Consider the following 72,089-nt stretch of genomic DNA (forward strand, 5'->3'; position numbering starts at 1 on the left):
ATCGAGGGGTTGCCATGAACATAGCACATGCACACGATGGGGACGTTGTCTACGTCGGGGTAGAGGGCAACACTAGGAAGGATGCCAGGGGTGGAAGAGGGTGACAACGAAGGGCTGGCGGCTGGGTTCTGGCAGGCTCGTGAGAAGGGAACAAGAACAACATCTCGGGATAGCACTTTGACGGGGTTTGTGAGAACGGGAATTCACACGAAAGCGTCATTTGACTTGGCAGTGGCATTCCCCTGATTCCGGATTCGGGAAGCTAAGCCTTGGCAGCTTCACCAAATTGCACCATTGTAAGCCCCATTTTTGCATAGTTGGTTAAGCACGAAGTTGAGCGAGATCTGAACAGTTCCTAAATTAAAACTCTGCTCTCGGACATGCATATATCAAACTAAAACAATACTAATGGATGTGCCTACCCTATCTATGCTTGAATATAATTTTCTTCATCTTAGTTTCACCTCATGCTACTAACCATGCATTTCATCTTGAAAGTCTTCTCAACCTCAAATATCGGTTTTACAAGAGTGATTACAAAAGGATGACCAAGAAATTAGAAACCACTATTTTACTTTATGTTATTCATGCATGTTAATCATCTATTCATTCCGCTGATTTACCTGCATTGTCATCCGTAGCAACGCACGGGCATTTTACCAGTTCATCTATCTACTACCATAAAAAAGGAAGAGAGGGAAAATCCAACTACAAATCTGGACCCTCTAATTACGTTATCAATGGACTAATTATGGTGTTAACGAAATCGCTAATGAAAACTCCCTCGCTAAGGAGAACTCCATCATTAACATCGCTAAACAAACCGCCCCGAGCCCCCAACCCACGTCCGCCCGTTCCTCTCCACACATTGCCCGCCCCGAGTCCCGCCCTACGACCCCTCACCCCGTCGCCAGCCACCGCACACCGGCCACCTTGCCCCACCACCGCCCCTCGTGTCGGCCCGCATCCTCCGCCGTGCAGTCCTTCCTGCACTACGGCCAACCTCGTTTCTATCGTGCCCTCCTCCCCGCATCCTCCAAGTCCTCCATGCGCGGTTCATCGATGCCGAGGCCGAAGCTGCCGCGCTCGGTGCGCGCACCGACCAGCTCGAGTGTGTGTTGCAGATCTGTGGGGACCCCGACTTACGAGTCGAGATCACCGAATGAACGTGCTCAGTGACCCCAGAGATCAATGCTCACCGAACACACAAATACTGAATATTTAGAGTCTTACATCCATACATACCGATTGATACAATAAATGACCTTATAGGTCAAGTCTTACATATATAGGGCCTTGAGGGCCAACACACCAAACCGGACCAATAGCGGAATTATTGGTCGAAAGGGTGAACCCATGCTATCTGCCTTAACCTACAGGCATTCTGACTGGGAAGCGTCCTAGCTCGCAAGAACGTCACCGAGTTACTCTTCACCAATCCTGTTCTTTCATACCGGGTCAATGAAATAACCAGTGGCAAGCCAATGAGTACTTTTGATTGTACTCGCAAACAACCCATGATATTAACAATGCAAGTGATGGATAACAATAACATGCTTCTTTGGTGGATATCTCTTGGTGGTAAATAAACATGATCACAGGTATGCATCATAAACTGAGAACTACTTTTTGAAGAACCGGTTACAGATATCAATATATCTGCCGAGGGCTGAACCATCCGGGTTCACCCTATATGCCAAGTCACCGAACTTGGTCATATCATTACTTTCATAATAACTCCTTTTCATCACAAGTTACACACACTTGGTTTATGCGGAAACGACTGGACGTAGTTTAAGCAGGATTACCCAACTGTCCTTGACCGTGGACATGGATATTCGAATAGTTTTACACTCTACAGAGGTAGTACGCTGGACCCACGAGATCCCGGAAACTTCCGTGCCAGCCACAACTCGCGGTATATAACATACCCGAGGTAAGTACCCGATCAATGCCTTTCCCCTGACGATACTAGACAAAGAGGTCCACTCGATTGGTACCCAGCCCACATGTTGTACATCTTATGAGCACCAACTTTGGACAGTATCAACCATGCGGGGACCAACGGTATGCCTGGAACTCATGAAAATGGCATAGTCGTCCTACCTGGCACGACCCGATCACGAGAGTGACCACACATCACTCCCGCCACTAGTAATGTGGCTCTTTGCTACCACCGACTAGAGTAATCAACATAGCCCCGTCCTATAAGGGGTAACGTGGTCGTACTCATAAGGTTGGGATGGTCGACACATCATAATTCTAATCCCATTTCCGAAACCATACTCACTCAAAATACCCGATGCACCACTTCACCAAAAGTGGCCACCTAACTCATCATCACCCTCGGGCATTAGTGGCACCCGACGGGGTTTTCATAAACTCTTGGATTTATACCAACAACATGCTCGTGCTATTTACTCTAGCATTACTTGTCAACATGATAATAGCGTGACCCTCAAAAAGGGTAGGATCAAGCTCAATGCATGTGCTCCGGGGGAGCCATCGGTAACATCACATCATATGATTTACGGGCACTTATGATCGTATGCAACGGAAATACTTGCTATTTTTAACATGCAATATAACATATACTTAGTCATGGTCAAAGGGCTGTTTTCCTTTGCTCACATAAGCCCACCGGGTCTTCGAGGTTTTCCGCTCCAACTCCGAGTACTGCGTCTAACCGTCAACTGAGGCTTGCCATATGAGGTTTCGATCATCAGAGATTTCTGATTGGAGGAAGGCGGAGTAGGGGATTCTTTATGAAACCCATAGAAAATATTATGATAAAAATGAGTGGAGGCACTCATTTAACAGAGGACAAATTTAGAAATATTTAGGAAGTTGTTTCACTGGATTTGGAGTTGAAATGAATATTCTAGGAATTTTCTAGTATGGAATAAATAGCAATATGAAGCTATTTATTTAATACAACAAAATAAATCATGATAAAAATGTTGACCAAGGTTTCAAAAATAGGGCATGATATTAGAAGGCTCTGGAATTTGGAATCACTCCATTTGGAGTTGATTAGAAACCTATAAGAATTTACAAAGGTGGTGCTTGGAATATCCAGATTTGGATTTAAATAGAAACACCACATAAGGGTTGCTTGGAACAATGTGCAAGGCACATATTTGGATAGGATTTGAATTTAGGAACCTGTAGAAATTTGAATCAAATAATTTGGAGAAAAAATGAATTCTATATGGATTTTTAGAGTTAAACAAAATAGGAAAAGAGAGAAGGAGCTCAGCCTCAGGGGTTATCTTGCGCCCAAGGCGCTAGATAGGCCTTCGGGCCGGCCCAGCAGCTCGGGCCGCCTGCGAAGGAACACGCCGAAGGCGCACATCCGAAAATGCGCTTTCGGAAGGGGGAGGTGCACCGCGCCGAATGCGCCTCCACTTATCCTAGCCGACGAGCCCGGCCAACGCCCAAGGGGCTGACCAGTGGGGTCGCGGGCCCCACTAGCAGGTTCTTCTTCTTCCTCGCGCGCCCCTACATGCCCGATAGATGAGGGAAGGCCGACGCATTGGTGGTGCTTCCCGGCGGCTCAGACCAACCCTGGCGGCGCTCCAGCCGGCAATGCGCGTGGGAGGCTTCCCGCGCCCGACCAAGGGTCAGCCGCCCCTGCACAGGAGCGCCAGGGAGAGAGCTTCGGCCGTGACGGCGGCTGGCGAATGCGAGCGTGGGGAGGTCGCATGGGGAGGGAAAAGAGGGAAATAGGATGAGGGGGAGCTTCTTGGGAAGCAAGGGGAATGCCTTAGGGCTGCCGAACCGAGGGAAAGAGGTCGGGAGAGCTAGAATTTTTGGCGAGACCGAGGCAGCATTCAACGGCTATTGAGATGAAGGAGAGCTCGAGATGGGAAATGGGGAGATCCACGGGATTTTCAGTGAGAGAGGGGAGTGGATCCGAGGCTCTGGGTTCTCGGGGAAGCCATATGGAGAGGGGGAGAGAAAATAGAGCTCGGGAGCTCGTGGAGCTCCCTGGTGCACGGATGCCACGCACCCCTGGAAGGGCTTGGAAGCTAGCTGACGATGGGAATGGCTTGGACCAGTTAAGGGGAGCGTCATGGTGCGCTGGGACATGCTGCCATGGAGGGACCCGAGCTGCAGAAAGAGAAGAGGATGCAAAGCACCACCATTACATGCTGCCAGCATGGTCACCATGTCCACTCGTGTCCATAGTATTGCAATGACCAGTCAAACATATCCAACACGCAAGGCACACATGCAGGAGAGTAACTATGGGGTTTGGTAGCTAGTGGAGGTGGTTTGAATAGGTTTGGACTCTGGTTAAGTTTGCAGCAGCAAACTTGGGGCTGGCATAAGTGGTTTTCACAGGAAGGGATGGGAGGTGAAACCATGTCCTGGAGCATCAGGTATGGAAGGATTACACCACTGCTAAAATTCAGCTCAAGCAAAGAAGTGTAACTAGCACTTGTTGTACAAAGCTACTTTTCATCCATAAATCAACTTGAGGATGTGCTGCTCATTTTCTCCACATGAGCATGCCATCTCTTGGCTTGAAACAATGCCTTGGTATGCTAGGTACCCTCTGGAAAGAGATGGGGGCTTTGGCCTAAACAGAAGTGGGGAAAGAGAGGTAGAAATGGTGATTCCAAGGGTAAAATGAGGAATAGTTACATGAAGACTCTCTCCATTAATTGACCAGTGGTCATGGGAATGCTACTGCAGGTATGTAAATATGTGAAGCTGTGGTAGAAAGTTGAGCTCAATGGTTAAAGTGGAAGGGGCCAAAGTAGCCAATAAAGTGAATGCACACAAGGTGTTTGATGAATGGTAGAGCAATAAGATGGACTTAAATGGATATGAAACTTAACAGGATCAAATAATAGATAAAAATAAGCTAGGACACCAAATTTGGGATTTGGTGGGGAAGGTTTCCAATGTAGACTTGGAAAACCCATGAAATGGACATGAATGGCTTTCTGCTTACAAAACTATTCAAATCAATTCCCGCAAATCAAATATTTGGTGTGGGGCATTATTTGAGCATTAAAGCATGCCCAAAAAGTTTGGGGTCAATTGGAGAAACTTTATAATGAAAAGTTTCCCAAAGTCAGAAATCAACAAAGTGGGTTTTGAGGAGCTTGGGACAATATCTTATATCCTCCTTGATGCACCACTTGGTGTGGGTGCATTATTGGAGTATAAGAACACGTCTACCAAATTTGAGCACAATTGAATGCACTTGACAATGTAGAGTTGCTCAAATTTGGATCTGGACACATACGGTTTTGGAATAATTAGGGGAGTCAAATCAACTTGGATTGGGATGAAACTTGGCAAGACCATCAAACATATCATAGGTGACATGCTGGAATTTTACAGGAATTTATGGAGAATATTTCTTATAGAAATATTTCAAAGATTGAAATAGGCAGGAATGGTTTCGTAGAGGTTTGCCAAATATTTTTGAACATGACCATGTGTTGAAACCCATGTATATGGAATATATATGTCCACTGAGTTTCCCTAAATTTTCTCAAATATTTTGAAAGAATTAAAGTAACTTTCCTTCATAAGAGACCATTTCTGGTCCCACGGGAAGGCATTTAAATAAAATAGTAAAATAACTTTTAAAATAATAATATTGTGGTTTTGGGAAGTCATTTTGATAATGGGTTTTAAATAAAATAATTGGTGCAAAATAAATTCCCTAATTTGGGGACTTGTAATACAAATCTCATCTCAGGGGTTTGAAAGCATAATTCAAAGAAATGCTCTTTGGTAAAAATAATATCTGGTAAAAATAGTTGCTAGTCCTAAACACATGGCATGATCATCAGGCAGGAGTTTGGCTAAGGAGGTGAGTTTGGAGAGTAACAGGAAGTAATGAGAATCAAACACAAGCATATAAGCAAGCAAGCAAACAATAGTCACTTCAAGCATCACAAGCATTCACAAAAATTTTAATTGGTCCTAATTTTTGAAATAAGTTCATTTTTCAGGATAGCTAAACACAGGGTGTTACAGACCTTACCCCCTTAAGAAAATCTCGTCCCCGAAATTTCTAGGCTAGGGGTTGGAGAGATACAAAATCTTGAGTCGGAGGTAGTCTTCATGCCCCTATGTTGCTGTTGTGGGTCTTGAGGTGCTTGATGATACAACTTCGAATGCTTTACGCGGCCTTGCCTGATCGTGAGCGGGGTCTGGTAATAGGTTATGCTTGATCGAGGTCAAGGGCTTGGTGAGCTAAGTTCGTGCAAGATTCTGGCTTGCAAGTGCATCTCAAAATAGGAATACGTGGCAAGATAGTGTGTCCGGGTCCTGGTCCTGGGGCTTCACATGCCGGTTAGTGACATCTAGATGTCTCGCGTTAGAACATAAGAGTTAAGGCCTTCACGTAGCTCCCTGCTGATGGGGAAGTCCTAGACTCCCTTAAGATAGGCAAGCTATGGTCTGAGTGGTCTTCATCTTCGAGGCCATTGTAGTGTTCTTCGAAGGCTTCTCATGAAGGGTCTGGGATGGATATCGCCCATGAGTCTTAAGCTCGGAGGCTCGGTATTCAGTACGGGTACTATCGCCTCGGAATGTTCGCGAGGGGTTTTGGATGAGCTAGCTACCCAAGAGTATAGACTAGTCGTCCACTCCCAAGGTCTGCGGCTCGGCAAGTGGGTGAATCACCTTTAGTAGGCTTCCAACATAATCCAGTTGAGAATTCCATCCTTTATTTGGAGCGAGAAGAAGCCACCTAATCCTCTCGCTTGTCCAAAGGCTTCATTGTCTTGAATCGTCGAGGCTTGTTGACGTCGTTGATGTAGTCGGTGCACGATCGGTGGTTGACTTCTATTGCTTCATCATCATTGCCGTGGCTTTCTCACCATGGCGGTTCTTCGTCTTCACTTGAGTAGGATGGACTTTGGCTGTCTTGGGGTTGCTTCTAGAAGCCCACCTTCTTGAGATAACACTGCACCCTTGAGAGGCATAGTGATCGGTGTTCCTGGGGCTCGTCCAAACAGAACTAAGGTGTTCTCCCTCTTATTAGGTGAATACGCATGTCATCCGCGAAGGTGACAACATATTTCCCCAAGCATGACATAAGCACAGGGCTCATGAGTCAGGTGAGGAGAACGGGGACTTGCTATGGGTGGTTGCTGGCCGAGGGTTTGTGGTTCAACATGACCTAGTCCTTCATGCCCATGTTCATCATAGACACGATGGGTGGTGGTCGGGCGGAGTACTTGCCATATTCCAACGACTTAGAGTCGTTTTCTATGATCGTAATCCGACCACCTTGTGGCTGGGTGAAGCTTTAGGGTCTCAAGGAACTTAGGATGTGGGTGAACAGTTCTCATCTTATCCTTAAGCGCATTCCTTAGATGCCAACGGTCCGTCCTCTAACTCTGGACAAAATCACCCTACTTCATCTAAGATATCATCTCATTTCAGTCAACTCCACACTGCTCATGCTAGTCCACTCCAGGGTTGAGGGAAGAAATAACCCAACATTACAAGTATGGTGTAGCTACGATGAACATGCATTCCTAAGCAAGAACCTCGGGGAGGCATACAAGCTCCTAAGATTGAATTTAAGACACTACAAATCCAAATATCCAGCTAGATCATTCAATGGACAGGGTACTGCATTACTAGTTTAAGGAAACACATAGTATACCAATCCAATATCTTGTTTCCTTTCTACGAATCCGATCAAGTGATCCATCAATATGATAAATCATGACTGGACCCATCACTCCTACAAATCCAAAATTTATGGGTTCTACATAATCTCTTAGAGTCCTCATAATTCGCATATTATTGCAAGGATTACGTCATAGTATATCCACCAACTTCAATAGTCATGGCCATCTAATCTCCAAGGCCAATCCACATAGGTTGTAAATCAATTTGAAAACTCCAAGTATACACACTCACTATCCACCGAGAATCATGGTATCATGATCGAGATTATCGGACTAAACCCAATTTACTCCGTACCATGTGGTCTATGTCATCATCGATACTCTATTAAGATTACCTATCTAAATCCAAGACTCAAGTCCAATGAGAACTCTTGCTTCATACTCCAAGTCATTATGGCAAAAGCATCCGATCATGCCAACTACTTGCTAAAGTCATGTATACTACCAAGAATATTGTTGTTCGCGATTATAATCATCCTACTAAATCCAACCTTACTCCAAGAATATGTAGGTTATGCTACCATGTCAACTTGTTCCACCAAACTCACCTACTTTTATAAGGGTCTTATGATCCACCAAGTTAATCTAGCTGTATCCTCAAAACATCCATCATCATCACATCAATCTTTGTCTAATACTCTCATATCTAAGAACGGTCCTTCTTATGGCATCAGGGTTATGGTGCTATCTTGAGAATAATGAATACTCGATCACCTTGATCACTTGTTCCTTAAAGAACCTGGTGCTAAGCGGGGTTTATCGGGAATCTACAGGTGTCCTAGCAAGTCCGTGTGCTAGACACGTGACCAGAAAATTTGAGCCAGAAAGGCTTGTGGAGGCTAGTCTGGTCTAGAGTGGTTTCCCAATCTTGAAGGAAATGCATAACTCCTACCGGTTGCCTGGTTAATCATGGCATAGTCAGTGTCTTCAGCGTCAACCGTCCTTCGAAGTGGATCCTTGGTGCATCTTGTCTTGCTGTCTTCAGTTGCCGAGAGGGGTGAAGGAGAGAGAGTAGCATAGAGGGAAGTGTCCAAGGGTTTTAGTGCAATCAAACAAGCGTTGGAAAGTCAACTCAAACAAGTGCCAAAATCGTTTCGAAGATCAAAATAAGACAGGTGATATAACCGCATGCTTGTTGCTCAATCAAAAGTGCGACTTATATCAAGGCACAAACTACAAAAACAAACAACACACATCATGGTCCATCCGAACCATTTCACGGACTCGACTTTGCATAGGGGATTTATGACTCATCCTAACCTAGGGTTCTTGGACTCGATATTCGTGCTTGCTTCGTGCTCAGCGAGGAGTCCGCTAAGTCTTCTGGACCTTCTCGTGGCGTTGTCACGCCTCTTGTTGTTGCTCATCGAAGCAACTCGGTTGAGTTGGAAAGAGCTTTTGAGGTCTTCTTGCCTGAGAGTCACTAACGAAGGTGGTTCTTCATGGCTGTCATTGACAGGGTCTTCTATTGTCTTCGTGATCTTGTCATTGTCTTCTTATCTTCTGAGGCTTCGAGAGTCTCAAGTGGACATCTTCATGCATCGATATTTGCAAGACATGATAGAGTTCTGATCTGTCAATCATACTAATTACGACACCGACACCTAGAGCGGGGGATGAAGAGAACCGTTTTCCTGCTCACTAAGGTGAGGCAGACCAAATGGCGAGGTTCTCATCAACCTCTGGTGGTCGACACAACCCTTATTATTGACAGGGTCGCTCCATTAGCGATGCAAATCATTACCTTGCACATATTATGTCCTGATCATCGTAGGTTAAAGTGTCATCACTTTGGAACAATGCCGAGGGTGTTGTCACCTTCTAAGCCTCGATGTCCGTATTCCTCTTGGAGGTACTTCTGTTAGTGTCGTCTGGTCGTAGAGTTGTCTTCTTTGTCCTTCAGCACAGGGGTGATTGTTTGGAAAGGTTGTTTCCTTCCAAATTGCCCACGAGGATTTCAGGTAATCCCGTGGTCAAAGCCATAAGGGTGCTGGCGACCATTTGCAAGTTTTGAAAAGTAGGCGAGGAGTGTCCGAGAATAGGGGTGGAAGGCTAAAGTATAACCTTCATTTCCTTTGAAGACTTAGGAGAGGCGAGAATATATATATAGGTTTTGCAAGTACTTTTGAAGATCTGGAAAGCAGTTTTATCCTGATTAACGTTCGTGCTAACTAAGGGCTTCCTACAGTCAGGATGGCTCTAATACCAACTCTGTGGGGACCCCGACTTATGAGTCGAGATCACCGAATGAACGTGCTTAGTGACCCCAGAGATCAATGCTCACCAAACACACATATACTGAATATTTAGAGTCTTACATCCATACATACCGATTGATACAATAAATGACCTTATAGGTCAAGTCTTACATATATAGGGCCTTGAGGGCCAACACACCAAACTGGACCAATAGCAGAATTATTGGTCGAAAGCGTGAACCCATGTCATCAGCCTTAACCTACAGGCATTCTGACTGGGAAGCATCCTAGCTTGCAAGAACGTCATCGAGTTACTCTTCACCAATCATGTTCTTTCATACCTGGTCAATGAAATAACCAGTGACAAGCCAATGAGTACTTTTGATTGTACTCGCAAACAGCCCATGATATGAACAATGCAAGTGATGGATAACAATAACATGCTTCTTTGGTGGATATCTCTTGGTGGTAAATAAACATGATCACAGGTATGAATCTTAAATTGGGAACTACTTTTTGGAGAACCGGTTACAGATATCAATATATCTGCCGAGGGCTGAACCATCCGGGTTCACCCTATATGCCAAGTCACCAAACTTGGTCATATCATTACTTTCATAATAACTCCTTTTCATCACAACTCACACACACTTGGTTTATGAGGAAACGACTGGACGTAGTTTAAGCAGGATTCCCCAACTGTCCTTAACCGTGGACACGGCTATTCAAATAGTTTTACACTCTGCAGAGGTAGTACGCTGGATCCACGAGATCCGGGAAACTTCCGTGTCATCCACGACTCGCGGTATATAACATACCCGAGGTAAGTACCCGATCAATGTCTTTCCCCTGACGATACTAGACAAAGAGGTCCACTTGATTGGTACCCAGCCCACATGTTGTATGTCTTACCAGCACCAACTCTGGACAGTGTCAACCATGCGGGGACCAACGGTGTGCCTGGAACTCATAAGAATGGCATAGTCATCCTACCTATCACGACCCCATCACGAGAGTGACCACACATCACTCCCGCCACTAGTAATGTGGCTCTTTGCTAGCACCGACCAGAGTAATCAACATAGCCCCGTCCCATAAGGGGTAACGTGGTCGTACTGGTAAGGTTGGGACGGTCGACACATCATAAATCTAATCCCATTTTCGAAACCATGCTCACTCAAAATACCCGACGCACCACTTCACCAAAAGTGGCCACCTAACTCATCATCACCCTCGGGCATTAGTGGCACCCGACGGGGTTTTCATAAACTCTTGGATTTATACCAACAACATGCTCGTGCTATTTACTCTAGCATTACTTGTCAACATGATAATAGCGTGACCCTCAAAAAGGGTAGGATCAAGCTCAATGCATGTGCTCCGGGGGAGCCATCGGTAACATCACATCAGATGATTTACGGGCACTTATGATCGTATGCAACGGAAATACTTGCTTTTTTTGAACATGCAATGTAACATATGCTTAGTCATGGTCAAAGGGCTGCTTGCCTTTGCTCACATAAGCCCACGGGGTCTTCGAGGTCTTCCTCTCCAACTCCGAGTACTCCGTCTACCCGTCAACTGAATCTTGCCGTAGGAGGTTTTGATCATCAGAGATTTCTGAATGGAGGAAAGGAGGAGTAGGGGATTCTTTATGAAACCCATAGAAAATATTATGATAAAATTGAGTGGAGGCACTCATTTAACAGAGGACAACTTTAGAAATATTTAGGAAGTTGTTTCACTGGATTTGGAGTTGAAATGAATATTGTAGGAATTTTCTATATGGAATAAATAGCAATGTGAAGCTATTTATTTAAAATAACGGAATAAATCGTGATAAAAATGTTGACCAAGGCTTCAAAAATAGGGCATGATATTAGAAGGCTCTGGAATTTGGTATCACTCCATTTGGAGTTGATTGGAAACCTATAAGAATTTACAAAGGTGGCGCTTGGAACATCCAGATTTGGATTTAAATAGAAACACCACATAAGGGTTGCTTGGAAAAATGTGCAAGGCACATATTTGGATATATTTTGAATTTAGGAAACTGTAGAAATTTGAATCACATAATTTGGATAAAAAATGAATTTTATATGGATTTTTGGAGTTAAACAAAATAGGAAAAGAGAGAAGGACCTCAACCTCGGGGGTTATCTTGTGCCCAGGGCGCTAGATAGGCCTTCGGGCCGGCCCAATAGCTTGGGCCGCCAGCGAAGGAACACGCTGAAGGCGCACATTCGAAAATGCGCTTTCGGAATGGGGAGGTGCATCGCGCCGAATGCGCCTCCACTTATCCTAGCCGACGTGCCCGACCAACGCCCAAGGGGCTGACCAGTGGGGTCGCCGACCCCACTGGATGGTGCTTCTTCTTCCTTGCGCGCCCCCACATGACCAACAAAGGAGGGAAGCCTACGTGCGGGCGGTGCTTCCCGGCAGCTCAGGCCAACCCTGGCGGCGCTCCAGCCGTCGGTGGGCACGGGTGGCTTCCCGCGTCCGACCAAGGGCCACCCGCCTCCGCAGAGGAGCGCCAGGGAGAGAGCTTTGGCCGCAACGGCTGCTGGCTTCGGCGAGCATGGGCAGGCCGTGCGGGGAGGGAAAAGAGGGAGATAGGATGAGAGGGAGCTTCGGGGAAGCAAGGGGAACACCTCAAGGCTGCCGAACCGAGGGAAAGAGCTCGGGAGAGCTAGAATTTTTGGTGAGACCGAGGCGGCATTCAATGGCCATTGATATGTAGGAGAGCTCGAGAGGGGAAATGGGGAGATCCAGGGGATTTCCAGCGAGAGAGGGGAGTGGATCCGAGGCTCTGGGTGCTCGTGGAGGCCATATGGAGAGGGGGAGAGAAGAGAGAGCTCGGGAGCTCCTGGAGCTCCCTGGTGCATGGACGCCACGCACCCCTGGAAGGGATTGGAAGCTAGCTGATGATGGGAATGGCTTGGACCAGTCAAGGGGAGCATCCTGGCGCACTTGGACATGCTCCCATGGAGGGACTCAAGCTGCAAAAAGAGAAGAGGATGCATAGCACCACCATTGCATGCTGCTAGCGTGGTCACCATGTCCACTCGTGTCCATAGTATTGCAATGACCAGTCAAACATGTCCAGCACGCAAGGCACATATGCACGAGAGTAACTCTAGAGTTTGGTATCTAGTGTAGGTGGTTTGAATAGGTTTGGACTCTAGTTAAGTTTGCAGCAGCAAACTTGGGGCTGGCATAAGTGGTTTTCACAGGAAGGGATGGGAGGTGAAACCATGTCCTGGAGCATCTGGTATGGAAGGAGTACACCACTGTAAAATTCAGCCCAAGCAAATAAGTGTAACTAGCACTTGTTGTACAAAGCTACTTTTTAGCCATAAATTAACTTGAGGATGTGCTGCTCATTTTCTCCACATGAGCATGCCATCTCTTGGCTTGAAACAATGCCTTGGGTTGCTAGGTACCCTCTGGAAAGAGATGGGGGCTTTGGCTTAAACAGAAGTGGGGCAAGAGAGGTAGAAATGGTGATTCCAAGGGTAAAATGAGGAATAGTTGCATGTAGACTCTCTCCAATAATTGACCAGTGGTCATGGGAATGCTACTGGAGGTAAAATGTAACTATGTGAAGCTGTGGTAGAAAGTTGAGCTCAAGGGTTAAAGTGGAAGGGGCGAAAGTAGCCAATAAAGTGAATGCACACAAGGTGTTTGATGAATGGTAGAACAATCAGATGGACTTAAATGGATATGAATCTTAACAGGATCTAATAATAGATGAAAATAAGCTTGGACACCAAATTTGGGATTTGGTGGAGAAGGTTTCCAATGTAGACTTGGAAAACCCATGAAATGGACAGGAATGCCTTTCTACTTACAAAACTATTCAAATCAATTCCCGCAAATCCAATATTTGGTGTGGGGGCATTATTTGAGCATTAAAGCATGCCCAAAAAGTTTGGGGTCAATTGGAGAAACTTTATAATGTAAAGTTTCCCAAAGTCAGAAATAAACAGAGTGGGTTTTGAGGAGCTTGGGACAATTTCTTCTATCCTCCTTGATGCACCACTTGGTGTGGATGCATTATTGGAGTATAAGAACATGTCTACAAAATTTGAGCACAACTGAAGACACTTGACAATGTAGAGTTGCTCAAATTTGGATCTGGACAGATAGGGTTTTGGAATAATTAGGGGAGTCAAATCAACTTGGATTGGGATGAAACTTGGCAAGATCATCAAACATATCATAGGTGACATGCTGGAATTTTACAGGAATTTATGGAGAATATTTCTTATAGAAATATTTCAAAGATTGAAATAGGCAGGAATGGTTTCGTAGAGGTTTGCCAAATATTTTTGAACATGACCATGTGTTGAAACCCATGTATATGGGATATATATGTCCACTGAGTTTCCCTAAATTTTCTCAAATATTTCGAAAGCAATAAAAATAACTTTCCTTCATAAGATACCATTTCTGGTCCCACATGAAAGCATTTAAATAAAATGGTAAAATAACTTTTAAAATAATAATATTGTGGGTTTGGGAAGCCATTTTGATAATGGGTTTTAAATAGAATAATCCGTGCAAAATAAATTCCCTAATTTGAGGACTTGTAATACAAATCTCATCTCAGGGGTTTGAAAGCATAATTCAAAGAAATGCTTTTTGGTAAAAATAATATCTGGTAAAAATAGTTGCTGGTCCTAAACACATGGCATGCTCATCACGCAAGAGTTTGGCTAAGGAGGTGAGTCTGGAGAGTAACAAGACGTAATGAGAATCAAACACAAGCATATAAGCAAGCAAGGAAACAATAGTCACTTCAAGTATCACAAGCATTCACAAAAAATTTAATTGGTCCTAATTTTTGAAATAAGTTAATTTTTTAGGATAGCTAAACACAGGGTGTTACACGATCATGACATGACTGCTCAACATGCTTCTCGTCGCCACGGGCAACAAACGGTAGGACAAGGAGATGGAGGTGGAGGCGGCGAAGGAGACGGTAGGAGGAGAGGAAGGTGGAGGCGATGGAGGAGCCGGTAGGAGTAGGAGATGGAGGTGGAGGCAGCGGACGAGGGGACGGGATGGCGAGGATAGATCAGACTACATGTCAGGGACGAGGGCATCTCACCACCTACCGATTCCTTCCTCCTCGCATCTCAGTTACAAGGTCGTCGTTACCGTAGCCTAGCACTGACCGCCTTGCCCCGATTGGCTCTTGGATACGCGGACGACCGGATGCGCTCTAGCGCCGCCGCCTATGGGAGACTCCCAGACGACGGTTCGTCCCTTCCTCATAGTCACGGAGCTATCTCTTATTAAATTTGATTGTATCTCTTTTTGTGGTGATTGGTTTGGTGCAGATGAGTAGGCAACAAAGCTCGGGGACGTGATATGGCACTCAGTGTATGTGCCCATGCTGGATGATACGTGTCCAACGTATCTACTTTTCCAAACTCTTTTGCCCTTGTTTTGGACTCTAATTTGCATGATTTGAATGTAACTAACCCGGACTGACATTGTTTTCACCAGAATTTCCTTGGTGTTATTTTTATGCAGAAATCAAAGTTCTCGGATTGACCTAAAAATTTAGGGAGAACGTTTTTGGAATTAATAAAAAATATTGGCGAAAGAATCAATCAGAGAGGGGGTACCACCTAGCCACAAGCTTGCAGGGCGCCCCCTAGGGCGCGCCCCCTAGCTTCTGGGGCCCCTGTGGCTCCATTGTCCTCGTTCCCACTCCTATATATTTCTATCCGGGAGAAAAAAATCAGAGAGAAGAGTTCATCGCGTTTTACGATATGGAGACACCGCCACCTCATGTTCTTCCTCGGGAGGGCAGATCTCGAGTCTGATTTGGGCTCCGGAGAGGGAAAATCAACACCGTCGTCATCACCAACCATACTTCATGACCAATTTCATGATACTCCCCGCCGTTCATGAGTAATTCCATCATAGGCTTGCTGGACGGTGATGGGTTGGATGAGATCTATCATGTAATCGAGTTAGTTTTGTTAGGGTTTGATCCCTATTATTCATTATGTTATGTGATTGATGTTGTTATGACTTTGCTATGGTTAATGCTTGTCACTAGGGCCCGAGTGCCATGATTTCAGATATGAACCTATTATGTTTTCATGAATATACATGTGTTCTTGATCCTATCTTGCAAGTTATAGACACCTATTACGAGTTATGATCCGCATCCCCCAGGGTGACAATAACTGGGATTCTTTCCGATGATTACCGTAGTTTGGGGAGTTCATGTATTCACTAAGTGCTAATGCTTTGGTCTGATTCTCTATTAAAAGGAGGCCTTAATATCCCTTAGTTTCCATTAGGATCCCGCTATCACGGGAGGGTAGGACAAAAGATGTCATGTAAGTTCTTTTCCATAAGCACGTATGACTATATATGGAATACATGCCTACATTACATGGATGAATTGGAGCTAGTTATGTATCACCCTATGTTATGGTTGTTCCATGATGAATGCCATCCGACATAATTATACATCACTGATCCATTGCCTACGAGCTTTCCACATATTGGTCTTTGCTCAGTTACTTTTCTGTTGCTATTGTTACAATCACTACGAAACTGCTACTGTCACGTTTGTCACTGTTACCGTTACTTCTATATTACTTTTCTACTAAATACTTTGCTACAAATATTAAGTTCTCCAGGTGTGGTTGAATTGACAACTAAACTGCTAATACTCGAGAATATTCTTTGGCTCCCCTTCAGTCGAATCAATAAATTTGGGTTGAATACTCTATCCTCAAAAACTGTTGTGATCCCCTATACTTGTGGGTTATGAAGACCTTTTTCTGGCGCTGTTGCCAGGAAGCATAGCTTTATTCTCCGATTCACTTGGAATTTATATCTGTTTGATCAAAGTGAAGAATCTGAAAGACGCTAAAACCAAGATCTACCCATCAACTAGGAGGGTAGGTAAGGAACTGCCATCTAAGTCTGCACTTGATTCTCCGTCTGTTATGAGTAAATTTTCGACACCACCACGTGCTACTGAATCTGATATGTCGCAAGTAATTGATGATTCTACTTCTGCTATGCATGATGCTTATGATGATACTTTGCTTGATACTATTGTGCCACTTGGTGAATTTCTTGATGCACAAATTGCTAGAGTGAATGCTGAAACTAATGATATTTCCGAATATGATGAAATTATTGAAACTGAACATCATGATGCACCTACTAGACCTAGCTCTCCTAGATATGAATTGCCTAATATACCTGAGGGTTATCTTATGGGAGGAGAAGTAGCTAGGTACTTTCTTGCTTGTAAGGATATAGATGATGTTAAGAAATTGCTATGCAAGTGGAAGGAAAACTCTTTGAATGCTAGAATGCAATATGATCCCAAGTTTGCTACTTCACCTACCTATGTTACTGATAAGGATTATGAATTCTCCGTCGATCCCTAGTTAATTACTTTGGTATAATCTCATCATTTCCATGGTTATGAATCTGAGACTCTTGTGGCACACCTTACTGATATAGCCACCATATTTACTCATGAGGAAAAAATTCATTACTACTATATTCTTAAGTTGTTTCCGTTCTCATTAAAGGGTGATGCTAAGATATGGTTTAATTTTCTTGCTCCTGGTGATGTGCTTAGTCCCCAGGATATGATTTACTACTTCTTTGAAAAATATTTTCGTGCCCATAAGAAACAAGCTGCCTTGCAGGAAATATTTAACTTTGTGCAAATTGAATAAGAGAGTCTCCCACAAGCTTGGGGGAGGCTTCTCCAGTTACTTAAGGCTTTGCCTGATCACCCTCTCAAGAAGAATGAAATACTTGATATCTTTTATAATGGACTAACTAATGCTTCTAGGGACCACCTAGATAGTTGTGCTAGTTGTGTTTTTAGGGAACGAACTGTTGAACAAGCTGAACTACTATTGAATAATATATTGAGCAATGATAATGATTGGACTATTCCCGAACCACCTCCAAAACCAACTCCGAAGAAAAGAGGTATTCTATTCCTCAGTCCTGAAGATGTTAAGAATCTACCACCTATTGAAGAAATACATGGTCTTGATAACCCGACACGGGTAGTAGAGGTAAATTCTCTTCGTAGATTCAATGAAGGTGACATTCCTTATAATAAGTCTACTAGCCAATGCTTGGATGAATTTGATAATTTTGCTGTTAACCAAGAAAATTTCAATGCTTATGTTAGTAGACAATTGAAGCATAATGCTTACATGCTTGATCGCTTGGGTGATTTTATGAGTAGAACTGGCAATGACCTTAGGCTTATTAGTAAAGATGCTTCCATGGTAACTACTCAAGTAGAACAGGTACTTAAGGCACAAAATGATTTGCTCAATGAGATGATTAGCAAGAACAATTATCATTCTCTTAGAGTTGTGACTAGAGGTGGTAGAATTACTCAGGACCTTTGTATCCTGAGGGCCATCCTAAGAGAGTTGAGCAAGATTCTTAGAGAGTTAATATTGACGTACATGGTCCTCCTAATAAAAAGAAAAAGAATGATGATAGGAATTTGCGTGCTGCCAGTGAACCTGTTATAGAGTCACATGAAAACCCAAACGATATCTCTATCTCTGATGCTGAGACACAATCTGGTAATGAACATGAACCTAGTGATAATATTGATGATGATGTTCATGTCGATGCTCAACCTGGTAATGACAATGAGGTGGAGATTGAACCTGCTATCGATTTTGATAACCCACAACCTAGGAATAAGAGATATGATAAAAGAGAATTTGTTGCTAAGAAGCATGGTAGATAAAGAGAACCATTGGTTCAGAAATCCATGCCCTTTCCTCCTAAACCATCCAAGAAAAAGGATGATTAATATTTTGAGCGCTTTGCTGAAATGCTGAGACCTGTCTTTTTTATGTACGCACTTAACTAATATTCTAAAAATGTCTCCTTATGCTAAGTACATGAAAGATATTGTTACAAACAAAAGAAAGATACCTGAAGTTGATATTTCCATCATGCTTGCTAATTATACTTTTAAGGGTGGAATACCAAAGAAACTAGTAGATCCCAGAGTACCAACTATACCATGCTCTATTAAAGGAAATTATGTTAGAACTGCTTTATGTGACCTCGGAGCTGGGGTTAGTGTTGTGCCATTCTCTTTATGCCGTAGACTTTATTTGAATAAGTTGACACCTACTGAAATCTGTGTGCAAATGGCTGATAAATCAACTGCTTTACCCATCGATATTTGTGAGGACGTGCCTGTTGTGATTGCAAACGTTACTATCCTAACGGACTTTGTTATTCTTGATATTCCCGAGGACCACAACTTGTCGATCATCCTTGGTAGACCCTTTTCGAATACTGCTGGGGCTTTTATTGACTGCAACAAAGGCAATGTCACTTTTCATGTTAATGGTAATGAGCATAAGGTACACTTTCCGAGGAAACAACTTCAAGTCCATAGTATCAACTCCATTGAAAAAATTCCAACATTTACTATTGGAGACTTTGAATTCCCTCTCCCTATGGTAAAAAGAAATATGATATACTTATTGTTGGGGACATGCATATCCGCACTAAGGTAACCTAGTGTTGTTTGAAAGTTCTCTAATTCCATGTCATTCGAAAAAAGTTTGCCAATAAGACTTGATCAACCTTATTGATGGATTCTTTTTTATGGACATGAGATGGATGAATTTAGAAAGCACAACCTTTTGTACCCAACTTTTATTTTCTGTTCCTTAGTTCCAATTTAGTAAAAATGCTATTATTTCTTTGTTTTTTAGTTTTATCCACGCAATAGAAAAATGAAGTGAAAATAAAAGTTCTCAGAACGCCCTGAAAATTTAGTATGATTTTTCTAGAATATTTAAGAACTTTTGGTAATAAGAACACATTAGGGGGCTGCACCACTGGGCCACAAGCCTGCAGGGTGCGGCCACCCCCCATGGGCGCGCCCCCTGGCTTGTGGGTCCCACGCAGGGCCCCTTCACTTATTCCAGTACCCATCCACTCCGTTTTCCTCCAAAAAAATCCCATCATTGCTCAAACCCTGTTTAGCTCATCTTGCTGCCATTTTTGATCTACTTGCTCAAAGCTCCATTTGCAAGACTATTTTAGGGGATTGTTCATCGGTATGTGACTCCTCCAATGGTCCAATTAGTTTTTGTTCTAGTGCTTTATATGTTGCAAATATTTGCTGCTGTGGTGACCTTGTTCTTGAGCTTGCATGTTAAATTTGTAGGGTCCCAAGTAGTTTTGATGCAAAATATAGCTTCTAGGTACTTGAGGGAGTAGTTGCTATAAGTTTTGATTGAGTTTTATTCATTTTTATGTGGAGTCAATAAAATTTCAGATTTATTTTTCAGAGAAAGAAAAGATGAGGAGATTGTTGAGAGGCTCTTCAAGACAGGGTTTTAAAGAAAATGAAAATGAGAAGCCTAGATACAATATTCCTCGCACCGCGGAAGTACGACCATGTGAATGGCTAAGTGAGGTATTCTTGAGGGCGGCCGAAATTTATGAAGATTTCTACTATCTAGCAGAAAATGCAGGCATCACCGAATTCCTCAATGATAAGTGTGACTAGTATCTCCTACTTACTAATACTTTCATGCAAATTTTTCACTTTTATCCTAGGAAGAATCCTCCCATGGTAGAATTTCATTTATATGATGTGCCTAAGGAAATGTCACTTTATGATTTTTGGAGTGTTTGCAAAATACCTTTTGAGGGCAGCATCAGTGAACCACGTCCTACAGACATGGAGGTATTTTATTTCCGCAATCACTTTAGGGGAAGAGAGAGGGGTGTCAAAGGCAAGAGTGGCCAATGCACATTTTCCTGTTCTACGTTATTATTCATTATTTGCAGGGAGATGTTTAGCTGGTCGCGGCGAGAGTGGAAGCCTGAGTGCTCCTGACCTCACTATTCTGCGCCACGCTTTATTTGCTGATAGAACCTTTAGTTTAGGCACTATAGTGGCCCAACGGTTGAACTTAAATCGTTCAAAGGGCCCTATCTTCGGAGGTACCTATGCATCTCGTTTAGCTAAACACTTTGAGATACTTATTAGGCTTGATGATGAAGAGGAAATGCTCCTTCCTATAAGATACCTAGATTACGATAGGATGGTAGCAGATGATTTTATAAAGAAAGACAATAATAAGAGGCTACTTTATAACTTAGTATTTAGTCTGGGTACTTGTGAGATTATTGCTTTGACTGCTTCTTCTTTGTTAGATATCCATTCACGCAGGTACACTATTATGCCTGAGAAAATTTACAAATATTGGGGCTTGTCGCAACTCCCAACACTTGAGCCTGCACCAGCCCTCGATCTGTATCATGTTCCAGTTTTTCAGTGGGAGCCGCAGGAGGTTGCAAACCAATGGAACCCACTGTATCCTTCGGAGTATCCAGTAGAGGGTTATTTCCAACCATGGCCCTAGACCAACTTAGGACAAAAGCCTAAGCTTGGGGGAGTACGTATTTCTCACCGACATTACATTCATGTTCACACACTCATTCCAGTTGTCGGTGTTCATACTTTTTCATTGTACCATCCAGGGTAGTTTATTTCTTCTTTTTGTTTTCTTCCTATGTGTTTCATTAACCTTGAGAAAATCCAAAACAAACTTCTAGCTTTACGTTCTAGTTTGTTTAGTTGTAGTGTTAAAACAAAACCCAAAAAGATTTCTCGTTCTTCTTTTTGCTTGTTGGGGGCTTTCCCGTGTAAATAGTTTTTCTTTATTCTTTGGGTCGTAAGTAGAAGACCACGATGACATGCTGAGTAACTCTCATATTCATTATCGTTTATCTGTTAGAGAGTCCATACTACCTTGTCTTCTCCTTTGAGTTATTGCTTGCAGATTCCAGCTTAGTCCAATGCACATGCACTCTTATTATTATTTTTTCACACCGTTCGGTCGTGCAAGTGAAAGGCAATAATGACGATAAATGATGTAGTGAAGGAGATGGAGAAAAGTTGGTATGAACTCGACCTATTTTGTTTTTGTAAATATGATTAGCTCATCGTTCTGGATTCAGCTCGTTACGAATTGAACATGTTTGCAATGACAATTGGAGATTATAGTTACTTATGCCATGCTTGATTAGCTAGGAGTGAATAATGGTTTGTGTTGAGTGCCAATGTGCATATTAAAATGGTTGTGATGTAGCATCATAGAATGGTATCCTCCTCCGAATGATTCGAGTGGCTTGACTTGACACATGTTCACGCATGTAGTTGAAACAAAGCCAACATAACCTCCACGATGTTTATGTTCATGGTGATTTATTTCCTACTCATGCTTGCATTCAATGTTGGTTAATCTCAAAACATGTTTATGTCTGTTGTCGCTCTCTAGTTGATCTCTTCCCAGTCTCTTGCTAGCCTCCACTTGTACTAAGCAGGAATACTGCTTGTGCATCCATTTCCATAAACCCAAAGTTGTTCAACAAGAGTCCACCATACCTACCTATATGTGGTATTTACCTGCCATCCCAAGTAAATTTGCATGTGCCATACTCTAAACCTTCAAATAAATATTCTGTTTTGTATGCCCGAATCGCTCATGTAATGACTAGGGTCTGTCGGTATCTTCCATGCTAGGTGGGTTATTCTCAAGATATGTGTTGATTCACTATCATTCACGAGAAAGTGGCTGGTAATCAGGATGCCCAGTTCCTTGCTCAAAAGTCAATTCAAAATTTAATGAAACAAAACTCCCCGAGGATTGTTGTTTGTACGGACGGTACCCGTGGATTCGTCCCGCCGTGGAGTGTGATTGATTGGTGGAGGGGGAGTAAAAGCTTTACTATTCTGTTTGGGAACCGCCTATAGTGTATCTAGCATCGAAGATATAGATAACTCTTAGTTGTATGTTGACAATGAAAGCATATCGCCCAAAATTTTGTTTCATCCCTGTTTTAAAAGCTCGAGCTGTGGAACCTCTGTAAATCAATGCTTCCCTCTGTGAAGGGCCTATCTATTTTATATTATTGTTTTTCATCCTCTTCTTATAAAAAAAGCACCAGTTAGAGAGTACCTCAGTCATTTGTATGCTTTGTTATTAACTAATATTGAGTATTAGTATGACTGAATCTCTTTTACCATGAATTACAATGTCTAGTCAGTCCTTGTTCTTCGGAGGTGATCTGCATTTATGTTTTGGGGTCTCACAAAGGGCTAGCAGGATACCAGTTATCATATTGTATTATGATTGTTTTGATAAAATTGTTGTCATCTGAGACATATTATTATTGCTCGCTAGTTGATTATGCCATTGGTATAAGTAAATATGAGACCTAAATATTATTGTTAATGTGGTTAGTCTATAATCTTAGTTGAAAATCTGAACATAAGTTAGACATATTTACAACAACAAGATCAAACCAAGTTTGTTAAAGTTTTTCTTTATCACTTTCAGTTTATCAACTGAATTGCTTGAGGACAAGCAAAGGTGTAAGCTTGGGGAGTTGACACGTTTCCAACGTATATACTTTTCCAAACTCTTTTGCCCTTGTTTTGGACTCTAATTTGCATGATTTGAATGTAACTAACCCGGACTCGCGCTGTTTTCAACAGAATTGCCTTGGTGTTATTTTTGTGCAGAAATAAAAGTTCTCGGTTTGACCTGAAAATTTACGGAGAACATTTTTGGAATTAATAAAAAATATTGGCGAAAGAATCAACCGGAGAGGGGCCACCTCCTGGCCACAAGCCTGCAGGGCGCCCCCTAGGGCGCGCCCCCAAGCTTGTGGGGCCCATGTGGCTCCACCGACCTCGTTTCCACTACTATATATTCCTATCCGGAGAAAAAATCAGAGAGAAGAATTCATCGCGTTTTACAATACAAAGGTGCCGCCACCTCCTGTTCTTCCTCGGGAGGGCAGATCTGGAGTCTGATTTGGGCTCCGGAGAGGAGAAATCAACGTCGTCGTCATCACCAACCATCCTTCATCACCAATTTCTTGATGCTCTTCGGCATTCATGAGTAATTCCATTGTAGGCTTGCTGGACGGTGATGGGTTGGATGAGATCTATCATGTAATCGAGTTAGTTTTGTTAGGGTTCGATCCCTATTATTCATTATGTTCTGAGATTGATGTTGTTATGACTTTGCTATGGTTAATGCTTGTCACTAGGGCCCGAGTGCCATGATTTCAGATCTGAACCTATTCTGTTTTCATGAATATATATGTGTTCTTGATCCTATCTTGCAAGTTATAGACACCTATTACGAGTTATGATCCGCATCCCCCAGGGTGACAATAACTGGGATTCTTTCCGATGATTACCGTAGTTTGGGGAGTTCAGGTATTCACTAAGTGCTAATGCTTTGGTCCGATTCTCCATTAAAAGGAGGCCTTAATATCCCTTAGTTTCCATTAGGATCCCGCTGCCATGGGAGGGTAGGAAAAAAGATGTCATGCAAGTTCTTTTCCATAAGCACGTATGACAATATATGGAATACATGCCTACATTACATTGATGAATTGGGGCTAGTTCTGTATCACCCTATGTTATGCTTGTTGCATGATGAATGCCATCCGACATAATTATCCATCACTGATCCATTGCCTACGAGCTTTCCACATATTGGTCTTTGCTAAGTTACTTTTCCGTTGCTATTGTTACAATCAGTACGAAACTGCCACTATCACGTTTGTCACCGTTACCGTTACTTCCATATTACTTTGCTACTAAATACTTTGTTGCACATATTATGTTTTTCAGGTGTGGTTGAATTGACAACTCAACTCCTAATACTCGAGAATATTCTTTGGCTCCCCTTGAGTCAAATCAATAAATTTGGGTTGAATACTCTACCCTCGAAAGTTGTTGTGATCCCCTATACTTGTGGGTTATGAGTGGACCTGAAGCTAGCTGAGATAAGCGATGGGGTTAATGTTGTGCTCCTCCCTTTCTCATTAACCAAATAGTGCAGAATGTGGCTGCATGACTCGTGTATATATCCACTTGGACCACCAAAATCAAAATGAAAGGAAGAACCAAATATAGTGCTAAGTTATAGTTCGTAAACATATCCATATTAGTCCACAGATCCACACACAAAATCTGCACAGTTAGAATGACCAGCAAAATCGGGCAGTACAATTAAATAGATTGGAAGAATTTATTTGATCAATATGTACACATGAAACAACGAATTAACCCGTCGTGAAATTATGCAATGCACAGACAAATATTCGGGCATCATGATTTTTCAATCCGAGGCAATAGTTACATCACTGAAACCAAAAAAAAATATGATTCCCCATAGAAAGATTGCATCAAACATTCTGGCTACTTGCCTATAGCTAATTATTTTACTTAATGCCAGGGAGGTAACAATTATAGAGTTTGGGGATCTATCTTGCCTGTTGTCTGAACCGAAACAGCAGCCTCACTTTCTTCTTGGTCTTGAATTACAGTGAGCTGTTTCCCAAATGTCCCATTGCATACCGACCGCAGCACCCTGAGCTCCTTATTATCTGCTCCATGATGAAGATCCATCGCTACCGACATCCGCGCACTTGGATGCAACGCTTGCCCCGGATGACTCTCAATCGAAACCTATCCTAGATTGGGAGTTGTATGCATCTTCCATTTACATAGATCCAGCCAAAGCACTTCATTCATAGTCCGCAAAACAGGGAATCTATGTAACACAAGGCAAATCTAGCTTAGAAATCTACACGGAACGTGCACTGCGCTTGGCTAAATCAACATACTTGTCTCCTCGATCTTTACATAATCTGATACAATTGTTAATTAACCCTATTCCATGACAAAAATCTAACTTACTATTTTTTTCATAGACCGACTGTTCAGCCACTATCACAATTTGGTGGTGTACCCCGGCAGCCAAACAATGCTTTGCCAACCTATGAGAGGAAAGGGGAGGCTCACCAAGAAATGATCCTTCTACTCGGAGGGTAATTAATCTGCATGCTTGTTTATTGAAAAAAGAAGACCTTCTGAACATTACTTATCCTCTGTGAGAGGAGACCGACCAAAAGAGGTAATCCTTGGGTGCTGAATGTGACGCCTCGATAGTTAAGCTACAGTAACCACACACGAATGGTGCCGTATCATCGAGTTTAACTAAGTGAAATTCCCACTTGATAAAAATCAAACCCAATTTCAAATTAAAAGTAAAGTCAAATAAATTATTTCATTAAACGTTAAAATAAAAATGTTGGCTCACTTGCAAATATGGACTTAGTAATTGTCAGGTTGAAACAAGCATAATTTGACTCACAAATAAACCCCTAGGAAATTGATAAGTTGTTCAACCACAAATACTCGATCATCTTAATTTCTAAAAATGTTTTAACCTTACAAAAGACTCTCAAACTTTTTGTGCAACACCATGATATTGTGCAAGAATTATGTGCCAACTTCCATGTGTAGAAAAATTATTTTGATGACTAGAGAAATATAAAAGCAAAAAAAGGAAATATATAAAAGAAAATAAAAACCAAAGAAAAGAGCCCCCCACACACACTTTATCCCCTCGGCCACGTCCCTTTCCCCCCAGGCCGGCCCACCCCCCTGCCAGCCGACGGCCCACCTCCCCTTCGGCGCTACAAGGGGCCACCTGTAACAGCCCGAGACCGACGCTACAAAAGGTTCCCCTTTTATTGCATTGCCGTCGTGTGATTATTTGTTTGTCGCATTCATCATCGCATCATGCACATCATTTGCATTGCAACGGCACTCCGCTGCCGCTAGTTTTCAAAACTTGCATTTGTTATTAGTTACAGTTCTCTCCGTTTTGTCGTTGACCGTTTGAGACCATCCACACAAGCACTTTCTCCGCAACATCGTTAAAAAATAGTGTTTTTAAAGTATATGTCAAACTTTCTCGGATTGGGTTGAAAGTTGGCGTGCTGTCTTAGTATAGTGTAGGCAGGCCGCGTGTAAAATTTCATCGCAATCGGAGTTCATTTGATACACGAACCGCTAAACCTATAGTGGCACTATAGCCGGTCATTTCGTGGGGGCATTTTTGTTTATAAAACTCTTTCGCCGGGTTGCCTGTTTTCCCTCTCGTCTCCGCCTAGCCCCTCTGCACAGTGCACAAACCCTACGCGCAACCTAGCCCGAACACCCCGGACCCAAAAGTACAGTCGTGACCGTTGGATCCGGATCAACCCCATTTTATCGCAAATCGTCATCAGTTTGTCAACTGGACTCCCTAACCTAGCCATTTTCGACCGTCCGATTTAATGGATGGGTCCTAATGCCCCTATAGTTAACCCAATTGCTATATATAGACGTTCCCTAGCCTATTTTTTTGGAAACCTGTCGGCGATGCTAGGCCGACACCTATGGGAATCAACATGAAACCCTTGAGATCGTAGGGCGGGGAAAGACGACGTCAAGAGCAGAGCTAACGATCAACACCCGACAAGCCTTTTTACCCAGGTTTGGTCCGCTTACGCGTAAAACCCTACGTCCTGCTTGTCTGGTCGTAACAAGCGTTTTGTTGTTCGTTATAGTGACTAATGATAACCGTCTTTTGGTCAATGTCCAAAGAGTCCCCCTTCTTGTGAATGAGCTAAGGGCCTCCTTTTATAGGCAAAGGGGTCACCTATAGTGCTCGGTGGTAGGTTCACGAGAAGTTACATTGAACCTAGGGCGGTGCTTATCCATCTACCACTGTCAGGTGCATTAAATGCACGTCTTCTCGTTGTCAGCAATGTGCTGGTGAAGACACGTGTCCAGGCATTTCAACACCTGGACCCCTGCACTGGCGCATGTGGAATGCGCTGGAACTTGGGGGGCGGTGGCACTGTGACAAGGGCGGTTTCCCCCAGTGCCTAGCCCATAATCCCGGTAAGGGAGCTTGCCGGGGCCTTGGGTCTTCGTCCCGGCAAGGAAGCTTGCCGGGGGGGCTTCGGTTGTCGTCCCGACAAGGGAGGCTTGCCTAGGTCTTGTGCTTGGTGAGTTCATCACGCCCACTAAATAGGCATGGCCTTGGTTATCTTCCCGGCAAGGCAGGCTTGCCGACGCCTTGGTAATGTTGAGGGTGCATCTTGTCTAGATCCTGCCATGCCTTGCCGTCAGGGGCTCTTTGCGCCCGTGCACAAGTCTGGGGCACTAGGTACCACAGTCTTTAGTGCACCGACAGGAGTCCCCGGGCCTGGGCCACACACGTGTGCGGAGCGTTGTTGGACCAGGCCCAAAGAGGTGCACATGACTTCATGGTCGGATCCGCTAGCGGTTGCTTTTCCCCACGCCGTGCATCGGATGAGAGAAGTGGGAGGTCGTGCGGGGACTGGCCTCTCCACCTCTTGAAACGCCTCTGCCACGCATGTGGCATGCGTAGTTATGGATGTACATGTGGCAAACGAGGCCTTGAAAGGCGAATAGTGGTTGGGCCCATCCGTGTATGCATTGGCGCATCAGTGCGGTTCTCTGTTCGCCTGTGAGCTTGAGCGATTGAGCGCGAGGGGTGGTGGCTTCTGGATCAAGGGAGGCTAGCCCTCGCGCACCGTCCTATAAATTGGGAGGGTTTGTGAGGGGTTTTGCTCACCCAACTCCCCCTGAATCCACCAACTCCTCAATCTTGGCCTTCAGAATCTTCTTCTGTCTGTAGGTGGCGCTTGCCCCTGATCATGGTCAGGGGACGAGGCCGGCCATGGTCGGCCGCAAGGGCAGCGAGGGGATCCCGTTGGGATCATGCCACAACTTCTGGGGGCGCCACGGCGGAAGACGGCCCGAGCGCCCGTGGCGGAGGAAGGGCGAGGGGCCGCGGTCGCCGTGGAGGTCGAGGCCTGGGGAGGCGGATCACTACTCCAACGCCTCCGCCTTCCCCGGGGTTTGCTCCTATGGCGGCCCACGTCGGAAGGAACCCGATGGAGTTCCTTGCCCAGCTACGAGGACCCATCCGGTCCCGCCTCCGACGCCCTAGTGTCTTCGCCGAGGCAACGAAAGGTGAGGGGACCCCAACCCTATGGCTCTGCATGCATGGCTGCGGCAATGGCGCCGTGCCGGTGGAGGCGGAGCGTACTAGGCCTCGGACCTTGTTCCTCGGCTGCGGGTGGAAAAGCTTCGCCCGTTTCTAGGATAGGCATGTTCTCCGCTTTAAGAAGGTAGCGAAGAACACGCTCTGCATTAAGCTATACCGGAGCTCAGGTGTGCGTCTCGATTGCTGCAAAGAGAGCTCAAGCGGGACTGAAAGTCCTTCCTCGCGTGGGAGTGGTGAGGAAGGGACGGATGATGACGACAACGGAAGCGGGTCAGGCCCCCTGCATACATTGTCTGCATAAGAGGGTATGTCCTCGGGCTAACCTCCGGTCGTACCATCGTCGTTAGTCTGCCGCTCGCTCTCTTCGCGTCGGACCGACCGGAGCTGCCTCATCTTCCTGTCAGCGCCTGGGCTTCTGCTCCTCCATCTCTCCGGGCTTCGTTTTCCTCCGCGCAATGCTGGTCCCGGAGGAACCAACCGCTCCAAGTCTGCCTGAACTCCAGCCCGGCGAGCGTAGTTCCTCGCCAAGAACAAAAGTTCTAGGTTAGAGTAGATCATATCATCCATGTAATATGTTTGAGAATACCCCCAAACAAATGAATGAAAAGACTGTTTCCCCTTTTTTGATTCTGTTCTTTGTATGTTTCGTTTTTGCATATTTTGGAACCATGCCGGCAACTACCGGCAAGGCTCCTTGCCGCGTTCAGTGCAAGCATGGAAATTGGCAAGCGCAGCTTGAAACGAAATCAGGTGCTACGTAGCCGCTTGCTCTGTTGATCAGGTTCGCAACTGTTTGAAGGCGCTCTGTGGCCATTCAGGTCGTTTGAACGAGTTCGAAACAAAGACAAGGTGCACTAATCTTTGGGAAGGTCCCAATATGCGCAAACTCCACACACAAATATTGGAAACTTTCAAAGGGGAAGCAAAGAATCTATCTACTTTGGATATGAATCTTAAACTTAAAAACTTATGTGCTCATGCCACGGTTGGATGGCGTTTAAGTCTTTTGCGAGGGCGTCGGAGCCCTCGGCAAGTAGGGAACCACCGCTCCCGGCGGCTTTTTCCTCTAGCAAAGTCTTCTTGCCAATGGTCCGCGACCGTCGTTTGGAGGAAAAGCCGGCCAGGGTGTAACCCCTTTGCTTTTCTCTTGCTAGGTTGTGCTTCCGGAGCCCCCTAGCGCGTCTTTGGGCGACGATGCGATCCTCTCAGGGGCGCAACACTCGTAGTGGAGTGCGCGCCGGGGCTTCGGGACCATGTGGCGCATCCTCAACGACTATGCATCGCTCCAAGGAGGTGCATCCGCCGGAGTATGCGCCGAGGCCTCTGTGAAGCGCCAAGGCACGCCCTTGACAGCTGCGCGTCGGCCCCCGAGCGACGCATCGGCTTGACGACGCTGCTCTTGGAGCCTCCGCCTCCCTGCCCCGCGCGCGCGTGTAGTAGCGCGCTCGCGCAGGCCTTGGGAAGCCGTAGCAGAATAGAGCGTCCGCCATGGTATCCCGTTTTCGGGGGAACGTGGCGTAGCGCCCAAACTTCGATGGATCCGGTGCTGAGTTTGCTCTGATTCACGAACAACTCCGCACCCCTACCTAGCCCACCGAAGATGTCGGCGATGCTAGGTCGACACCTATGGGAATCCTTGTGATCGTATGGCATGGAAAGACGACGTCAAGAGCAGAGCTAACGATCAGCACCCGACAAGCCTTTTTACCTAGGTTCGGGCCGCTTACGCGTAAAACCCTACGTCCTGCCTGTCTTGTCGTATGAAGCGTTCTGTTGTTCGTTATAGTGACTAATGGTAACCATCTTCTGGTCAATGTCCAAAGAGCTAAGGGCCTCCTCTTATATGCAAAGGGGTCACCTACAGTGCTTGGTGGTAGGTTCACGAGAAGTTATAGTGAACCTAGGGCGGTGCTTATCCATCTACCGCTGTCAGGTGCATTAAATGCACGTCTTGTCGTTGTCAGCAATGTGCTCGTGAAGACACGTGTCGAGGCGTTTCGTCACCTGGACCCCTGCGATGGCGCATGCGGAATGCGTTGGAACTTGGGGGGCGGTGGCACTGTGACAAGGGCGGTTGCCCCCAGTGCCTAGCCCGAAATCCCGGCAAGGGAACTTATCGGGGCCTTGGGTCTTTGTCCCGGCAAGCTTCGGTTCCCGTCCCGGCAAGGGAGGCTTGCCGAGGTCTTGTGCTTGGTGAGTTCATCACGACCACTAAACGGGCGTGGCCTTGGTTATCTTCCCGGCAAGGCAGGCTTGTCGGGGCCTTGCTAATCTTGGGGGTGCATCTTGTCTGGATCCTCCATCTGGGGCTCTTTGCACCCGTGCACAAGTCTAGGGCACGAGGGACCCCAGTCTTTAGTGCACCGACAAAACCCTAAAATCTAGGAGATGTGCCCCTTCGCCGCCACCACCTTCCTCATTTTTCTACACCCACCAACCAGGCGCAGAATCCCCTCGTCTCTCCTGCCCCGCGCCTCGGTCTGCCCATGTCGGACCTCCTCCTCGCCCCACCCCTTCGCCCGCAGGTCCTCCACGCCTTGCTCCTCCTCACGCAAGCGCTCGTGACGCTGGCCTCCAAGCAACAATAACAGGAGGTCAACCTTGTAGCTTCACCTGCGCCATGGCCTTGCGGCTCCACCCGTCGCCTCGCTCCCAATCCAGCAATCTGTAGTCGGATCCCAAGTCCCTCGGGCGGATCCGCCAAAACCCTGATCGCCCCCGTCTCCTTGTCTGCGCGTCAAGCGCGCCGCCACACTCTACTTCTGGTGAGCCAGAACGAGCGCATCGACCCCCTCCTGCGCGTCGACCAAGCCGAGGCCAAGCCCCAGCGCTCGTGTGGGTCGCTAGTACGCATGCTCAAGCTCCCTCCTCCCATGCCTCAGGCGGTTGGCCCCGCCCCGCCGAGCTGCGACCCGCTGCCGAAGCCGTGCCGAGCCGCTCGCGTCACCGGCCAGGACCTGTGAGCGCCCCTGCTTCTGTATGCGTGGGTTAGACGAGAGCAACCCCAACGTCCGCCTCGAGCTCCCCATCGTCCCAGCCTAGCCTAGGAGTTCCAGCCGCTTCCAACCGCGCTGCTCCCGTGTGCATCGAAGGGGTCCAGGGAGACAAGCCCCTGCACTGACTCGATCCTTCGCCAGTATGGACCGGGGTTGTGTTGTGCGCCTGGGCCGCGTGCCTCGTTCGGCCTCTTCATTGACCACGACGTCCTTGAGAACCCCGAACATCTATGGAACCGTGTACCACTACCGTCACCGAAGACCTGTGTACCACTACGCCAAGTGTACGACTACCATCGACAAGATCGCGAGTACCACTACTTCCATGACGTCCACGACGACCCGTGTACAAGTACACCGCAACGACTCGATCCGCTCCGAGAGGCATGCTTCAAAGCTATACTGACGAGACGATACCCGTGGATGAATGCATTATTGTATGAGAGGCGATGTTGTCCGTTTCGTAGATGCAATGCTAGTTGCACATTGTTCCTCTTTTGTCGTGCCCTCAACACATGGGAACCCGTTAACCGGGATGACCCCATCATTCGTGGCATAACACGCTCACACTCACAAGTCGTTGGCACCGGTACCTCATCGAGTCGTCGGAACTAGGACATTGTCGTGGCATCGTTTCCGTATTGCCGCCATGGTTCCCTTTCATTCGCCATGGCGACACATGCTTCATATCCTTCTTGCCAGCGTTTTCATAATTACATGCATGTTGCATTCATGGCATAATATCTTGTGTTGCACGTATGTTTTAACCGTAGCTCCGTTAGTGATGACCTATATGTGTAAACTGACTAGAATTACGTGTAGAATCACATGCTTCACCTCTTGTCATGTTTAAACAACAGTTAATATTGCCGTGTACCTAAACGGGAGTGAACAAAATAATTCGTATGTGGAGTTTCGTTAATATGCAACTCGTTGCATATTGAGCTTCACTTAATGTGTAGTGTTGATTGTTGTGAATTGCCATGCCATGCCTTGCATAATTGATATGGACATGCATCATATTAGGTTGTGCATCATATAGTGCATGTGTCGTGGTGAATATCGTGTGTTGATTCTTGTTTCAGGTTTGCTTAGTCTCGATAGAGTTCCGCAAGCGTGTTGGAATGTGAGGATCCGTTCGACTACGTCGGTTCGTCTGCTACACGGATTCGTTCTTCTTCCAAGTGGGATCTCACGCAAGATGGCTATTTCCCTAGATACCATTACTATCAATGCCATGCTTGTTGTCTCGTTTTTTTCGTTATGCCTCATTGCCTACCACCTGTTAAATATCAGCCTCTCAACATTGCCATGAAACCTTCAACCTTCTACAACCTAGCAAACCACTGATCGGCTATGTCACTGCTTGCTTAACCATGTGATAGTGTTGCTAGCTGCAGGTGTAGTTGCTGCCATGTGTTAACATGGATTCCTTGTTATATCACCATATTAATGCTACTTAATTCAATGCAGCTATATACTTGGTAAAAGGTGGAAGGCTCGGCTTTCTGGCCTGGTGTTTTGTTCCACCTTTGTCGCCTTAGTTTTGGCTACCGGCGTTATATTGCATAATTGAGTGCTCCTAACACGATCGGGGTTGTTATGGGGACCCCCTTGATAATTCGTCTTAGATTAAAACTAGTTTGGCAAGGCCCAACTTTGATATTGCTTTCCTAATAACTAATGAACCGCATAGGGAGTAATTAACCCAAGGAAACTTAATCAACCCCCGGGCCAATGCTCCTCATGTGTGTTGGTCCAAAATAGAGCACTCTGCGGGGCTAACCTAGGGCAACTTGGGTTATTTCGATCAGGCCACCATACGCGTCGCTTATCCGTCGTGTCCTGAGAACGAGATATGCGGCTCCTATCGGGTCCGTCGACCCTCGGTGGCCTTGCTGGATTACTTTTACCTTTTACGAAATATCTTGTGCATCGGGATTCTGGTGATGCTTTGAGCTATCATAGAGTTGAGTTTTTCCACTAAGGAATCCGAGGAGATCATGGGTTTCGTGATTCAGGCTTTCCATGTGGCTTGTGGTAGTTTGTGATGGTCTAGTTGTAGCACCCCTGCAGGGTTAAATATTTCGGAAGGTCGTGCGCGCGGTTATGTGGTAACGTCAAAACTTTGTTTAACATCCGGTTCTAGACGACCTGAAGTAAACTTAATTAAAACTTGCCAACTGAGTGCATAACCGTGTGTGTCTCCTTCGTGAGCTCCTTCGTTGATCGAGGACACGGTGGGGTTATGTCTGACGTAAGTAGGTGTTCAGGGTCATTCATTTGATCATCAGGAGTTCTCGTCCGCTGTGCGTAGATCATCCCCTATTTTATTCTTGTACTTGCAAGTTAGCCACCTCAAATAACTGCTTAGTCGCTTGCTGCAGCCTTACCACTTAACCATACCTCACCCATTAAGCTTTGCTGGTCTTGATACCTTTGGAAATGAGATTGTTGAGTCCCCTGTGGCTCATAGATTACTATAACACCAGTTGCAGGTACAGGTAAAGAGTTCCTTGACGTGAGCGCGCTCATTGTGCTATTTGATGTTTCTTCTTCTTCTTCTTCTTCTTCTTCTTCTTCTTCATCGATCTAAGATGGGTTCCAGGCCGGCAACTTGGGATAGAAAGAATGGACGTCGTTCTTTTATCGTTTGTTTTCGTCCGTAGTCGTACCCTGCTCTTCTACATGGTTATTGAATATGTTGATGTAATGATGTGATATTGTTGTAGCTTGTGGCGAGTGTAAGTCAATTCCATATACTTATCTCTTTAGTACATGTACTTGTAACAATATCCATTCTTGCAAAACAACGAGATGCGCTTCTATCCCTGTCGAGGCCCTCGTGTCAAACTAAGGATATGACCGCATCTTGGGCTTTACAAGTTGGTATCAGAGCAGTACCGACCTAGGAGCCCCCTTGATTGATCGAACTTGGCCGAGTCGAGTCTAGTGAAAAACTGCTTTGGGTCTAGTTATATATCAGATAGTAGGATTCTTTTTTTCTCCTATTCTGTGCTCTGATGAAGAATCTTGACGTAATAATTTTAATTCTACTCCTCTTCTCACTCAAAATTGTTTTAGGATCACGCGGATATTTTGGAATCTATATGATGTCGATGTGACGGAGTTCTGACTTGGTGCCTCCTGTCTGGCTTGATTTCATCTGGGTAGTTGAGCTCCATGGGATTCTTGAGCACATCGTTATCATTTAGATTTCTTAGTATCTCACGGCGAAGGATGTTCGGAATTGCTTCAATACTAGTAGTGGCAAGAGGAGTCTGGCTTCCCCAGTACTGGAGCAGATAGGTCTGGATGTATCGCCATACTTAGTATCGCTGTGATTACAAGGGTCTGAGATAGATGAGTTTCTAAAATTCTGGTTATGTGTTGACGGATGTGATACACTGGACGGGTTAGATGCTAGGAGTTGAGTGATGAATTTCTCCTTGTATTGGTGGACCTGATTACATGACCAGAAAATTTCGGGAGTTCTTAGGTGGGAATTCAAGTAGTTACTTATAGGACAATCTTCCAACAGATGCATGATGTGAGGTTGGGGTTCGACATCTAGTGGATTCGTTTGTTCATGGTCATTTTTACAGAGGACAACTGAAATGATCGATGTGGTTCACTAGAGGGGGGGTGAATAGGCAACTACGAATTTTTAGCGTGTCTTAACAAATTGGGTTAGCAACAAAAGGTTCTCTATATGAATAACTAGGTGAGCAACCTATATGATGCTAACAACAAGGACACCAAGTGCAAGCAAGGAATACCACCACAACAATACTAAGTACAAAGTAAAGGTAAGAAATAACCGCAAGTGGAACCGGTGGAGACAAGGATGTGTTACCGAAGTTCCTTCCCTTTGACAAGAAGTACGTCTCCGTTGGAGCGGTGTGGAGGCACAATTCTCCCCAAGAAACCACTAGGGCCACCGTATTCTCCTCACGCCCTCACACAATGCGAGATGCCATGATTCCACTATTAGTGCCCTTGAAGGTGTGACCGTACCTTTACAAACAAGGTTGGAGCTATCTCCACACACAGCTTGGAGGCTCCCAACAAGACCACGAAGCTTCACCACAATGGAATGTGGCTCCGAGGTGACCTCAACTGTCTAGAGTGCTCAAACACACAAGAGTAACAAGATCCGCAAGGGATTAGTGGGGGAATCAAATATCTCTTGGTGGAAGTGTAGGTTAGGGCCTTCTCAACCAATCCCTAGGAAATGAACAAGTTCGATTGGCTAGGGAGAGAGATCAGGAAAGAATGAGCTTTGGAGCAACAAAATAATTAGACGCACAAGGCATAGCATGTGAGCATGAACATAAGGGCACAAAATAATTAGACTCACAAGGTACTAATAAACTGGATAATAATGAGACAATAAAGAAAGAGGAGTGATATCATATGTCTCACACCATATGATAAAGTACGACGACTCCTGGTCTCACACACAAAGCAAAGACAATCAAAGTAGCAACGAAAGTTCAACAAATAAAGGAACATAGAAAATGAGGAAACTCACAAATCCTACACTCTCTCCCCCTTTGGCATCGGGACACCAAAAAGGCAGAGAGGACACCTACGACACATGTGGTAGCTCGAACTGTAGAGGACTCAGCCGTCGGACTTCTCAACATACTCCTCATCAGTCTTGTCTTCTGTCTCCTCCTCAGACTCCTTGTTAGACTCAGCCCACTAAAGATTGTTCTTTTTCATCCAAGCAGCCTCAGGAGTGATGTCTTGCTCAGACCCACTGGAGATGTGCATGTCGAGCTTCCTCATAATCAGCTTGTTGTGCTGACGACTCTCCTTTTAAGCAACACGAATCATGTACTGCCCCTTCTCCTGCATGCAGAACAAGGTCTTGATCTGGTCCGTGAGCCTCTTGGCCCAAGATGGCTCAGCAGAGGAAGTCACATGTGACTCTGGAATGGCCTCATCCTTATCAGAATCCACAGTGGCAACAACAGGTGTAGTGGTGGTGTTGGCCCATTTGCTCTTGTGTCGCAGCTTAATAGACTCATGGCGAATCCTCCCGGGAGCATGGAACTCAATAGCTGGGAAGGCCTCCGCCCACTTCTTCTTGATCAGGTCAAACACATAAGGGCCATAGATTGGTACCTTACGGTGGAAGACTGCCAACTGAAGCTCACTCCACATGACATGAGATACATCAAGTGGTCCCGAGGAACGAGTCCACCCTTTTTGACACATCATAAGCATATCCACCAGGTATGAATGCACCTGGTCCTCGTTGTCAACGCGTGGAAAAAGAGTGTTGCGAAAGATACAGTGCTTGACATCAAGGAATGGGTTCAACACGTGAGATACCTCACGAGATGGGGATATCTTCTCAATAAAGAAGGGCAGCAACTTCTCCTTAGCTGTAGCAGTTTGCTTAGCGTGTGGGCGCAAACCAACTAGGTGCTCAAGCCCCTCATCACGGATATTCGGAAGGTCCATAAACTCCTTCCAAGTAGCAGACAACCTCTCCCCATTGGTCATCCAAGACATAGTGCACTCCTCCTCAGAGTGAAAGTGGACAGTAACAAAGAACCGAGCCACTATCTCAGGATCAAAGTCAATGTGAAATGTGAAGAGCTCCGCAATCTCAAGCTGTTCCACCATGGCCACAGCTTCACGAAAGTATGTCGGGTCCTTCTTGAGATGTTGCATGTTTATCCACTGAACCGACACATAGAAATTCTTCTAGGTCTTGATCACTTCTTCATAAATAAGAGCTTGCTGCTTAGACCACAACATTTTACCTCCGGGGAACTGAACCCTAGCGCTGTCATAGGGGTTGATATTTCGGAGAAGCTGAAACTTAGCATGTGGCATAGCATCCCAATCAACAGTGTTTGTCTTGTTCTTGTGAGTGGGTCGCTTGAAATTGTGCTTCGGAGCCTATGATCCCTCGAGTGCATCTGAAGAGCAAGGTCACTTGGAACTGGCATCCCGAGGTGGGTTAGAGCGCCTGGATCCACCACCTATGACACGCAACGCAAACACAAGAAATCACAAAAGAAGTCAAGGCAAAGACCAAAGTAAACCTAAAAAAATCCCAGAGCAAGGAGAACTGGAAGGACATAACATGTGCACTCAGGGAACAACGGTAGTAAAATTTTACTACACAGCGGTAGTACCGCCCTAACAGTGGTAGTACCGCTGCTCAAGTGGTTGTAAAAAAATTACTACCGCTCTGACAACGTTAGTACCGCTCCAAGAGGAGCGGTAGTACCGCACGGGAGAAGAAGTGCCAGATCTAACAAGGGAAATTATAGATCTGGTACTACCAGAGACCCAAACCCACATGTTGCAATCTACACAGAAAATTCTACCACACAAGTACTCTCCAACCCTCCTAGCATGAAAAGATGGTGCCATGAAACGATGAACGAACACACATGAGAAGTTTACTGTCGGGCCTGGAGCGGTAGTATCGTGCCCCTTTTGTCAAAAATACTTTGAACCTTGCCCCCTTTTTATGAAAACACTTTGAACCTTGCCAGAGGAAGAGAAAAAGAACATGAAAACCCATAGGAGCATAAAAATAACACGCACGCAACTTGTACATAGAACCGAATCTTCGCACGAAGAGAGGGCGGTGGCCAGAGCCACCAATGTTTGAGACAAATGGTATGACACCGTGAAGAATTATCCTTAGGTTCATGACCACAACTCGTCTTTGAAGCACAAGTGCCATCAACAATGGCTAATGTGAAAGAAGTGATCAATTTATGCATAATGGGGGAGGTAAAGTTCATTGAGAGAACAACACTCCCCCTATGTTCATGCCTACACCTGGAGCAAAATATAATGATGAGTGAGGTGTGGTGTGCGGAGTTTCAATCCATATTACTTGAATCAATGATATTTAGCTCAAGCCTTAACTCGCGAAACCTTGCTTCATCTAGAGGTTTGGTGAAAATATCTGCAAGTTGCTCTTCAGTGTTGATGAAGAGGACCTCAATATCTCCTTGCTTGATATGATCTCGAATTAAATGATGACGAATATCAATATGCTTGGTCTTGCTATGCGTCACACCCAATTTTTACCTCACTTCAACTATAGCCTTTTCAAAATCTGAGTTTACTAAAACTTTTTAAGCAAGTGCTATGAGTGCCATGGATGCCATTGTTTGTGTGTATGCTTGAATGAGTGGATCCAAAAACCATATTTTATAACATGATATTTCCCAAAAAGACCCTTTTTCTCATTTTGACTATTTCAAAACCTTGCTTTGGGTTTGCACTACAAGTCCCTGATTTCAAGGGAGTTCCTTCACCCAAAGATTGTATTATGGTTTTAACACTATTATAAATCTCCAAAATCATAAATATTTATTTTATAAAATATTTTCCTATTTTATTTGCATGTCCTTTTCTGAGGCCAGAAATGATATCTGTGTATGAAAAATTACTTTTTATGCCTCAGAAAAATCTGAGAAAATTTGGAGATACTCAGAGGACATATATTTTCCATACATAAGATTTTAAACCCCTACTTATGTTCAAAATATTTGAGAAAATCCTTGAAAACCTATTTTGTCTGTTTTGACCTTTTGAAATATTTCCAATAAATTCCCAGAAAATTATAGCATGCTTCCCAAGCTACAATTGGTGGTCATGCCAAATTTCACCTCATGTGTCACCAAATATAGCTTTCAAAGGACTAGAACTTTCCAGCAAAGACTGAGATAGATGAGTTTGTGGAACTCATCTATACCAAATATAGCTATAAAGCAGTACAAAAGAAATATTTCCAAAAATTCCTAGAAAATTTGTGCTCATGTGTCATATCCTGAGAACTAGATACGCTGCTCTTATCGTGTTCGTCGACACATCGGGCGGCCTTGCTGGATTTGTTTTTTTACTTTTCTTGAATGTCTTGTGCAAGGGATTCCGAGGGTACTTCGGTCTATCTCGAGGTTGAGGTTTTCTATCGAAATTTCCGAGGCGACTACGAGTCTTCCATTATTTAGGTTATTTCACCTAGCTTGTGGTAGTTTGTGATGGACCAATTGGAGCACCCCTGCAGAGTTAAATCTTTCTGAGAGCCGTGCCCGTGGTTATGTGGCAAGTTGGAAACTTTGTTTAACACTCGGTCATAGCAAACTTGAAGTAAACTCAATTAAAATATGACAACTGTGTGCGTAACCATGTCTGTTTCTACTCATGAGTTTTGCATCCGAGAGAGGACACCGTGGGGTCATGTATGACTCGTAAGTAGGTGTCCAGGATCATTTATTGACCATTAGTAGGTCACGTCCGTTTATGCGTAGATCACCCCCCCCCCTTTTATTCTTGTATTCGTAAGTTAGCCACTCAAATAAATGCTTAGTGCTTGCTACAGCCTCACCACTTTACCATACCTCACCCATTAAGCTTTGATTGTGTTGATACCTTTGGAAATGAGATTGTCGAGTCCCTGTGGCTCACAGATTACTACAACAACAGTTCAAGGAACATGTAAAGTGATACTTTGATGTGAGCACAATGATTTTTCTATTTGGAGCTTCTTCTTTGATCATAGGATGGGTACCAGCCCGGCAGCCTGGGATAGCAAGGATGGGCGTCGTTTTTCTCGTTTGATTCCGTCCGTAGACGAACCCTACTCTTCTGAATGGTGTTTGAATGTATATTCGTATTGAGATGATCATGATTAGCTTGTGGGGAGTGTAAGCCAATTCCATATACGCATCTCTTCTTTACATGTACTTGTAACGATATCCATTCTTGCGAAACGATGAGATGCACTTCTATCCTCGTCGAGGCTCTCGTGTCAAAATAAGGATAGGATCACATCTTGGGCGTTACACGTTGTTATCAGAGAAGTATCGACCTAGGAACTCCCTTGATTGATCGAACTATGTCGGGTCGAGTCTAGCAAAAACTACTTTGAGTCTAGTTATATATCGGAGTGTAGGATTCCTTTTACTCATTTTCTATGCTTTGATGAGGAATTGTGACATAAGAATTTTAATTCTACACCTCTTCTCGCTCAATTTTTTTAGGACCACGCGGGTATTTTGGAACCTCTATGATGTCGATGTGACTGAATTCTGAATTGGTGCCTCTTGTTATCGAGGAGTAGAACTCCAAGGTGTTTTCAACACATCGTTATCGTTTAGTTTCCTTAGTATACCATGTCTAGTGTCATTGTTGTTTCAAAGGACTGAGATAGATGAGTTTGCGGAACTTCTCGAATATGTGTTGACAGTTGTGGGAAAGGTCATGCAGCTGATTACATTGAGTAGGTTCCTTGACCCGCAACCTGATAGCATAACCAAGAAAGATTTTGGAAGTTCTCAGGTGGGAATTCAAGTAGTTACATGGCATTATCTTCCAACAGATGCATGATGTGAGGTTGGGGTTCTACATCTAGTGGTTCGTTTGTTCATGGTCTTTCTTATAGAGGACAATCCCGATATATGTTGTGAGATATGCTTCGTCAAGCCTTGTCATCCGCTACTCCTAGGGAGCATACTCGGGCATCATTTGAATATGACAATCCAATGTACGATCGAGCCCATGCGAGCCTTACCATGTAAATATCGGACGAAATCTCTATCATGAATTTGTTTCTCGCTTAATTGCAAGCCTCATCCTTTGTTTTGTTGGAGTATGGTAACTCGAGTTCCTTCAATGTCAAGTGGTGATTCCATATTTCCCTAAGCGATGTACTTATATTTCTATGGGTATGCCAATGCTTTTGATCAACAGGAGTTGTCTTGAAAGTCTTTTCCAACCGGTGTGCTTCTCTTCAAGTTAATTCAATCTTCTCCAATATTTGCAAGATCAATTCCCTTATTTATTTTCAAATTTCGTCTCAATTGTCTCAAGTTGTCTTTGTTTTCCCCACCCTCCCGCCCTTTTTCTTGAATGATTTAATTATCATCCAAGTGCCTTTGTTTCCATGGAGGCTTCCTCTATATTTTCTTTCGTATTGTATCTGGTGATTCAATGTGAAGATGCTCAAGTGCTAAGTTAATCTTCGTTCTTGTTTTCTTCCTCGGAAATTCAATTCAAACTTTCAGTGTTCATCATATCCTTTTCATTCGTTAAATGCTTTCCAGTGTTAGAAATTATTATCCAAGCCTCTCTTATTTATTCGTCTCTCTATTCTATTAGGAGCTTTTAAGATATCTCACAAGATTGTGTTTCCATCCAAATCCTTTGAATTATTTCAAGGGTCTCACCTCATTAAGTTTTCATTTGTACTCATGCAATCAATCTTTCTTAGCAATCCATTCAATGTTGTTTTCCTTTGAGTGGTCCCATAACCCACATGTTGTTCTCCAGGATCATACCTGGCTCTTCTAATGTTTTCTGGGGATCTCCAATTCTTTTCAAGTGTGATGTAAGTGTGGATTCCATCAATAATATTCCTTCTCCAACTTTGCTTCGAATTATTTTCATCATTGGCTCTTTTTTTCCTTATTCATTGTTCCGGAGTGTCTCAGTAATTCTTGATGGTGCTCGTTGCCATCATTCTGTGCATTGAAGACCGAATACGAGTTCCTCTTAAATCTTTCTCCGTTATTTTGAAGAATTGTCATCTCAGCTTGTGTGACTCTCTTAAATTGTTTCCAATCATGAGAAGTTCCTTCCATATCTATCCGAAGCATTTCAGAGTTGTTTTCATTTCTTTGATCCTCCGAAGGCCATCATTTCAGAAGAATTCTTTGTTCTCAACTTTTAGCTTTCATTCTCAAATTATTCTCTGTTGTTGTCTCTTTGTTTGTATCTCAATTATTCTGGTGCTTCATTCAATTCCCCTGCTAGGCGAATCATGGCCTCTTCATTCTCAGGTGTCACCATTCCTTCATGCTATCCCCATTCATTTGTGAATTCTTACCGGTGTTTTGTTGAAGACTTCTTCAAGTTTGTGCGATCTCTCTTCAATCTTTCAAGAAGAATAACTGGTATTCTAAATCCGTTGCTTGTTATCAATTTAACTTGATTAAGGATAAGCATAACATAATTCTTATTCTTGTCTCAGCTAGGTGACTTCATTCCTTTTCCGGAGTTGTTCATGATATCTAATTGTCGATTCTAAGTTGTTGATCTTTTTTTTTTCCGGAGTTCCAAGTTTTGTCAAGTATCTCGTCGCAAAGCTTCATCTAAATCTTGCAAAATAATCATATTCTTTTCAACCTTCATTTCTCTTCATCATTCTTTTGTATACGGAGGCTCTTCATGGTGGTTCGTCAAGGATGTAATTGTTTCTCCAAGTATTCTTCAAGATTCTTGTGGTAGTACCTCAAGTTATCTTTATCTTGCATTTCAAAGAGCAATTCTTCCTCCATTTTCCTTTGAGGTGGTGTTATAGCATTCTTGATTCATGAGGAGTCTCAAAAAGATTTTGTTCCAAGAATGAAAAATTTAAACCCACCAATTTCTTTGATTATGAGATATTTTCAACTCACGATTTCTTCATTCGAGGTATTTTGGATTGTATTTAACCTAAAGCATTTTCATAAGGATTGTTGCTATTATGGTGCTTCCCCATGATCAAAGTATTCTCTTATCCTCTCCGTGAAAGAAGTTTTGCATATCTTGTTGCTCCCAATAAATCTTTGTTTCCGTTAGTAGTCGGTTGTCACCTCATTATTTGAGATGGTTTTCACAAGTCCACAACAAGCTTTAATTTTTGTTGTTGATTTTCCAACAACTCCATTTAATCATTACTTGTAAGGATGCTTCTCAAATTCAATTGTGGTAGAAGTTGTCAATTTCTTCTCCCGTCTTTGCCTTTCCATCGATCTAGTTTCTATTCTTTGTTCCCGAGGTGTTGTGATGTTGCTCTCTTCGACCATCATCTCATTTTATCAAGATCATATTCTTCCCTAGCTAGCCCATTTAGCCAAAGTGTTGTGTTCTCTTTTCAAGTTTTTTCCATCTTATCAAGTTCTGCCTGTGTTTCCTACCAAAGTGTTGTCCAAACTTATTTTGAGTTCTTGCTTGTTCCTCATGACATTCTTCATATCTTTGTAACCTCAGAGATTCGTTGGTTTCACTCGTTTGTCAAAGAAGCAACTAAATTTTACCTCTTACTTCCTTTCCCTTTCCCTGCTTTCATTCTAAGATCTCGGGGCGAGATCTCTTGTTAGTGGAGGAGAGATGAAAAGCCCGGAACCGATGATCTAGAAGATTCCCCTTTTATTTCATTGTCGTCTTGTGAGTTCCGTGGTTGTCGCATTCATCATCGCATCATGTGCATCATCCGCATTGCATTAGCACTCCATTGTCGTCAATTTTAAAAACAAGCATCCATTATTAGTTGCCTTTTCTTTCTGCTTTTCTCATTGACTGTTTCGGGACCAACCATACACGCACACGGTCGCGACACCGATAAAATCTTGTTTTCAAAAATGTGTACAAAACTTTCTTGGATTGGGTTGAAAGTTGGCGTGCGGCATGAATATAGTGTAGGTAGTTCGGCAGCCAAATTTCATCGCAATCGGAGTCCGTTTGTTACATGAACCATTAAATGTATAGTGACACTATAGCTGGTCAAACCTTGGATGTTTTCAGTATTTACAAAAAAACCTATCGTGGGCCGCAAACCTCCCTCTCATCCCCACCTAGCCCATCTACACAACCCACTAGACCCACCTAGCCACCCCTCCACTTCCGGATCGTTCGATCGTGATCAAACGGTCCGAAAACGGGTTAAAACCACTAACCCTAGCCCCACTTGCTATAAATAGATACCCTAGCATCCAAATCGGGCAACCCTAGCATCCAACCTCGTTTTCCGTGCGTCCCCAACCCTCATCCGCAACCTAGCCGCAGCCACTCACCTCCCACCTTGCGCAGGGCCTGTCGAAGTCCATGTGGAGCTTTCCGGGCCTGGAATCGCTGACTCCAAGCACATATGGTCCATTGGTGGTTTTGATAATTCATGAAACACATACATTGTCTTGTGGACTTACACTTTCACCTTTTATATTTCAGGTATAGTCTACAGAGAGCCTGTGCTATAGGATTGAGAGGAGATGCCCTTGGATGCAAGGAAGGAATAGGATTGGCTCAACCTTCAAGCAAGAAGGTTCTTCATTTTATACTTTGTGAGAAATCACTTTGAGTCCATAGGAAAGATAATACTACTAAAAGGGGATGGGGAATTATGATTAATTGGTTGCTCAAGTGCTTAGAGGTAGCCACCAAAAATACTCAGCCATTCTCCCACCAAATATCTATGTCCAAACCCATACTAGGAAAATCGGTGCCACCAACAATTTCCATCGACCCTACCGATTTTACACTTGACACAACCTATGCCAAACCCTACCACCTATGTACCACCAACATTCCTATTGGTGCCACCGAGATTCAGTGACCAATTTTCTGTTGGGAATATTTCGCAAATCAGAATTTCCGAGTTTGAAATCGGTCTCACCGAGATTTGGAAACTGGTCTACGTCATTGTATCGGTACCACCGAGATTCATATATCGGCCTCACCAAGAATTCCAAAGTTGTCACATTTAGCGCAACTCGGTACCACCGAGATTCATTTCGTCGTCACCGAGTTGGGAAATAATGTTGCAACGATTGGATTTTGGGGGATGTTAATATATACCCCTCCACCTACCTCTCATTCTGAGAGAGAGGCACCTACTCATGTGTTGAGATCAAGAGATTTCATTCCAACAATTTGAAACTTGATTTCTAGCCTCCCCAAGTTGCTTTCCACAAGATCAATCTCTCCTACCCCTACCAAATCTAAGAGAGAGAGAGTGATTGAGTGTTGAGGAGACTATCTTTAGAAGCACAAGAGCAAGGAGTTCATCATTTTACAACATCTATTACCTTGTGGAGGGTGGTGCCTCCTAGATTGTTTAGGTGTCGCTTGGGAGCCTCCTACTCCGTGTTGTGGAGTGGAACCAAGATGTTTGTAAGGGCAAGGAGATAGCCTACTTTATGAAGATATACCGTGAGTGAGGCTAGTCGTGTGTGGACGAAAGCCGTGGTGGAATAGCCAGGGCTGCTTCTTCGTGGACCCCTTGTGGGTGGAGCCCTTCGTGGACTCTCGCAGCCGTTACCCTCCGTGGGTCAAAGTCTCCACTAACATGGACGTACGATAGCACCACCTATCGGAACCATGCCAAAAATCGCCGTGTGAACTTCTTTGCGTTTGATCTTCTTAAACTCTACTCATTACTACATGTGCAAAGTCTTTACTTTTCGCTGCCATATTTGTTTACTAGCATGTGTTGGGTGCACTAGACTTGTTAGAATCGCTAAAATCTGCCAACCATTAAATTGGGAAAAGGCTAGGATTTTAATTTATGGAAGTAGTCTATTCAACCCCCTCTAGACACCTCTTCTGTCGATCTCACAATTGGTATCACAGCAAGGTCTCCAAAACCTTGGATTAAACACCATTGGAGGAAGACGGATGTGCCTAGTTTGGGGAATATTAGTTGTAGAGTGCCTATCCTTGACGGGGAATAATTTAGACAATGGAAAGATGAAATGCTTGATATATTTGATGAATTTTATTTGCGCAAGTATGTTGAATATCCCTATGAGCCTCACATCGATCCTTTGCATCCTTCTCATGATGAAGAACTAATTATGCTTGGTAATCTTAAAAATTTAAATCTAATCTTTAGAGGACTGCCAAGAAATGTGCTTAATCAAATGAAAAACTTTGAGTGTGCTCACACCTTGTGGAAAAACTTAGAGAAAATATATCCTCATTACTCACTAAAAAATCTTGAGATCATTTTCCATAAATGCATTGCCTTTCATAAAATGAAGCCAACTGATCCTAATTTTTATATATTACTTTTTGAGCTTCGTGACCTCATGCATGCTAAAGGAGATATCACTACCATTAACAATGTCATTGTTGAAGCCATTTGCGTGCATAAATATGAATATTGTCATAGTCAAAATTCTGATCAAATTCTTGTTTCTTATGACGAGGACATTTCATCCGACAATGGCAATGTGGAGCATGGCTACTACGATGAAGATGAATAGTTTGACATCGAGTATGAGAAGACCATCAGGAACCTTACTATTATGGCGAACCTTACAAACTACATGGATGGAGGAAAGGAGTGGGTTCTCGATAGTGGATGCACCGATCACATGACCGGAGATAAAGACATGTTCCATGAGGTCACACCAAATCGTAGACCTCGAAGTGCTTGTCAAGCACCAAAGAAGTCGGTGGAAGTCCTCCCGTGAAGAACATCATGACTACAAGAAGGCCACTCGAGCTGCTACACATGGATCTTTTTGGCCCAATGCTTACAAGAGCCACAGTGGAAATTCTTATGGTTTAGTCATTGTTGTTGAGGTATTCTTTCTTGATGATTTGTCATAGGTACAAAAGATCTTCAAGAACTTCGATCGGAAAGCTCAAAATCAGTTTGAAGTGAATATCAAGAAAGTTCGGAGCGACAACATAACGGAGTTCAAGAACACAAATGTAGATACATTTCTTGATGAAGAAGGTACAACACATGAGTTCTAGGCGACGTACACACCTCAACAAAATGGACTTGTTGAGAGGAAGAACCGGACTCTCATAGAGATGTCTAGAACTATGCTTGAAAAATACAAGACACCAAGACTCTACTTACACAAGATTCTCTATAAAACGGCATACGAGCTACTCACCGGTAACAAACCCCAAGTTGGATACTTTGGAGTATTCGGCTCCAAGTGCTACATTATTGATAAGCATCATTGCACTAAATTTGCGCCTAAATCTCAAGAAGGTTTCCTACTAGGTTATGGATAAAACTCTCACACTTATCATGTCTACAACAGCTTCACTCGATAAGTTGAAGAGATGGTAGATGTGAAGTTTGATGAATCTAAGGGTTGGCAAGTCGAACAATTTCCAAATGATGTAGGAGATAAGGAACCTTCGTAAGCCATCCAAGACCTACCTATCGGCAAGATTCGTCCCATGGAGGTGAAGGAAAGTACTTCATAAATTCAAGTGGAAGCTCCTACCTCGTGTTAAGGCAAACCACAGAACAACATGGAGGCATCCACAAGCGGTACATCACATGATGAAGAAGAGGAAGAAGTACATCGTGATGCTCCACCTCAATCTTCCTCACCACCACCTCAAGGAGTTGACACCGTCAAGGACAACGTGCAAGATAATGATGATGAAGAAGCTCCACGGTCCAACAAGAAGAAGTTGTCACGAGTTCGAGCAAGAGAGGACAAAGATCATCCGTTGAATCAATTCTTCGGTGACATACAAACCAGGATAATCACTCACTCTAAATCTCGTTTAGCTAACTTTTGTGAGCATTACTCATTTATCTCTAGCATTGAGCCTTTGAAGGTAGAAGAATCCCTTCAAGACCCGGATTGGGTGAATGCTATGTACGAAGAGCTACACAACTTCGACAGGAATCAAGTGTGGACACTTGTTGAAAAGCGAGAAGACAAGCACAACATCATCGGTACAAGATGGGTATTTCGGAACAAGCAAGATGAAGATGGACAAGTTGTACGCAACAAAGCACGTCTCCTATCCCAAGGATACACGTAGGTCGAAGGTATGGACTATGGTGAGACTTATGCTCCTGTTGCTAGACTTGAAGCTATTCACATTCTTCTCGCTTATGCTAATCACCATGGTATTACTTTTTTACTAAATGGATATCAAATGGTTAAATTGAGGAGGAGGTTTATGTCAAACAACCTCCTGGCTTTGTGAACCCTAAGAAACCCAATCATGTTTACAAGCTTCGTAAAGCTTTATATGGTATTAAACAAGCCCCTAAAGCTTGGTACAAATGACTAACGAAGTTCCTCATTGAAAACAGTTTTGAGATTGGTAAAGTTGACGCAACCTTGTTCACTAAAAAAGTTAATGAAGAACTATTTGTGTGCCAAATATATGTGGATGATATTATCTTTCGTTCTACTAGCCCACATTTTAGTGAGAAGTTTGGAAATTTGATGTGAGAGAAATATGAGATGCCAATAATGTGCGAGCTGAAATTATTCCTTGGATTGCAAATCAAACAATCGAGAGAAGGTGAGTTTATCTCTCAAACCAAGTACACCAAGGACTTAATCAGGAAGTTCAATATGCAAGAATGTACATGTATGAGAACCCCCATGCCTACTAGTGGACATATTGACCTCACTAACGAGGACAAACTGGTTGATCAAAGAGTTTATCAATCAGTGATTGATTCATTGCTATACATATGTGCCTCCCGTCCTGATATCATGTTGACTGTTTTCATGTGTACCTGATACCAAGCGGCACCTAAAGAGTGTCATCTATTGGTGGTTAAAAAAATTGTGAGATACCTAATACATACACCAAATTTTGGCGTATGGTATCCCAAGGGATCTTCTTTTAATTTTGTTGGCTATTCTGACTCGGACTATGCTAGAGACAAGGTTGATAGAAAATCCACCTCGGGTACATGTCAATTTCTTGGGAGATCTCTTGTGTCTTGGTCATCCAAGAAACAAAACTTGGTATCTTTATCTACTGCCGAAGCTGAATATATAGCCACCGTATCATGATGTGTGCAATTACCATGGATGACTCAAACTCTTAGGGATTATGACATTCATGTGAAGAATGTTCAATTATTGTGTGACGACGAAAGTGCTATTAAATTTGGCTATGATCCTGTGCAACATTCTCGAACAAAACATATTCACGTGCGACATCATTTCTTTCGTGATCATGTTGGTAAAGGAGATATAGATCTTAAGCATGTTTGTACCAACAAACAATTAGCTGACATCTTTACCAAACCACTTGATGAGAATGTGTGTTGTCATTTGAGGAGTGAGTTGAACATCATAGATCCTTCAAAGTTGAGCTAGACTACTCGGATGCATGCAAGGGCATGAGCTTGATTGTCAATTCCTTGATCCTATTGATATGATACTATCTTATATCTTGGAAAACTATGCTCCCTTGTATTGCATCTAACATTTTGTAGGTACTTGGAAGAAATACACTCCACGAGATTGCCATCAAATCACATCAAAAGCAATCTTGACATGGCCAAGTATCAACAATCCCTTCTTCAAAGATAGAGGAAGAAGACAACAAAATCATATCCTTGACAATTATATGATAATGAAATTCACTCATGTCATTTGGATATATTATGTTCTTCCTTACATGACTAACCATTGTAGGTGAAAAGTGAATCAAAACGACAAGGATTGCTCCGGAGTCAAGATGATCATAATCAACTTTGAGCATGCACAACAAGTTCACCTACATGCCACATCATCAACATCATTCGAATGCATGTACTCATATCCTTGATAAAGCTTTGCATCAAGTCATGAGGTAAAGCAACTCAAGTGATATTAAGACATTAAAAGCTTAATCGAAAAATGGTAACCCCATTTTGCACTTAACGATGAGTATGACCTATGATCAAGCATTCTTGCTTGACTCCTCAAGTCACATACTCTAATATAGGTGACCTAGTCACCGCCCACATCTAGATGGAGATTCTTGTACGGTTCACATTTTTCATTGCATGCCTTCTTGGAACTATACAACCCTCATCTATATGGATGTATATATTTCAATTTTTTCTCTTATTTTCCTTTTTTCCTTTGATTATTTTATTTTTCAAGTTTGTGAATATTTTCTATCTATTTTAAGTTAAGGAGTTCATTTTCATTGCAACTCGGTTTCACCGATCTGGGAAAATCGGTCCAACTGACTTCTCCCAAAGGCCTAGTACAATTCTTGGTTCTACCGAACCATATTGCCTCAGTGACTCCAAAATTTATCACTGCCCATGATTTTAGATATTTTCTTGAGCATTTGACTTAGGGGGAGAAAGATTGTCAATGATCCCAAGTTTCATTACCTTCTAATATCTTATTGAACATTTTTGGAAACAAAATTAGTTTTACCATAATTTTCGAGGGGGGGGATCTTCTCTAGGGGCTAAATCTTCAGTGTTCCCAGAGAATATAAGAGGGAGAATCATCTTGGATCCCTAACATCGGGGGAGATAGTTCAAGAAACTCTTATCTATATTAAAGGGGAGAACATTCAATGAACCCTTACCTACCATCTAAGGGGGAGAAATTTCAAGGAACCCTTATCAAAGAGAGAAGAATCAAGGATCCATTTCTCTCAATGAGCCCTTACCGCTGACCTTTTTGGAAATTAATGCCAAAGGGGGAGAAATATCAAAGCTTCCAATAAGCTTACATAAATGGGGAGAAATATCACCAATAAGCTTACATAAAAGGGGAGATACATGTTCCTAAAGGAAGGTCTACCTAAGGGGAGATCTGCCGAAAGGGAGGTATGTCAAACCTTACACACTCAAGGGGAGTAACACCATTAAGGGGGAGAGAGATAAAATTGTTTCAGATATCACCGCTTTACTATCTTTGCATTGAACTTGTCTTACCCTACCTGATCCCAATATCTACATGCTATGATTCAGGGGGAGAGGGAATTCTTACATATTCATTCTTAGGGGATAAAGTTCTAGATTCTCTTGGAGACAAATTTATCATGAAATCAGATTTCTCATATGTTCTCCATATCTTGGTACTTTTGAAGCTCTTTGCATCTTTACAATAGGGTAATCTTGTGTTAACTAACATTTGTTTTCCCAAGTGTGCTTCTACTTCTAAGACGCTCAAGAACCTCAAGGTAAGTATATGCATCATATCATTGTTCATGATGATCTCTTGTCTCTTGGACATATTGTTTGCAAGAGTGAGTCTTGAATATGGAAGTTGTTCATTCACATATGTTTGATGCATATAGCAAAGATTTATATGGCTTCTCTTGTCCTTCTACCTTGTGTGTGCCCATGTAGTCCAAAGAACTATCCTTTAAAAGGGATTGCACACATTTAGGGGAGAGCTTGTACTAGTCATGTCTCTTTCAAAGCTATCATATTCTAATGCCTATCTTTATTTGAAGCTTTGATTGTATGTTGTCATCAATTACCAAAAAGGGGGAGATTGAAAGCACATATGCTCCCTTGGTAGTTTTGATAATTCATGACAACATATATTGTCTCTTGGACTAACACTTTTACCTAATATATTTCAGGTATAGCCCACAAAGAGACTTGGATATAGGATTGCAAGGAGATGCCAATTGATGCAAGTAAGGAATATGATTGGTTCAAGCTTCAAGAAAGAGCACTCTTCATTTTATACTTTATGGGAAATCACTTTGAGTGTATAGGAAAGCCAATACTGTTAAAAGGGAATGAGGTATTATGATGAATTGGTTGCTCAAGTGCTTAGAAGTAGCCATCAAAAAGACTCAACCATTCTCCCACAAAATATATCAGTCTAAACCCATACCAAAAAATCGGTGCCACCAACAATTTTCATTCAGCCCTACCGATTTTACACTTCACACAACCTATGACAAACCCTACCATCTCGGTACCACCAACATTACTAACGGTGCCACCGAGATTTAGTGACCAACTTTCTGTTGAGAGGATTTCACAAATCATAATTTACGAGTTTGAAATCGGTCTCACCGAGATTTGGAAACTGGTCTAGGTCATCGTATCGGTACCACCGAGATTCATATATCGGTCCCACCGAGAATTCAAAAGTTACCACATTTAGTGCACCTCGGTACCATCGAGATTCATTTCGGTGTCAGCGATTTGGGCAATAATGTTGCAACGGTTGGATTTTGGGGGATTCCTATATATACCCCTCGACCTACCTCTCATTCATAAAGGAAGCACTCAGAACACACTTACACTTGCCAGATCCATTTTCTGAGAGAGATCCACCTACTCATGTGTTGAGATCAAGAGATTCCCTTCCAACCATTTGAAACTTGATATGTAGCCTTCCCAAGTTGCTTTCCACAAGATCAATCTCTCCTACCCCTGCAAATCTGAGAGAAAGTGATTGAGTGTTGAGGAGACTATCTTTAGAAGCACAAGAGCAAGGAGTTAATCATTCTACCACATCTAATACCTATTGAAGGGTGGTGCCTCCTAGATTGGTTAGGTGTCGATTGAGATCCTCCTACTTCATGTTGTGTAGTTAAACCAACATGTTTGTAAGGGCAAGGAGATTTCCTACTTTGTGAGTATCTATCGTGAGTGAGGCTAGTCTTGTGTGGACGGAAGCCGTGGTGGAATAGATGAGGCCGCTTCTTCGTGGTCCCCTTGTGGGTGGAGCCCTCCGTGGACTCCCGCGACCTTTACCCTCTCAGCGTGTTTGGCAATATTTGGGAAGAGGAATGGGAGTTTAATGTAGGGAGTTGTATTGAGATTATACATGGGATGAGTCATTTTATTCCCAATCCCCTATTTGGCACATGATAGGAATTATATGTGAGAATTTGAGGAGAATTTGTATTCCCTTATTTGGTTCATGGGAATTGACGAGGGATTAGACTAAGGGAGTGGACATAATTTATGATGAAGGGTTAAGATTGACTCACTAAAACAATTCCCTCCCAACTCCCACCCCTCCCCTGTTAATAAAACGGCGGAAGTTGGAGTCTCAATTCCCATACCTATTCCTTTATAAATTCCCAATCCCCTGGACCAAACAATAGATTTAAAGTCTTGTATCCCTTTAATTCCCATTCCCCGACTGTAATTACCCCCAACCAAACACGCTGTCTGTGGGTTGAAGTATCCACTAACATTGACGTACGATAGCATCACCTATCGGAACCATGACAAAAATCGCCGTGTCAACTTTGCGTTTAATCTTCTTAAACTCTACTCTTTACTACATGTGCAAAGTCTTTATTTTCCGCTATCATATTTGTTGACTGACATGTGTAGAATGCACTAGACTTGTTAGAGTTATTAAAATATGCCAACGAATAAATTAAGAAAAGGTTAGGATTTTATTTTATGCAAGTAGTATATTTACCTTCCTCTACACACCTGTTCTGTCGATCTCACACTGATGCAGCTCGCGCGCCTGAGCTCTTGTGAGCATCTGCGCGACGAGCGCTGCCCAAGCCCCCAGCTCCCTCAAGCCGCGCCTTCCTCGCACGCATCGCCCTAGCCGGCGCATTGACCCGCCTCCTCGCTGCTTCCAGCATGCCTCCTTGCAACGCGGCCGCCGGGGCACCGCCCCTTGCAGGAGCCGCAGCTCCAGGCCTGACCTCGCCGGCCACAAAGACCTCCGAGCCATCGTCCCGCTGTCTCCGTCTCACTACTAGTGACACCTCACCGCCGGACCCCTTGTCGTTGCCATCATGGGAACCGCGTCGCGAGCCCAGCCCGTCCCCAGATCCGGCGGGATGTGAGGCGGATCCCCCCCCCCCCCCCCCCCATCGGATCTTGCGCCGCTGCCGCCGGTTGCCTCTTATGGGGACGACACCCTGGCATGGAGAGAAACGCCAGCGCCCGTGAGCCATAACCGCTGCTCCATGGCCTCGGCCTGCCCAACCCCCGCGGCCTCGAGCCTAGCAGCAGCCAGGCTGCGGCCTCCTCCAGCTCGCCCCCGCAAGGGCCCAGCCACGCTTCTGCAACGCGTCGGCCCAGCTGCTCTTCTCTCCACCGAGCCAGCCTGCAGGCCATTGGTGAGCACACCCCCTCCTACCCCCTGCATGCGTGCATTTCAGTTATCCAGCGCTCACCCTTGTTAGGCCGAGTAGCGTAGCCAGGTTCAGTCCGATTATATTTTTTCACCTCGTGCGAATTTAACCAATTATCTTGTATATTTAAAATTACAGAAACAATCCATTATTTTGCCTGCTCACAGTATATTAACCGTGCATCAGATTAAAATGTTTTATATATGTAGAATGACAAGAATTCTATGTAGATTAATAATTTGCAACTTTCATGCATGATTAAAATATTTAACTTGCCGTTTTCATTTTTTTACATAAATGCCATGTTAAAATGATTTATATCATAACTAATTAACCGTAGCTCCGACTAAAATGATCCATATATCCATCTTGACTAGAAAAATGTGTAGAATAACATGGAGACATTTACTTTGTTGTTTAATAACTATAAAATTGTGTTATAGGCAGAACAATACAAAAATCTGAATTGCATATGGGGACTTTTTTGGAATTGTTATTCATTGTTCGGACCTCATTTAAACCTGTCTAGAATTTCATAAAAATCTCATAATATCTTGTTGCATCCTTAATTTAACATGCTTGTGACTGTCATTTGCATACATTTTCCATTCATGACACATTATCTTGTGATGATCATATCTTTTAGACCGTAGCTCCGTATTAGATGATATATATATGTAGATCGACTAGAATAACGTGTAACATCACATGGACCACCTTATTTGGTTGTTTAAAAAAATATAAAACCATGTTTTAGGAATATCTGGACCAATTTAGATATTAACATATGGGATCATTTTGCAAATGCTATATGTTGTTTGTGACGTTATTTAACATGCCTAGATAGTGTAGTTTATTTATACTTCACGTCTTGCCATGTTTAACAACGTTTAATATTACCGTGTACCTAAACGGGAGTGAACTAAGTAATTTAAATGTGGAGTTTCGTCAATATGCAACTCGTTGCATATTGAGCTTCACTTAATGTGTAGTATTTGATTGTTGTGGTTGTCATGCCCCGCATATTTAAACTGGACATGCATCATGTGCATCATGCCATATATATGTTGTGGTGTTTATCGTGCATTGATTGTTTGTTTTCGGATTGTTTCTTCCCTATAGAGTCCGTAAACCGCTTCAGAGTGTGAGGATTCGTTCCACTACGTTGGTTCGTCTACTTCACGGATTTGTTCTTCTTCCAGCCGGGATCTCAGGCAAGATGATCATTTGTCTAGATATCAATACTATCATTGTCATGCTAGTTGTCTCGTTTCTATCGCTGTGTATCGTTGCCCACCACCTGTTATGTTAAGCCTCCCAACATTGCCATGAAAGGCATATAATCCCTCCACGTCCCAACAAACCTTTATTTGGCCATGCTACCACTTGCTCAACCTTCTTATAGCGTTGCTAGTTGCAGGTGCAATTGCTTTCCATTTGACAACATGGATTCCTTGGAATATCACCATATTATTGCTATTTAATTTAATACACCTATATACTTGGTAAAAGGTGGAAGACTTGGACTTCTAGTTTGGTGTTTTGTTCCATCTTTGCCACCCGAGTTACTTCTGTACCGGTGTTATGGTCCATATTGAGAGCTCCTAACATGTTTGGGGTGTTATGGGGACCCCCTTGATTTTTCATTTTGTGATAAAACTCTTCTGGCAAGGCCTAACATTAGTATTATTTGCTTAATAACAACTAATAAAATTTGTATAGGGCATTGATCACCCCGTGGATAATTAATCAACCCCCGGGCCAGTGCTCGTCATGAGTGTTGGTCCAACCCAAAGCAACTTATTAACACTCCTTCGGGCAACTCAGTGTTTTGCCATGGTAACCATAGCTCATCCGTTGTGCCCTGAGAACGAGATAAGCGGCTCCTATTGGTATTGTCGACATGTCGGACGGCCTTGCTGGATTTGTTTTACCCTTCTCGAACATCTTGTGCATGGAATTCCGAGGATACTTTGGGCTATCTCGAGGTTGAGGTTTTCCATCAAAATTTCTGAGGAGACTGCGGTACTTCCGTTGTTGTGATTATTTCATGTAGCTTGTGGTAGTTTGTGATGGACTAGTTGGAGCAACCCTGGAGGGTTAAATCTTTCTGAGAGCCGTGCCCATAATTATGTGGTAACTTGGAAACTTTGTTTAACACCCGGTCATAGCAAACTTGAAGTAAACTTAATTAATATATTCCAACTATGTGTGTAACCGTGTCTGTCTCTACTCGTGAGTTCTGCATCCGAGAAAGGACACAGTGGGGTTATGTATGACTCGTAAGTAGGTGTTCAGAATCATTTATTGATCATTAGTAGTCCATGTCTGTTTATGCGCAGACCACCCCCTTTTATTCTTGTACTCGTAAGTTATCCACTCAAATAAATTCTTAGTGCTTGCTGCAGCCTCACCACTTAACCTTACCTCACCCATTAAGCTTTTCTAGTCTTGATATCTTTGGAAATGAGATTGTTGAGTCCTTGTGGCTCACAGATTACTGCACCAATAGTTGCAGGTACAAGTAAAGCGATACTTTGACGTGAGCACGACGATTGTTCTATTTGAAGTTTCTTCTTCTTCTTCTTCTTCATCGATCATAGGATGGGTTCCAGGCCGACAACTTGGGATAGCAAGGATGTGCATCGTTCTTCTTGTTTGATTCCATTTATAGTCGGACCCTTCTCTTCTGAATGGTGTTTGAATATATGTCTGTATTAAGATGATCACGATTAGCTTGTGGAGAGTGTAAGCCAATTCCATATACTCATCTCTTCTTTACATGTACGTGTAACGATATCCATTTTTGCAAAACAACGAGATGCCCTTCTATCCGTGTTGAGGCTCTCGTGCCAAAATAAGGATAGGATTGCATCTTGTGCATTACACGGGTGGATGAAGGGAGATGACGTTGGCTAGGTAAGAAGAGGATTTGGGGACGCCGATGCTCCCGCACAAGGGAAAGGGGTGGGAGCAACAGCTAAACACTGGTGGCCCGGTTGACAGGTGGACTGATGGATGAGAGAGTTGGGATGGGTTGCTAGGCCGTGGTTCTATTGAACTGGATTAATATGTTCTGTGCTACTGAATATTTTGAGTGCTACTAAAGTTAATTTGTGAGTTATTCAAATTTAACTTACATAGATCTCTTACTACTAAATATATTGAATGCAAGAGTAAAAAATATGTTCCTTGATTTTAGACATTTTCTCATAATTAAACGTACATTAATATAGATTTTTCTTGATCATATTTTTCCGAGTTGTCGAAATGTTATGCGTTTATGTATTTTACATTTGTCTAAACATGCATGAATTTAATAGTTTCTTACTCTAGAAATATCATGTCATGGTGTATCACATTGTATCCCTAGGCCACATCTCCCACAAACAGAGACCATGCAAGTTAGTTCACTTCTCTTGGTTTGCATATGGGTGAACTAATACATGGTGAAGTGTGTAGAAGGAATAGGGAGGTATTGGTGAAATTGATGATGTGTTGCTTGAGCATCATGGCCACATATTTATATATATAAGAATACATGATCAACTTGGAGTACAAGACAAGGTAGAGATCAATTATAGTCTATCCTATACTTCCTAATAATCATGATACTCAACATCCCCCACAGTCACAATGGTACTGACGCAGATGGTGAGACTCCATAAGAATCCGGTTGTAAGCCGATGGACATACCTCCCATAGTCGAATGATTGATTGATACATCCCAAACGCATCTATAATTTCTGCTTGCTCCATGATCTTTTGGGTGACATTGTTATATGTTTTGCTATACTTTTATATCTTTTTACACATATTTGGACTAACCTACTAACTCAGTGCACCCAGTTCCAGCTTCTATCTGCTCATGTCTTTTTTGTAGGGGCTTTTATCCAAATTTCCGAAGCCCCAAAAATCCTGAGAAAAATGTATAAAAATCAGCGTAACAAAAGCTTCCAGATCACCGAAGATGGGCCAAAGGGGAGCCAGGGGCTGCCCAGGCGGCCACCCTGCGCGACCTGGCCCCTAGCTGCGCCCATAGGCCGCCTAGGTGGGCCCCACCTCCTTTGACACCCTCCTTTGGCCTATATTTACCCCTCCGGTCGGAAACTCTTCCATCATATCGAGAATCACGAATTTCTCCATCATTCCGCTGCCGCATCGCTTTTCGAGATCGGGAGCGTCACGAGACCTCTTCCCAGCACCCTGCCGGAGGGAGGATTGACCTCCGGGAGCTTCTCCACCGCCATTGGCGCTTACCGAACGTGTCGTGAGTAGTCCTTCTTGGACCATGAGTCCATGACAAGTAGCTATGTGATGTCTTCTCTCCAATCTTGTGCTGCCATGATTAGCCCTTGTGAGCTGCCCTACATGATCAAGGCACCTATGTAATTTTCATGCTATTGCTATTCTTGCTTTGTTGGGATCCAATGGATTATGAGATTATGTTCAGATTGTTATGAGTTATATATTTGATTATCCTTTTATATTATATTATTTAGTGATTCATACATGTTCTCCGTTGCTCTTTATTGCTTTGGCCGAGTAGTATATTGTAACTCCAAGAGGGAGCGTTATACATGATTGTGGGTTCATGTCCCCTGATGTCTAGTTTGAGTGACAGAAACATGAGACTAGGGGATGTGTTGTTTCCACCAGGGAGAAAGCAACGGTGCTTGTGACCACGGTTGCAAGTATTGGTTACCTTACGCATAGTTCGTTAATGCAGTTGTCCGATGCTTTGAGTTTACACTTTGGGTGGAGCTCGCAACTTAATACCAGCGAGATATTCTGGATAGATATCTCAAGTGGATGATTAGTAAGTAGATGCTGATGAATAAACGGTCTACTTGTCTTGGCGTACTGCCCATTACTATTGAGCCTCTAACTTTCAAGTAGCATAATTAGCATTGCGGTGCGTTTATAATTCTGTCAATTGCCCAACTATAATTTGTTAACCCATGCATAGTTGTTTATCGTCTTTTGGGAGAGAGACATCACTAGAACATCATGTGACTCAGGTCCATATAACCACAACTGCTTACACCTCCATCATTTACTGCTTTCGTTTACTTTTCCATTGCAATCACTACCACTATTCCCGCGTGTGTTTTGATCCTTTGCAAACTACAAGGCCGGAGAGATTGACAACCTCTCGGTACTCATTGGGAGAAAAGTTATTTGTTGTGTGTGCATGTGCACTTCTTGTGCTAGCGCCAGGGCATCGGACACGTACTTGTTGATCCTTGGAGTCCTCCTGGTTCGATAAACCTTACAGTCTCTGTGTAAGGGAAACTTGCTGCTGACTACATCTCCACCTTCCACTTGGGGTAACTAACGAGGGGCGAGAATTATATCCATCAACTCGTCATCAAGCAAGTTTCTGGCGCCGTTGCTGGGGACTCAAGTCTTCAAGATAGGGGAGTTGCACGCTATCTTTTACTTTTGCTTTTAGTCTTGTTAGTTTGCTTTCTAGTTTTTTCTTTAGAGTCTTATACCAAAAACCACAAAATTAGTTAGTTTGCTTTGTTTGGTTAGTATGCCTAAGTCCTTTGCCTCTAGTGTCGCACCCTAAGGAGAGATTCTCACCTTCAAACAAAGGGTTGGAGAAAGTTTGAAAGATTCTTGGTATAGAATTAAAAATTCTCTAGATACAGCCACCAAGAAGCAATCCAGCACTATTTTGCTTAGAAATTTTTATGTTGGTATTACTTCTTGGAATAGGTTTGTTCTAGACACAGCAATAAGAGGGAATTTCTTGAAAGCTCCCGTTGGGGAGGCTCTTAACGTTATGGAAAATCTTGTCAGAATTCCACCTATTGTTGACATAAAGGATGATATCACTTTTGCTCACATTATGAGTAAACTTGAGAAGATAGAGCTAGAGATGCCAAGCATGAGTAAAATAAATGAAGTAGATAGCTCCATCCACAAAATTTACAAAATTTTCGAGACCCTTAAATCCCATGATATGGATCCTTCTAGGATATTATTGAAACTTTAAGAACTACTTTATCCTCCATCAAGACTAAAAAGGTAGAGACCCCGGCAAGTAAGGAACCAAAGTTCGTTCACGCACCCAAGGTTCCTCAACCCAAAACGAATATACCTATTGCTAGGGGTGTTGAAACTGTGAAGACCTTGGAAGAAATACCTCTCTTAAATAGAATTAGAAATGAAATTCCAATTGCTCTTACTACCTTTGCTTTTGTTCCTAGAAGTGTTTCCACTAAGCCTCTCTTTGAGAGTCCTCTTAAGATTAGTTGTACTATTGAAGAGCTTTTTGATGATCTTTGTGATGGTCCAATGGATAGAACTTGATCTTTTGCATCATGCCTAACTCAAAGGCATAAAAGAAAGCGCTTGTTGGGAGAAAACCCAATTTGTTTTTTACTTTGAGTTTTCGTGGTCTTGATGCTTGTTACTACTGTAGCAACATCACTTTGTGCCAAGTTTTAGCCTCCGATTGCAAGAAAGTTCAAAAGTTATGACATGCTGTCCAGAAATAGATTATGTCTGCTTGACGGAAAAATTCGCCAAAAATAACCAGATCATCTTTTTGATCTGATTTTTTTTGACCGATGATCTATATAATTGTCTTTCTTGCATCTGTTCTGAGTTTTTTTATTTGAGTTGCAGAAGTGCCTCGAAACAATTATTTACTACCCACTGTTCTGTTTTCACAGATTCTGCCACGTTTTGCGTTTTCATCATTTTGCAAATCTTAAGCTTGTTTTTTCTTTGCAAAAACCTTTTGGCAATCATGAGAAACAATAGCTTTTCATGAAAATCTTTATTTCCAGTAGGTAATGAATTATTTTATCATGGGTACTAACCTCTCTAATTAGCTTATGATGAGTTTCATATGAAGGGAGTTTTCAAGTATGCGATGGAATATGATGAAAGAAGATCCAATAGTGTCAAGGCCTCAAGCTTGGGGATGCCCCCGTGCATCCCCTTCTCTATGAACAATCATCAGCTCGTCCATCTCCATGCTATATTTTTATCACTTCATATGTTATGTGCTATGCTTGGAGCGTCCCGCTCTTTACTTTTTAGTTTGTTTTAGTTTTTCTTACTGTTCATAACAAGTCGGAACCTAGTCTTCCTTGTTTGGGAGAGAAACACGCTCCATTCCACTCTAGAACACAACATAGGTTTTCATGCTTATCTTTTTTGTGTGTTATTTGTTTTTTCATAGCTGCTGTCATGCTTAGCTCTTAGTTTTCATGCTATATATTTTTAAGAGCTTTTATTTAGGTTGCTTTTGGAACTCTCTTGAGTTATCATGCTTATCTTGTTTAGAGAGTTGGCTTGTTGCACTGAGTTGTGTGTCTTGCATGAGTAGGTAACTGAGGTTGCTATTTAAGTATAGTAGTAACTTGCAATAGTTTTGAGTTATTCATTTGAGTAATGTTTGGACTATTGGTGCCAAGAGCTTGAGCCTATTAGTGATAGGTGTCATATTTTTGGGAAATCCGTGTGTTTTTCAAAAACTAAAAATTAGTTGAGAACTCTAGCTACTAGATTGATCGCTAACCTCTGGAGGGGTTGGAATATATAGAGTACCCTCACGTTACCATGGGTCGCGGATGCGCAAGGATAACCAAACCCCCAAACACTCCTCCTCGGGGTACTTGTCTCTTTGTGAATTTCCTAACTAGATAGAGAGTTACTGATAATAAGTGCATGAGTTCTTCGGACTAATGTGAGTATTCGATTTTTGGCACTTCCACCATCCATATTTTGCTAGCCTCTTCGGTACCGTGCATTGCCCTTTCTCATCTTGAGAGTTGGTGCAAACTTTGCCGGTGCATCCAATCCCTTGGCATGATACACTCTGTCATCATAAGCCTCATTATATCTTTCCTCAAAACAACCACCATACCTACCTATTAAGGCATTTCCATAGCCTTTCCGAGATACATTGCCATGCAACATCCACCATATCATGACTTGATCTTCATGTCATACATGCTTTTGCTTGATCAAGGATCCGCATGCTAGTTGGGCTTTTTCCTTATTATTGCTACATGACGCGCTAATATCATTGCATATCCTCCTACACTGGCAGAGACATACCTTTGCATACATCATGATAGTTTTGACATGTCTTTATGTTGATTACTTCTTATAAAGTGTGATGATCTTCTTTTTATTCTTGTAAAACATAGAGTGTTGCCTTTAAGTGAGGAAAAGATCCCAAAGAGGACAAATGAAAAGATCCCAAAGAGGACAAATGAGAGATAAATAGAAGGAGCCAAAGAGGCGACAAAAAAATAAAAAATAAATAAAAAGGAAAAAAGAAATAAAAAGAGAGAAGGGGGGCAACACTACTATTCCTTTTGAAAGATCCACACTCGTGCTCCATTACTATATTTGTACTACGTAGAGATCATCATTCATGCATAACTATGTGGGGACCCTCACACTATAGAACTTGGCTTGTATATTCCAAAGATGAGCCTCCTCAAGTGAGCTCTAGGTCTTCATGAGCAAGCAAGTTGGATGCACCCCCACTAGTTCCATTGAAGAGCTTACTTTAGCTCATATGTGCATCCGTTGCATGGCAATCCCTACTTCTCACATCATATCTATCATTTGACTTTCTCTCGCCTATGGTTGTCTTGATTGATGTGAGCCTTTCACACCTTTTTGTTTTCCTTCCCCATCATTATTCTATTTGCCATCCTAAGTGCCAACATATCTTGCTTATGCTCATTCATTGCATGAGTGCTCAAAGTCAAAAGGGTGAGGATCATTTTCACTTGTGCCTGACTAGTGGTCTCGGGATGAGTCAAAATAAGATTATGAAGGAGACCAAGTGTGAAGTTTAGTAGATTGAGTTCTCAATTAAATAAATAAATTTTATACTCTCAACCCATCTGCCACTTCTTGCACGCAAACACCATTTGGAGACATTCGAGTCACGGACAGCGAGAGCTATTGCACCTTTATGTTCTTACTTTGCTAAACTCAATACTAAGTATAGACTCTTGCTTGTTATTGCCTTGACTTGAAATGCATATCTTACTTGGTTTACTTTGAAGTTCTTATATGTGTGTTAGCATGTCACCATAGAAATTATTGGGTTATCATTTACCTACTCGAGGACGAGCAGGAATTAAGCTTGGGGACGTTGATACGTCCCAAATGTATCTATAATTTCTGCTTGCTCCATGATCTTTTGGGTGCCATTTTTATATGTTTTGCTACACTTTTATATCTTTTTACACATATTTAGACTAACCTACTAACTCAGTGCACCCAGTGCCAGTTTCTGTCTGCTGATGTCTTTTTTGCAGGGGCTTTTATCCAAATTTCTAGAGCCCCAAAAATCCCGAGAAAAATATATAAAAATCAGCATAACGGAAGCTTCCAGATCACCGAAGATGGGCCAGAGGGGATCCAGGGGCTGCCCAGGCGGCCACCCTGCGCGGCCTGGCCACGCCCACATGCCGCCTGGGTGGGCCACACCTCCTCTCACGCCCTCCTTTGGCCTATATTTACCCCTCCGATCGGAAACCCTTCCATCATATCCAGAATCGCGAATTTCTCCATCGTTTCGCCGCTGCAGTGCTTCCGAGATCGGGAGCGTCAAGAGACCTCTTCCCGGCACCCTACCGGAGGGAGGGTTGACCTCCGGGAGCTTCTTCACCGCCATGGACGCTTCCCGGACGTGCCGTGAGTAGTCCTCCTTGGACCATGAGTCCATGGACAATAGCTATGTGATGTCTTCTCTCCAATCTTGTGCTTCCATGATTAGCCCTTGTGAGCTGCCCTACATGATCAATGCACCTATGTAATTTGCATGCTATTGCTATGCTTTGTTTCTTGGGATCTGATGGGTTATGAGATTATGTTCAGATTGTTATGAGTTATATATTTGATTATCCTTTTATATTATGTTCTTTAGTGATTCATGCATGTTCTCCATTGCTCTTTATTGCTTTGGCCGAGTAGTAGATTGTAACTCCAAGAGATAGCGCTATGCATGATTGTGGGTTCATGCCCCCTGATGTCTAGCTTGAGTGATAGAAACATGAGACTTGGGGATGTGCTGTTGCCACATGGGAGAAAACAACGGTGCTTGTGACCAATGTTGCAAGGATAGTTTACCTTACACAAAAGTTTGTTAATGCAGTTGTCCGTTGCTTTGAGTTTACACTTTGGGTGGGGCTCGCAACTTAATACTAGTAAGATGTTCTGGATAGATATCTCAAGGTGCATGATTAGTAAGTAGATGCTGATGAATAAGCAATCTACTTGTCTTGGTGTACTGCCCATTACTATTGAGCCTCTAACTTTCAAGTAGCATAATTAGCAGTGCGGTGCGTTTATGATTCTGTCAATTGCCCAGCTGTAATTTGTTTACCCATGCATAGTTGTTTATCGTCTTTTGGGAGGGAGACATCACTAGTGAACATCATGTGACTCAGGTCCATATCACCACAATTGCTTACACCTCCATCATTTACTGCTTTCATTTACTTCTCTGTTGCAATGACTATCACTATTCCCGCTTGTGTTTTGAGCCTTTGCAAACTGCAAGGCCAGAGAGATTGACAACCTCTCTATACTCGTTGGGAGCAAAGTTATTTGTTGTGTGTGCAGGTCCATGTCTACTGCTAGCGCCAGGGCAGCGGACACCTACTTGTTGATCCTCGGAGTCCTCCTGGTTCGATAAATCTTATAGTCTCCGTGTAAGGGAAACTTGCTGCTGACTACGTATACACATTCCACTTGGGGAACCAACGAGGGGCGAGAAGTATATCCATCAACTTGTCATCATCGATGCATGACGAAAGTCGTGGCTACAATGAAAATCAGCAGGGTTGCTCAAGCAAGGGAGTATCCCTTTGCGCCGATGTCGAGGTAGCCGAGAGCATAGAGATATAACCATGGTCGAGGTAGTCAGGCAAGGGACGTCGTGGTCGATGTTGAGTCGGGATGGCCGGTGTCGAGGTAGTCGCCATGGACCAGGAAGAAGAGCAGTGGCAATGGAAAGAGGAGGTGGCGACGGCTAGGTTAGGAGCACGATGGTGGTGCTCAAAGTAGGTGAGGAAGAACCTGATAGCATGACGAAGACCAGCACAGACGGTGACATTCCCGCAACTAGGAAGTGGTGCAGCGCATACCACACAAAGTCAACATGCATGGACAACAAAGTGGACCGCGTGCCTCGGTGCTATGATGTCACACCCTCTTTTCACTATCACTTTTTCTGTAATTCAAAAATCTGAGTTTATTAAAACTTTTTCAAAACTAATCTTGTGAGTGCCATGATTGTCATTGTATGCTTGTATGCTTGACTGTCTTATCAAAAACCATATTTATCCTAACCTAATTATTTTCAAAAACCCTTTCCCTTATTTCTGGTTAATTCAAAACCCTGCTTTGGGTTGCACTACAAGTCCTTGATGGCAAGAAGTGCTCTTACCCAAAGTTGGTGATTTGGTTCTAACACCATTTTAGTTCACCAAAAACATAAAATAATTATTTTATGAATTATTTTCCTATCTTATTTGCATGTCCATTTCCGAGGCCAGAAATTGTATTCCTATATGGAAAAATACTTTTCTGCCTTAAACAAATCTGAGAAAATTTGGAGATACTTAGAAGGACATATATTTTCCATACATAAGATTTTCAACCCCTATTTATATTATAAATTTTTGAGTAAAACCCTAGACACCTATTCTGTCTGTTTTGACCTTTTGAAATATTTCCAAAGGAAATATTCTCCATAAATTGCTAGAAAATTCGAGTGGTCTCCCTAAGCCATATTTGGTACCCATATAAAGTTTCACCTTGATCCAAGGTGGTTAAGGTCACCAAATAATCGCAAAACCCCTTGTGTCCAGTATGAAGTTAGACCAACTCTACATAGCAAAATTTAACCAACAGAGGTGAAACTTTGCAGGAGTGCCTAATACCTCAAATGAGGACTCCATGCCAAAAATGGGATTTGTGGGACTTAATTTGGCCACACTCCCTTTGGAACGAACATATCTGGCCATTTAGGGCTGTTTTCAATGTTTACAAAGCTAAACTTGTCCATTGGAGCTCAAATTTGGTGTAGCCCCATGTTTTAACACCAAACCCAATCCTGTTAAGTTGCATAGCTAATAGTGGGGTGCAACCACCCCAAACCACTGTCGAGCACCTTTTGACAGTTGGGTAAAAACCCTCCTAACCCCAGCTAAACCAAATCCCTTTCCCCCAAACTCATTAATTAGGTGGCTGACATCAGTGCCTAACTCCAGTCAAGTGGCCCCTCTCTGGTTCAAAGTAGATAAACCAAAATCTTCAATTTGAGCTTCCGCCTGAGGCTGACACCACCTGTTTCCCTGTCTTCCTTTGACCAGCCGAGGCTCCCACGAGACTCCAACGGCTAGGCATCTCCAAGCCAGTGCCCAGGACACGCTAGACACGTCCAACGCACCCCAGAGCGCGCCAAGATGCCGTGGCATGCCAAATCTGCACTCTGGGTGCGCTACAGAGAGCAACCGAGGTGGGGGTGACTCCCTCGGCCAGTTCCAGCCTCCTCGCGGTGTCTCTCCTCTGCCCCGACATCCCCTCAGCATCAGGCATCCCTCAGGGCCCCTCCTTTCCCGTGTTAAGAGCCGGTGCGATGAGTGCCCGCATGCACCAGAAGTGCTAGAGGAGCGCGACCATGATAGCTTAAGAACAAGCGCGGTTCTACGGCTCGCAGGCGAACGGGGACGGCGACGATTTCGGTAGAGAAGGTTTTGAGGCATTTTGGTGAACCAAAACAATTGGGATTGAGGTGAAATATATGGAAAGGGTTTTCCTAGATTTATTTGACCATATTTCAAATACGTGAAATATATAGAAAGTGTTTTGGAGGGTTTTGTCCAATATTTTGAACATGACCATGTGTTTAAACTCTTATATATGGAAAATATATGTGCACTGAGTTTTCCTAATTTTTTCAAATATTTTGGAAACATGAAAATAATATTCCACTATAACAGACCATTTATGGCCTCAGAAAAAGGCATTTAAATAAAAAAGAAAAATTACTTTTAAAAATATTTTTTTGTGGTTTTGGCAAGTCTTATACATAATAGGATCCAAATAAAATCTTTGGGGCAAAATATTCACCCAAATTTGACGACATGAAATGCAAACCTCAATGTGGGGGGGGGGGTTTCGAAACCTAAATTAAAAAAAATGTTTTTTGCCCAAAATAATATTTTATAAATATGGTTTTATGTCCTATACACATGGCATGGTTTGTGGGAAAAGATTTGGGTCAAGGAGACGAGTTTGGAGAGGAGGAGATTTTTTGTGAACCGAAACACAAGCAAGAAACCATGCAAATAGCAATCAACTCAAGCATAAACGTGAACATGAAAAGTTTTAATTGGTCCAATTTTTTAAACTCATAATCATAAAAAACTAGTACAGACACATGGTGTGACACACCTACCTCCCTTACCAGAATCTTGTCCCCGAGATTCCTAAGCTAGGCGCTAAAGAGATAAGGGAACTCATATCTAAGGTAGTCCTCACACTCTGAGGTTGCTTCTTCTTGAGTGTGGTTGCTCCATTGGACCTTCAAGTACTTGATGGTGCGCATTCAAGCGCGATGCTCTGCTTCGTCCAAGAACCGAACTGGTCTCTCATGGTAAGTGAGGATTAGATGGAGATCGATAGCTTGACGATCAATGTCCTTGTAGAAGTCGGGGCTGTTGGGACCTTGGAGACACTTCCGAAGTTGTGTCACGTGGAAAACGTTGTGCACATCACATAGCTCGAAAGTTAGCTCTAGCTGGTTGGAAACTTCCCCTCATACTGCTGTGATATTGAAGGGGCCGATATATCTTGGTGCAAGCTTTCCCTTGACGTGGAAACTATTGGTTCCTTTGAGCGGCATGACTCGGAGATAGATATGATCTACAACGTTGATGTTCACTTCTCGGTGGTGGGAGTCGATGTAGCTCTTTTGTCTTGACTTGGCGGTCTCCAGACATTCTCTAACAAGTTGAACTTGCTCTTCTGCTTCGGGGTGGATATCTGGTCCAAAGACTAGTCCTTCTTCAGTCTGTGACCAATTGAGGGGAGAGCGGCATTTGCAACCATATAGCACCTCACGTGGTGCCATCTATAGACTAGAGTGGTAGCAATTGTTGTAGGAGAACTCAGAGAAAGGTAAGAAATCTTCCCACTTGGCTCCTTAGACCAAAACACAAGCACAAAGCATATCTTCGAGTATCTGGTTTACTCCCTATGGTTGTCCTCTCGTATAGGGGTGAAAAACGGTGCTGAATGATAGCTTGGTTCCCATTGCTTCTTGAAACTTCTTCTAGAACCTTGAGGTAAACTCGGTACCTCGGTCCGACACAATATCTTTTGGAACTCCATGAAGGTTCACAATACGATTGATGTAGAGGTGAGCTAGCTAGCTTCCATCATAGGTTGTCTTAACATGAATGAAGTGGGCTACCTTGGTAAAATGATCAACAATGACCCAAATGGAATCATGTCCCTTGCTTGACCTAGGCAATCCGGTCATGAAGTACATCCCAAATTTGTCCCACTTCCGTTCACGCACTTTGAGAGGTTGTATCAATCAAGTGGGTCGCTGATGCTCAGCTTTTATTCTCTTGCATATGTCACACTTAGTGACAAAAGTGGATATATCTCTCTTCATGCCATGCCACCAGAATCTTGCTTTGTGGTGTTGGTACATGCTAGGACCGGGTTTTCGGGATATAAGATTCCTAGCAATTGGCCCTTCTGCTCACGAGCCCCAGGATTACTGTTAGATGTTGGTACTTTCTTGATACATGATTTTAAAGCAATTTAAAAAATGGAGGGTACAAGACCATGAATGTCCACGGAGTATAACAAAATGTCTAGTGGCTGATGGCGGAAGCGACTCGTGGATCTCCAACGTCCATGGGACTCCATTCGCACATGAACAACTGACCTTGATAACTCATATCTCGCATAGATTCTATCGTTGATGCCTAGGTTCCGGGATTGGTGTCATCATGCTCCTCTTCAAATAAACAATCTGGCCAAGACGATATCTAGGGACAACCAATGAGTACGTTTGAATGTACTCGCAAACATCATGAAAGCAGACAATTTAAATGAAGTAAGTTGCATGAACTAGAAATTTAATAATATTTGACGTGCCACAAGATTTAATTTATTGATGCAATTATGCAGACAATTCATTCCTACTCATGATAAATAATCAATCAGAGGAAGAGAGTAAAAATAAAATAAAATGTGCCGATCGGGCGTGTGAAGCGACACCTCGAAAGGAAACACAAAACAAGCCACAGTCAAGCGTCTGAGCGACGCCTCATCAAGGGTTGTAAATCAAAGGTAATAACTGGTTGGCCATAGTCGGGAGTCTGAAGTGACACCACAAAAAGGGCTTATACCAAGTTGAATAACGGACGAGAGATAGTCGGGCGTCTGGAGCGATGCTACATAAAGGGCTTATATCCGAATGACAGCAGCCAGTGTCGGGCATCTTAAGTGATTCTGCATAAAGGGCTTATACCAAAATAATAAGAGTAATGCCGCAGTCGAGCGTCTGGAGCGACGCCACATAAAGGGCTTATATTAGAGTTACACACATGAATATCCACGTGGCAGGACCTTGTGAGAGGTACTCAACCATTTCATATAAGAGAAAGAGGTTAGTCCACAACAATTGACAATAATATTCATCCACCAAAATTCATGCTTAATATCCTTGTTAAACTCATTCCTCCAAAGACTGATACTATGACCTACACTTGAAACATTCCATATTGTAGTCCTTAACCATGGACATAACTATTCGAACAGATATTTAGTCTGTAGAGGGTGTACTCTTTACCCACGAGTAACGGATTTCCTTAGTAAACTCGAAACGTTGGCTAATTCCTCTTACGATTTTTGGGTTGAAAACACATCTGACCGACACAAACCAGCTTAACTTCCCGATGCTAGGAATCACTGATGACGAGTTGGTGAATATACTTCTCGCCCCTTGTTGGTTATCCCAAGTGGAAGGTGGAGATGTAGTCAGCAGCAAGTTTCCCTTACACGGAGACTGTAAGGTTTATAGAACCAGGAGGACTCCGAGGATCAACAAGTAGGTGTCCGCAACCCTGGCGCTAGCAAGAGACGTGGACCTGCACACACAACAAATAACTTTGCTCCCAACGATTAAAAAAAGGTTGTCAATCTCTCCGGCCTTGTAGTTTGCAAAGGATCAAAACACAAGTGGGAATAGTGATAGTGATTGCAACGGAAAAGTAAATGAAAGCAGTAAATGATGGATGTGTAAGCAATGTGGGTTCTCCGTATTTACTTTCCCTTTTCTCCCCTTTTATGCTTATTATATGCAGCACAACATGCACCTCCTCCTTCGCAGCACGGGTTCATGGGCCCGCCATGTGCCCAACTTTTATTATTCTATTTATTTACTGCTAAAACTAATTCAGGATTATTCAAAATTCCAAATTTAAGAAGTTGCAAGTTTTGAAAAAATGTTCATGAAATCATAAAATGTTCGGGAATTCGAAAAAGATTTAGGGAATCATAAAATGTTCACCGATTCAAAAATGTTGATTAATTTAAAAATAGTTCGCACATTATAAAAGAACTCATGATTTTAAAAAAATATCAGTAAATATAAAATGTTCATGATTTTGAAAATAATCATTTATTCAAAACATAGATTTATGCCTTTTCCTCCCCCATTTTAGTCAGTTTTCGTCAGTCCTATCCCCTTCGCAAGTTGCATAAGCTGCCAAGTCTTTTGCTTGGGGAAATTACATTTGAGGCCCTATTTGTGTCACATCCATTTGATTTGCCCCTAAATTCAAAAAACCCTTATTTCTGTCCAAGCTCGTTTGCTCCTCTTTTGTTTTTGCCATTTTATCATTTGACTGTCACTTTGAAAACTTCGTAATGAATTCATACTAACTAAGGAAAATTCAAATAAGATATAATTTTTTGTAGAAAAACATCACCTATATCTGGATGTCATTTACATTCGTGACAAAAGTGCTGGAAAGTCCACATTTCAATTTGAGCTCATATGATGTGAGCATGAATAGTAAAATCCAGAAAATAGAAAACAAATTCCAAAAATTCTGAATTTTTTTAGTGTCAAACATTGAAAAATGTTTTGAGTGATTGAAAAGTTTATTAGGGAATGACATTCATGGAAACCATGGCAAAAACACAATATTGATGCTCCAAAACAAAAAACATTTTGTAGTGCTCATTTTGTTTTTTGCCACGACTTCCACAAATGTCATTCCCTGATGAAACTGTGCAATCGCCCAAAACATTTTTCAATGCTTCCCACTAAAAAATTATAGAATTTTATGAATATGTTTTCAATTTTTTTCGATTTTACTATTCATGCTAACATCATAAGAGCTCTAATTGAGATGTGGACTTTACAACCCTTTTGTCATGAATGTAAATGTTATCCACGTATAGGTGATGTTTTTTCAAACATTTCATATCTTATTTGAATTTTTTTGAGTTAGTATGAATTTGTTATGTAGTTTTCAAAGTGATGGTCAAATGGTCAAAGGGAAAAAGCATAAGAGGAGCAAACAAGCTTGGACAAAAATGAGGGTTTTTTGAATTTAGGGGCAAATCAAACGGGTGTGACACAACTAGGGGCTCAAATGTAATTGT

General features: G+C 43.1%; 1 protein-coding gene across 3 annotated transcripts; it reads right to left on the reverse strand.

Annotated features, from left to right (window-relative positions):
- Positions 1–24,979: 24,979 nt before the first annotated feature.
- On the reverse strand, positions 24,980–54,117 carry LOC123448583. 3 transcript variants are annotated; one of them, XM_045125534.1, is made up of 2 exons: positions 53,740–54,117; positions 24,980–25,518 (listed from the first exon to the last, which is right to left on the reverse strand). In XM_045125534.1, the coding sequence occupies exons 1-2, from the start codon at positions 53,990–53,992 to the stop codon at positions 25,496–25,498; spliced, it is 276 nt and encodes a 91-aa protein (XP_044981469.1). In that variant the 5' UTR covers positions 53,993–54,117; the 3' UTR covers positions 24,980–25,495. The 3 variants fall into 3 exon arrangements, with proteins under 3 accessions (XP_044981469.1, XP_044981468.1, XP_044981467.1); XM_045125533.1 differs by lacking the exon at positions 24,980–25,518 and adding an exon at positions 36,167–37,834; XM_045125532.1 differs by lacking the exon at positions 24,980–25,518 and adding an exon at positions 36,167–37,834 and having other exon boundaries at positions 53,740–53,826.
- Between the last annotated feature and the right edge of the window lie 17,972 nt (positions 54,118–72,089).

The sequence above is a fragment of the Hordeum vulgare genome, chromosome 4H (assembly GCF_904849725.1).
Source record: "Hordeum vulgare subsp. vulgare chromosome 4H, MorexV3_pseudomolecules_assembly, whole genome shotgun sequence".
NCBI classification, from domain to species: domain Eukaryota; kingdom Viridiplantae; phylum Streptophyta; class Magnoliopsida; order Poales; family Poaceae; genus Hordeum; species Hordeum vulgare.

Excerpts from the sequence above, each read along its gene's own strand:
- LOC123448583 (XM_045125532.1), bottom strand. The coding sequence starts at position 37,520 with ATGCAACATCTCAAGAAGGACCCGACATACTTTCGTGAAGCTGTGGCC.